The sequence below is a fragment of the Lutjanus erythropterus genome, chromosome 6 (assembly GCF_056507025.1).
Source record: "Lutjanus erythropterus isolate fLutEry1 chromosome 6, fLutEry1.hap2, whole genome shotgun sequence".
Classification (NCBI taxonomy): Eukaryota; Metazoa; Chordata; class Actinopteri; order Lutjaniformes; family Lutjanidae; genus Lutjanus; species Lutjanus erythropterus.
This window is the reverse complement of record NC_139322.1, coordinates 29,779,758-29,851,846: the sequence shown is the minus strand read 5'-3', so window position 1 is coordinate 29,851,846 and position 72,089 is coordinate 29,779,758. Positions and strand designations below refer to the sequence as shown.

Sequence of the window (72,089 nt, the reverse complement as noted above, 5' to 3'; positions counted from 1 at the left end):
AGAAGAATAAATGTAATATACAACATACAATCTGGCTTTGTATCAAACAAGTTGTTATATTCATATTGTATCTAAAAAATGAAAAGAAAGCAGTGTCAGGTTCAGGTAAGGAAACTAAACCCACTTGGCTAATATGTGGTCATGCTGATGACAAATATTACAAAATTTAAACTTTAAATTGTATTGTTTGTTCATTTCCCTGGTTTGCCTTGTTGAAAATAAACCTGGTACAATAGGTACTGCAGACACAATTCTTTTGGACTTGACAGAGACAGCATGTATACCCATGAGTCTTCTAGTCTGCTGTTAAATGCCAAAGGAAGAAGAACACCTACCGGACCCTTTTGTGCTGGTAGTCATTGTTGTCAACACATTCAATAAGAAGCAACAGCTCTGCCTTGACTGATCAAAAAGAAAAACAGTAACAGTTGTGCATGAAACTACTTTTTGTCTAAGGCATATCATCAAGGATTTATAATGAATTTACAAAAAAAAAAAGAACAGTATGCAAATTGTGCCATTGAACTTTTCATATTCAAGTAATCACTTCCAACTTAACGAAGCACCTCAAAGACAGACACGCAGATGGCGAGAGATTCCTATGAATTTTACATCAACAAAGTATCCAAAGTGTTGTCCTTGATATCCTGAAATACACATTACCATTATTTTTGTGTGAAACAGCTGGAATTGCTGTTTAGCCAACTATGTTCCATGATGTTTGAACACTACGGGTTACTGTGTTTTATCTCGCAGCAGTAGGCTACTGTCCTGAATCCTGCCGTTGAGTCTGCATCATCTGTCATCAAAATCTAACATTAGCATTTTTAATTAATATTTCAAGCCACTAAATATCAACTTAAACTTCAACCTATAGTCGAGGTTCAACAACAGAAAACACATTTGCACTCCATTACTTTGCAGACATGGGCAACATGCTGCCCTGACAGTGATTTGTGTCCGGCTCAGTAAATATCCCCCTCAGACTGAGGGGCTGAATTTTGTTTTTATTTATGTTATTTACCAGGGTATTATAATTGGTATCAAGAATCATGGAATTTCACTGCTAAAACCTGTGGTATTGTGACGCTACTATTATACTACAGATCTGGTCCAGTTTTGCAAACCCTGCAAAGCTGAGAACCAGAACCGACCTGTTACCAGTTATGTGAACATGAGCCCCCAAGACCCGGCAGCAGCTAGCCTACATCACTGTCAGATCAAACAGTGGCATCTCATTGTTTGGCAGGATGTGGGGTCAAAGATTGTGTGTTAAGCTTTCACAATAAAATCCTGCCGACTGATTAGACTTGATATTACTGTATTTGTAGATATAAATGTTAAAAATATCACACAATCATCTTCATTTCTGATTTCTCCAGAAAAAAAAAGATATAACTATATCGTATGTGGTATATTGTTGTTCTCAACTGCTGTCAACCTACAATTACCTCATTTTTGCCCATGTCTCCACTTGTGAATTTATATATTTTTTACCTTTTACACAACATTTCTGCAGGTCACTGGCAGTGCCAACCTAGTGCAGGTCTGCAAGATCTATATTATGTACTGCAAAGACACTTACTATATTGAATGTATAATCACAAGAAATTGGGTGTTATAGCCTGGAAAAATGTAATGCAAAATATTTTCATACTTACTTGCAGTAATAGATTTTTTCAGGACTTTGAGTTGTGTCTTTTTCTCTCATGTTTTGTCAACAGTAGGCCCACTCACTTTTTATTTTCCTCAGTTCCCTTCTACATTATGTTCCTTCTTTCCACCGCTCCCTTCTTCTGTTTCTCTTTTCATCTTTCAGTGGTCGTTTTCATCAAAGACAGACCTGATTTGCAAAATTTTGTTTCTACTGTGTTTTTTAAACTTTTTGTCTCTCTGCATGAATCCCAGCCTTAACATGGTCTTCAAAGGATGACGTCAACCTCACTTTCACCAACAAAATATTGCCATTGCTTAATTATCACCCTCTGAGAACTTCAAAAGACTCACAATGTAGCACCAGTTCTTCTCAGGGTTATAATTTATTTTGTCAACAGGTTACAACCCCAGTGAAAAATGATACGCTGCTGGACCATCATCCCTACGATTTCTGGACTGACTGAACCCCTCCCTCCCTCCCCTCATCATGACCCACTGATTCGTGTTACGTCTCTTTCATTTTAACAGAGAGCGTGCATCCCACCTCCCTCAATCCACATCCCCTCCTCCAGGCCCTGCGACAGCCCACAGAGCAGAGAGACAGGAAATGGAGCAGAGAGACGCGACAGCCCAGCACGAGACTGGAACCAAACCCACACACACATACATCTGCACTGATACACCAAAACCACCAGGAAACCCCATTTGTTTTCTGACTTGTTGCCCCCAGAGAGGCTTTTATGCTTTGCTCACAACGGATTATTCCCCACATGTCCAGCATGCTGGGATATAGTTTTAAATAAGCTAAAACTGCTTTAGATCCCATGTCAGGAAATATTTTTGACTTTAAACTCTGTGGTGGACACCCCTATTAGCTACACTGCCTTTGCAGTTCAGAAATCCCCTTTACTTTTTCAGCATTTGCTTCCAACTTTGTGTTACAATGTTGTAGTTCACAGTTTTAACATGCTGGGATTACAGCTGGTTCATTTATCCTTAATAGCTGCATGTTAGCAGTAAAGCAGCAAGCTAACAGGTCAAACAGGTTAATTTAGCATCTGATGTTAAAACATAACCACTGGCCACCTACCAGGTTAACTAGCTTCAATGAGCTTGAAAAGTTAGAATTATAGCCTACTTGACTTTAAGTGATGCTAAATAAAGTGCTCAAACTGAAATGCGCTCAGACTTCATTGGCTCCCTAGTGTATCAATCAATCAACAGTAGGTGGCAAATAAGCCATTACACACCAAAGTGGATGTTTATGTACAACGTAACAATGAATTTATGCCTAAACATTAACAAATTGATGCTTTAATTCCAGTAAAGAGAAACCTCCAACAATTTTACACATCAAAGTTTGTGTACAGGTCTTAGGAAGTACTATTGCATACCTGGGAAAAGTTTTTTTTAAGTATTTTGTGGCTCCAGAGGGAGCTGCATGAAATCCTGTAAAATTCCTCAAGTATCTGAAGACTGTGAGTTTGAAAATCTTGACCTGTGGATTTAAAAATGAGTGAAATATCCCGTGCCTTATCCTTACTTGAGGCTTGCAGCTAAATGATTGCTGGCACTGGCATTTTATATTCAGGACACACGTGACCTATGATCTCGATGGACACTGAGTTTGTGCAGTATCTCCAGTCAGGTCTCAAGATGGATGTATTAAACAATTTCTCCATGATCAAATCTTTTCTCTAGACACTACACCATCCAAACCCGTGCACTTGTGGAGAGGCTTTTTAGCCTTGGAAGTTTCATCAGCAGAATCAGTTATCCAACACGTTTTGAAAAACTTTCCTTGCATTATTAAAGAGTAAACTACAGAGAACATTGGGTGGTTGAGTCTATGTGCTTTGACAAGCCTGTGCACTTTAATAGTTTGTATGGAAGCATGTGTTTTGAGAAGCTAACTGGTTCATTAGCTGCATGTTGACACATGATATACTGTGAGCTGTACAAGTACTAATTTAATTGTTTTCATAGAGGCAGCTGTGTAATATGCCTCTGTCCAGTTCAATGTTCTTTTCTCAGTCAGTAATACTGAAATGTAATGAGTTACTTTTTAATGGCAGTAATCTAGTTATGTAACGAGTTACTTTTAAAAGTAATACAACCCAATACTGCTAACAAGGATCATAAAATGAACACACTGACTGTATTTAAAAATTACAATTTCTCAGTCAAAAAGTGGGACATTGAAAAATCATTAAAAGTCCATTCAACTACAGGAGGTTGAAAACAAGCAATTTCCTCAGATATGAAAGTGGGACTTAAATGTTCAGGGGTCATTTGGTAAAGCCATGTTTTCCTCATAAAACGAATATCACTGTAAGCTGTAGAATCTCTCATTTCATTTGACTTACAATGGGAGCTGAGCTGATTTAAATCTGATTGGGTCATATCGAATATATTTGCACGGCAGTTCTCTCTGTATCGGTGCGTCACTCTCCCTCGAGATGCTGCCAACCCACCTGAAAGAATCTCATTAGTATTGGTTTCAGCTGAGGCTTGTCTGATGTCTGACAGTCTACATGCTGCTCCATAGGCTTCTCCACGCTGACGATTTTTTTGAGGGGGGACACTGCTGTGCAGGTAATAAGAGGATAAGTTCGGATTTTGACTCAACAAAAATAGCCTGGTCTAAATTAATGCAAGCTATTTCAGCTTTGCTTGTTAACCGAGACAAATTTGAAAAAATGTAGCACTAAACTGCCTGTATCATATGCTTCATGGCAGACACAGGTGCTACCCCCAAAACCTAAATCTGGATCACTAACCTCGGTCACTCACAGATTACTATACTATAGCTGGCCGGGGCTGACTTTGCACTGCATCCAGAACAAAGCAGAGCGACAGCGAGGATAAAAGAGCAAGAGAGAAACCCAGAGAGGACGATTTTGAAAAAACCTGCTTGTCATCGGCTCTGCGGAGCTGAAATCCCCTCTCTCAGCTCTCTGGCTGGTGAACAAGCAGAGAGCCACAATGGCCAGCAGATTCCCCCGGATTTGGAGCACAAAGGGTGGGCAGTCGTCCACCCAATAACCCTCAAAAACCCTCACCGCCCTGCCACATGCATCCCTCCTCTAAACGCCCCACACTCCATCCCTCTGTGCACATGGCCTTCCACTCAATCTGACCATCAATAGCTGCTGCCCGTAGAATCAGTCGCTGGCCAACTGAGACAATAAAATACATGTGTGAATGTATGTGTGCACACACTTACTGGAGAAAACCTGCAGATTTTAGCCAACTGTCATTGTCCTGCCAAACAAGAATGTCATAGTTGTGGTAATTGGAGTTTTGCTCCAGGCACAAACACACACACTTTTGTATTACTATATAGTAAGTATAGTAGTGCCTGTCTTTTTTCCTGGATGCCAAGCCCAATCTTAACCATTAATTCACCCTAAAATGAACTTAAATTACCTCAATTTGCGGAAGTATTATTAACGGTGTAAAACCTGAGTATTTTTTAAGGACTGTGATACTCAAAATGACTGTCCATTAGCTGTGAATGTGTGTTTATAAAGTTTTAAACCCTGGATTCAAGTTCAGCCATGTCCAGGGCTCATTAAAAGTTACCTGCTCTCGTCACAGGTGGACCCAGCAGAGGAGAGCCTGTGACCCATTTCCAGTCCTCACCCTTAGCTTAAGAAACTCATGGCTTCAAGTTTATTGCAGCCAGGTGTTTAGTGCACTTGAGTTTGGCATAATCATTAGGTTGGTCTCAGACAATTAAACAATGAGACGATTAAGCTCAATTAATGACTAATGTCTAATGTCTCAGGCTCTGTTATGTGTCTGCCTGAAGCGAAGGTACGGAGATGGCAGCAGGTGGCTGAGTGTAGCACAGCGATGGAGCATCCACTTAGCCAAGTTACAACTACCAACTGTGTGTGTGTGTTTGTGTGTGTGTGTGTGTGTCTGCATTTCCATGAGAGTGAGCCAAAGCCTGACTCTAATCACCAGGATTGTGCCACTTGTGTCTGCCATGACAGTGATAGTAATTGCAGCAGCATTTGGCTCCAGTGCTAATAGAAGTGTGATGAGCAGCCGGCTGGCCGCTGGGACCAATCGCCTCTTCAGAAATGGACATCAGAAAGTCTTTAATACGACTCAGCAGTGGGTTTAAGAAAACAAAAAAAACAAGTAATTGCATTTTTGATGTTTAATTTGTCTTAGGGCAAAGAGTGTCCAAGAAGACGAAATAATGGATATATAAAGTAGATGGTCCATGTCTAATGCAAAATAGCATTTATTCGAGCCAGTGTAAAAGAAAAATATAGGAAGACTCTATAATTGCCAAATGAAATCTTTAAAATCATATGTAGTCATATATGATACATTTTTGTGTATAACATTTGTTTTTGTGAGAAGCAAGAATGGAGCCTAATGATGTTATAAATAAAGCCTACCTATAGTTTGATGGTCACTTTATTTTTGGCTTTAAAGGACTTTTCCATACTGCTCAAATGAGCTTCTTTCATAAGCTAGTTAGGTCAGGATGACAGGCTCAGAGTAGAACAATCGAAAAGAACCAGTTGATACACTGCAGATTGGGGCATCTAATCAGAATTCCCTTGTGGAGATATTTATTCTGTTCAACTGGGAAGACATGTCAGGATTGACCTGTCCTGCAGGGATTATGTATCCCACGTGGCCTGGGAACCTCTCAGAGTGCCCCTGGAAGAGCTGCAGGACATGGGTGAGGAGAGATGTCTGAGCTGCTTTGTTTTTTTTCTGCTGCCACCGTGACCCAGACCAGGATCAGGGATGGAACAGCAGTAGATGGAGGAGGACGATTCCTCTGGTTTGGTGTCTTTTAACTCAGCTGCCTTGGAGGCAGTGATTTGATTGCATATATTTGAGTATACTCTGAAAATCAGTTTGTGTACATTCACAATTTGATATTTTTACTTTTACATTATCCGTGTGTGGTAATGCAGTTGCAGGGACCATTCTGAAAACTGTGACAACCGTAACATGTAAGTCTTTGTTCAGACTGCAGGCAAGTCAGATTTGTTTCTCAGATCAGATCTTTAACACAGACAGTCCACGCTTATTGGTAAGTGATCAGATTGGATTTGTGTGTTCAAACATTACCAACCCGGTTGTTGTGGACACCAACATGCACTGGGGAGGCAGCAATCCAACGTAGAAGCATGTTCATCTTGCCCTCCAAACAATCGTGCTGTCAAGTCATGGTGCAGAACTCCTCTGTCGCCTCATCATCGCTCTGATACACTTCCATCAGTCTGGATTTCATGTCATTGTTGTGTGTTGCATTGTGTGTAATGCAAAATGCAAATTGAGCATCAAGAAGATCTTTACTGAGATGCATCTGTAGAAATCCAGTCAAAATTGCATTTCAAACACCAAATGTAGATCAGATCAAAATACCAAAAATAGCAATAAATAGCAAAACAGTCTAAACAGTCTATTGAGATATTACGAGATATTTCTCAGTATAAGTGATGGTATCCTCCTAGGCCGAGCTGTAACCTCTCATCCATGAGTAGATGCACGCTTCGTTCTGTGTGGTGACCCAGTTGGTTTTTCTAGTTTAATAAAAAGAAAGTAGTTCCCACATGAAACTGCTCATAACAAGTTCTGTGGATTGTCATGAGAAGCCAGGTGATGATTTCTGGAAAGAAACATTTCCGTTCAGTTTTTCAAATTAATCTTTTTGTCTCTTTGAACTACAACTGGCTGCTATCTAGTTCCATTATATTCAAGAGAAGGCAGACATCTCAACCAGCAATATCTCTACAACTCTGCAGCTCACAACAAAACAGTCTAGATAGATAAATTGCACTACAGGTAATAGGAGAAATATGTATTTTTGATTTTTGGGTGAGCTGTCCCTTTTCCCTTGTGTCAAGATCAAGACATACTTTCTCATATGTGCGTGACATGGAACCTGATAAAGCTGTATAATTCAATTTTAAAAATACTAGTAGTAGGTTATTTTTGCTGAAATATGGTTTTTACCTGAGCGTGACACAGCACTGGTGCAGGAAATATTTTTCCTGCTCAGTCTTTCCTCAGGGATTTTATATACACCAGTTTCATGCAGCTCCAAACATTCAATCAGTTCTGAACCCACAGGTTAACTCAGAAATGTCACACAATTTGTTATTACTGCAGTATTATCAATCAAAAAGTCGAAGGGTACAAGCTGTTTATAGACATTTTTTACTATCAATCCCAACTTTCTTTTTTACAGCTGTTCTTTTCAAGGCTGTCGAAGAGGAGACGAGCAGCCCAGCGTCTCATTCTCCACTGAAGAGACAGCGTCGAGAGGATCAGCGGCTCAGCTGACCCACAAAAGGTTAAAAAATCTGATTTTCTGCTCTCTTGTAAATGTAACCAGTGACTCATACCACGCTGCCTTCAAACCTGGCTCCCACTTCCAAACAGTTTCTGGGCAAATGACCAATGCTATCAAAGAAAAAAGCTTTGATTCCCATGGCATATTTATTGATCATAACACTGCCTTTTGATATGTGCTGCTAGAAGGGGCGCTCTCCCCTGAATATCAATGAAGTCCCACTGACAGGCAGATAGAGTGGGAATATCATCAAGGGCCTATTCATATTTCATATTTCATGTTTTTCTATTGCAGCCTATTCTCTTCTGTTGTGTTCAATTCTGACTCGCACTATTCATTTTCTGCTGTTTTTTTTGTCTCGTCTATTTCAATCTTTTCTCACTTCTTCTCCTGTCCTCGCTCACCTTCTCTTACCCCACTAATGTTTTGTGTGTAATCATGGAGCGTGCCACAGTCAGTCAGAGATCGGAGGAAACATAAAAACCTAATTCCTCCTGGTCTTTTTTTTTTTTTTTTTTTTTTGCAAATTGTCAAATGCCTAAAGCAAAGTCATATTCTTTTTTTTTTTTAAACCATTCTGTGTTTTTCCTTTGGATTATCATTCTGGTGTTCCACTAATAATGTAAATGCAAATGTAATATATACAAACACACACAGCCTATTCTTAGACATAAAGGGTCCAAAAGGGTTCTTACTGAAGGTCTGAGGTTCTTGCCAGAACCATTTGCTTTGCTTAGAGTTGTTCAAGGACTGTTGAAAGCATTAACCTTAACACTCCTATTATCCTTGGGGTCAATTTGACCCCATTCAATGTTTATCATTCAAAAAATAATAGTTGACTTTTGTTTTTTTTGCTTCATATTTCATGACTTTTCCTAATTTGATGGGTACAATTGATTAAGCATAAAATTATCATGATGATATTTTTTCAATGTGCTGAACACATATTACAGGCATCAGTGTTCCTCTGGGGTCAATTTGACCCCAAGCTGTTTTAGCTGTGTAAAACTTGTCTGTCTGTGTGTGACCCATGTGTGACCTAACATCCCCACACCTGCAGGTGCAGAGTTGATACTTTTGAGTTGATACATGACATGGAGGAGGGGGAACAATATTGGCAGGTGTCAGGTTTGTCCCACCCGAAATGAGTCTAAGACCAGCATGACCTGTTCGCTAGGCACGAAATATGTATGTGAAATATGCAAGGAGCATGAACACACTCTCTGCGCATCCTGTGTAAAGTAGTGCAGACTGGAAGCTTGACTGTGAGCATAAAGAACTGTTCCATGTTCTGACTATCTGACTGATGTTCTCATTATGATTTTCTGTTTCATAAATGGGTGAATTTTCAAACATGTAAACTCCCTCACACACACCAAAAAAACAAAAAAAAAAAAACAACCAAAAAAGACAAAAGAAACAAAAACAAAACAAATCATAAACAAAAAAAAGGATAACAAAAGAGTAGGGGTGAGTGAGACTTTATAGTGACTAACCACAAATATGTTATGAAAAAAGGAGTTAAAAATAAGTAAATAAATATGTTTATGAGAGGACAGGGGGGTCACCAACATCAATAAATATGGTTCATTCTGTGAGAGTCATGAATGTGCACCCCAAATTAGAAAAGATTTGGATGAAAGATTTTCAAGATACACTAACTCTAAAACTGAAAATTTGACCTGATGGTGGCGCTGCAGGGAAGGTCACATCGTCACCAAAATCAATAGGGTTCGTACTCTTGTGGTCATTAATGTGGTCAGTAAATTTGAGAAGATTTGGATGAAAACTTTTCAAGATAAATTCATTTTAATTAATTTCCTCTAATCCTCCAGTGCCTGATGGTGGCGCTAGAGGACAGGTCAAGGTTTCATTATCAAGGGGTTATTTATGTATTCGATAAATAAACAAAGTGTCTGACACAAAAACTTGGTCAACAATTTTCTGTAAATCATTTTCTGGAGGCAAATATTCCTGGGGTCAGATTGATCCCAAGGGTAAAAAGTGTTATTTGAGGATGATAGGAGGGTTAAACGATAAGCATTATTAAGTTGATGATGATTTTTAAATGTAGATGTATCTGGAATCCCCTTTAAGGAAGAGTTTGGATTATCTGACGTAGGGTTGTATGAGTTACTTATCAACAGTCCTTTTAGTACCTACAGTAGATGGCGGTCGACATGCCCCCACTTTAGAGAAGCAGAGAGTACCAGCATAGAAGCTAAGCACCTAAAAAAATCAAATACTTAGAATATTTTCACCTCTTTACTTTGCTGTTCGACAGCCTTTTCTGACAGAATACCACAGTTATACTAAGACAAATATCACCCTTTCCAAACCAATCAAATTCCATAGGTGTGAAATCAGGAATTTTATTTCCCAGAACTTGGAGTTTGCTGGTCTACCACTGCCTCAGTGTGTTAGTTAATTTGTGCTACTATGGAACTTTCGTGTTTTAAAAAGATAGTTCACCGAAGTTACACGATAAAAAAAACAGCTGGATGAGACGCTCTGGTTGCTATGATGAGGATTATCCTCGGAAGAAACAGTTAATTTAACGGTTTATTTTAGTTTGTGTTACCAACACATACTGAATGTAAAAATGCCTGCACAAGGTAGATTAGCTTGGCTCTGGACGAGGCTCTGGATGAGGGGAAGGCTGAAGGATGAAGTGAAGGAGGACAGACCCACCAGTCTATGTGGGATTATAACATTTTGTTGGCTAGCAAACCTCTTGGTGAACATGATTGTTCAGTTGTTCAGTGCCTGCTTCAACGACTATAAGCAGGACCGTATGTGGTAGCATGTTCATCCCGCCTCTCCATCACTGTGATTTTACAGCTGGTAAAGTGACAGTGACAAGTCAAGCATTTTACCAGAAGTGAACATTTTTCAACTCTCTGTGACCAGCAAAAAACGGCAAACGCTCAGTGCAGATTAAACACAAAATGCATCATGATGCTGCAGGCTTTGTAGCAGGGTGTGATTGTAAAAATTTAAAAAAATATGCCTCAGAAAAATTGCTTTGGTGGATATAGCCCCTAGAGGGTCAGCAAAAGATTTTGTTTCTCATCTCACAACCAGCATACCCACCCATAAACAGAAAAATAAAAGAAAATACTTAAAATACTTGTCCCTGAATGACTTTACCTAAAGCACAGAGATGGCAAAAGTACATGCATTCATCACTCACGTGGAAGTACTGATAGTTGGATAAAAAAAGAAGTAGTAAAAAAAGTACAAACTCAACTTCTTTACTTAAGTAAAAGTGAAAAACTACAGCCTCTAAACTGTATAAAATTATAAAGCCACCCTCTGAAGGACATTTGTACTGGCTGTTTATGTGCAAAGTTAACTGAATGTCACCTTTTCCATGGCTGAGCCTCCCTTTCTTGTCTGTTTCATCTTGTTCTGTCTTTTATGTAGTTTTTAGTGTTGTTACATCTTTTTCATTTTGTTTGTTTTTCACCTTGTTTTTGTCTTGTCATATCATTTATGTCATTCTTCCTCTTATAACGTGTTTTTTTTTTTTTTGTTGCATTTTTTACGTTATTTTTGCTCCATTGCCTTATTCTTGGCCTTTTTACATCTTTGTATCTTTCTTGCTTTCTCACGACTTTTAGATCATTTTTTTTGTCTTGCTACATCTTGTTCATCTTGTTATGACATTTTTGTTTTATTACATACATGCTGTGTGTGATGTACGCTGACGGACACATCAGGGAATCATCTTTTCTATGGGTTATAATTCCACTCAGGGAGTAAAAGCAAAAAGTAAACTAATAGAAAAACTAATACTCAAGTAGAGTACAGACATGAAAAATCTACTTAAGTAGAGAAACAAAGTATTTGAACTTAGCTGCTTGTTATCTCTGCTTATAACATATATATTTAGAAGCATAGCAGGTACTTGTGTGAAAAATACAGTCTTTAAAGTGGGTTGAACTAACCTTCCTCTTTTTCTCTCGGGATGACTTTGTAAGAAAAACCTACATACTATACATGATTCATCAGTTCTTCTAGGTTGTGGGAGTATTTTTCTTCGCAGATGCTGAGAAATTAAAATTCCAAACATTTCCAGGTTGACTACTTTTTGATTACAGTTGTAAAATCTCATTTATGCTTCACCGCTGCCTGGTGCATCATCTTCACATCCATATTCACATTACAGATCAGCCTTCTGCACATTATGGCCTTTTTATAACAGTTGCCAATGCATCTGTGCCAACTAATAAGTCTTGTTCAGAGTCATTTACGTTTATAAACTCAAAACAAAAACTGAGAAAAATAACTAGCCATGCTTTACACTGTACATATTTGATCCTTCAGATTGCCAAGCAATCTTTTTTATTTGCCATCCTAGAGGCATGGCTCTGGGGATGGCAGTGTCTGTCAGTTGGTCCACCACTTTGGTCCAGACTGAAATACCTCAACAGCTATTTGATGGATTGCAATGAAATTTGGTTTGGACATTTATGGTCCCCAATGGATGAGGCCTAATGACTTTGGTGATACCCTGACTTCTCCTCTTGCACCACCAGCAAGTCAAAGTTTGCGCTTATAGTGAGAAATAGCTCGACACCTACTTGATGGATTGCCACAAACTTTTGTACAGATCTTCATTGTTCCCTGACAACAAGTCCTCCAAATTAAACAACAAAAAACGTTTGCCCACGTTTGATCTCTAGAATGACACAGCAAAGTGTTTTCTGATCTGATGTCCCAATCAGCAGGATGACATGACATGTATACATACATATTTCTGCTTGTAACAGCAGCTGAGAAACTGCAGAGCATCTCCAAAACATTAAATCAAATCTGTCACATTCTGTGTAGAGTTGTCAGAAGTCATTGTTTATCTAATTTGGGAACAGCCTTGGCATTTGAGGGTTTCAGACAACTTCAGTACTGTAGCTGTGAAGGTTAAAGTTAAAGGTTAGGAACCAAATACATTATGTCTTCAGTGGGTACAAGAGACATGAATGAAATCCATGAGTGTGTTTCAGGTATAAAATAAGATCTGAATAGTAACAGCATTTGACATTTGGTCGTCAACATGAGGAAACTCTCATCTGATCCTTTTCTTTCCTTCCTCTATTCCTCTATATTTTATTATTAGTGTGATGTGTCATTTTGATCATATTAGGCCTGTTATTAAATATCATGTGTCAGCTACTGTGCCTTAAGGAGCTATTAACATTATAATTAATTTATTCATCTTGATTTCAATGGAGCTTTAGGCTGGATCAACAAGGGTTCATTTTTTAAACCTGATTAAATCATAACTTTAAATTACCATACTTTTAAACTTAAAATTAAGAAAGATTCATTTGAAATGCTCTTTAATCCTCAGTTTACTTAAAACTCTAAACTGAGATTAAATTTAGTTCTGTTGCACTAAACCTTTGAACTCTGTTATAACAGTGATCTACTAATAACTTTAAACTTACTTAAGGAGGTGAAACGTGGTTAACTAACACTTTAGCTAACAAACAATGCAACCTTTTATGAACTTTTCAGCTAGCTAGCAAACAAAGTAAAATTTTGTTATAGTTTTACCCCTCTTTATATTTACTAGGTCCCGACAGCACATTTATTTATTTATTTATTTATTTATTTATTTATTTATTTATTTATTTTAATGTTGGTCCGCAAGCATCTCCATTAAACTATATTTAATTTCAGTTTACTTGGATTTACTAAATGGAGATTAATTTTTAACTGTGCAGCAGAGCTCTGCTTCATTTTTAATGTGGGTTTACTCATTTTAAAACTAGTTTAGCTAAATTCTTATTAGAACTAATCTTAGATTAAATCAATCTTTGTTGGTGCAACCCAATTGCATGTTACGGTCTCAATGTCTCAAAGCCTTGCTCGCTCTGGAAAGAAATCAGTTCTAATAAAACTTGAAAATATGTCCTTGTGTTTGTGGTATACACATGATAAACTTGAAATTCAGTGAAAAAATATTGGTGTCAATAAAACCCAGATAAGCTGATCTTTAACCTTAGTCCCCCTCTCATATAAGCCCCTCTTTTCTCCCCCTCTCCAGTCACACATGGATCAATAAACACCATTTGCAATAATCCTTCCTTACCATATAGATGGTTTACAACATTACCATGATCCTCCATGAATGATGATGAATGACCCTAGTCTGCCCATCGTGGCCATTATGCAGCCCAAAATTAGTCATTAAGGTGGATGTCTGTGTTTTTGTATACAGCATCTCGGATGGACAGTCTGACACAACCTTGTGTTTACTTTGTGAAAACATCCTGTTTCCGTTTGTACGTGCTTGAGAGCCAAGACTTGAGCTCAGCAACCCAATCAGAGTTCATCGTCATCATCATCCTCAAGGCTTTCTATCAGTGTATCAAAAGTAAATGTCTCATAGCAAACTGTCTGTTTCATTTCACAGTACACTTGAGATGCTCCCAGTTTAGTCAGTAAAGCTGCTGCAGTTTGTTGATTTTTGAGTTAGTTTATTGGCCTACATTAAACCAGCATCATCAAAATGTGATGAAGTTTCTAAAAGCTCCATCTCCATTGTTTTCATGGCTTTGGGGCAGGAGTACCCAGCCATTTTCCATCAAGAGTCTTTTAACCCAAAAGTCTGTTTTCCCAAAACAAAAGCCCAGTGCTCAGACCACAGGTTGTTTGAAAATACACATTGAATTTCCCTGGAGTTTTTGGAGTATTTTGATATGCAAATGTCACATGACATTTATCAGGTGACCTTTGACGTCAGTCAAGTTAAGTACATTTGGAAAAATGGCCATTCATTTTCGAGTTGGGAATTTGTCCAACAGCCTGTTGGACAATTGGCCATTTGGTTCAACAGGACATTTTTTGGTCTTGTCATTTCAGGCTTTCCATCATTTAAGATGTTTAAATAAAGGGTCCTTTTTGTATGAGCAGCTAGAAGAAGTATTTATCAATTTACAAGGGATCGCATGATGAATGTTAAAGTTGTTGCTTAAATTGATGAACCAACAGAGAATTATGAACTGAATTCCATAAATAAACAAGCGTGAATAAGTAAGTGAAAAAATAAGTATTTGCAAACATGTTCACTAAATCTTAAAACCTAATGCCCCGTGTTTAGGTTTGATTGACATCTAGTGGTGACACTGTAGATTACAACCAACTGAATAGTGCTTGTCTCACCTTCCCCTTCCAAGCATGTAGGAGAAGCTCTGGTGGATGTTAAAATGAAAAATGTGAAATGCTCTATCTAGAGCCAACGTTGGGTTTGTCCATTCTGGGCCACCATGGCTGACCCTCTGTATGTATGAATGTCTCATTCTAAGGTAACAGAAACACAACATTTATTATTTTCAGGTGATTATATACTACTGAACACATACTTGTGAATATTATACGTATTAGTTCTGCCACATTCTGCCAATAAATTACACTGGACCTTTAAAAAGTACTAAAATGTCAATGTTACGTTCACAGTTTGTTTCCACTAAGCTGAAGTGGCCCAAAAATCTGTTATTACAGGTTTGATAAATGGCATAAATGACATTACATTGTTGGCTGTCAAACAGCTTGAAAATAAACAGTTATCCAAATTAATTGAATTGTGGACTGATCTAAACTCATGCTTAGATAATGTCATAATAGTCAACTGTTAAAAGAAAGCGAGTAACACATCTTTCCACCTCTCACATTCAACGAAATTGTCATGAACATAAAAAGACAATGTCAAAGACATTTCTCTGCCTTCATGCTTATAACTCTGTCTCAGGTAAGATGTCAAAAACCTCTTCTGACCCGTGTTGGATCATTTAAACATTCTGAGGTGTTTTATTGGCCGATGTCCAACCTGTCTGCTATTTCAAGTATTTTAAAATAAACGCCACCACTTTCCGACTGTGACTTCAGCCATGTGTGCTGTGTCACCTCTCAGTCTTCTTTATAGTCCTATCCATCTTTCCTTCACTCTATTTAACTCTAGTTTATTGAACTTTATTGAAACAGGCAGATCAGAACAAACCCATCTGACTTTAATGGCCTCGAGAGAAGCAAATGATCCTTAGCAGTGATTTTACTTTTTAATTTTATTGTAATCAGGAATGAGGAGCACCCGGGAGGGAGGGTTGGGGGTGTTACGATTTCTCTTCTCCTCGGATACTTCATTTTCTGTCTTTCTTTTGTATCTCCCCCTCCCACACATTTGCTCCTCCTTTTTCTCACCCTCTGTCCTTTCCTCCCTCTCCCACCAGCTCCTGTCCTCCTTCATATCGTGGCCTTTTCTCTCATTCTCTCCTTCTATTCCTCTCTTGTGTCTTCTGTCACCTCCTTCGCCTCCTCTCCCCTCTTTTTCATCTCAACCGTTTTCCTCCTTGCTCTCCTTTCTTCCTTCACCTTCGCCCCTCTCTGCCCTTCTTTACTTCCTCATTCACCCCCCCTTACCCATTTTACCATCAATCCTGTCTTCCTTTCTCACCCTCATGCTCCCACCTTCACCTTCTCCCTCCTCCTCCTCCTCCTCCTCCTCCTCCTCCTCTGCCCGGCATGACGTGGGACCAGATCAAGGAACTGTGTTGCTGGGAGTAACAGGGATTGAGAGCGACGCGTTGGAATGCACCTCCAGCCGAGCCCCTGAGAACAGGAGGAGGAGGAGGAGGAGGAAGAAGAGGAGGAGGAGGTGGAGGAGAGAGCAAGTATTTCCACTTCATCCCTGTGAAGTGTTTCTCCAAAATTCTCTCTCCTAGTCTCTCTTTTTCTTGTCCTGCTCTCTTCTTTTATCGCATCTTGTCTTTCTGTCTTGTCTGTAGACATTTTAGGCCACGTCCCTTTCATTTGCCCTCCTCTATCTCTGAAAAGAGGCTGCCAAAGGCTCTTTCTCTCCTTATCTCTTTTCTGACTTTATTCACCTGTCTTTCTCCTCATCTTTTACCTTATATCCTTATATATAGCCCAAACCTGGAGTAACAGATTACATATAAAAGAGTTATGTAACGAGAATGCAAAAAAGGCGACTGTACTCCCTTACAGTTAGAAAAAAAAAGACTTTAGATTGCAGAAACATTTAGTTTACCAGTCTCACAACACCACACTCAAGGGAAACCATAGCTAATCTCACAGGTGCTAATTCATTATCATGGCTTCCAGTAAAAAGTTTGTCTTTAAGTAAGAAAAAAACAACACAGTACAGTTAAAGTTATGCCTTTAAAACTGTGAAAATTTTGATGTAAACATTCCAGGTAAGACCAACTTAAGCCCCGAGGAAGAGTGCCAGGCTTTGACGCCAGTCAGACACATGACAACATCACGTTATGCACTGCGGTCCAAAAAACTTTCTCCCATAAGCTTACATTGTGAAACTAGCTGCAATAAAACAGTGGCTAAATTTTTTCAGTGTCACAGCCCCTGCAAGATCCATTTGGTCTGATTACATTTGGTAAGTCTAGAAGAGCTGCGCAACTAAATAATTTTATCTCCATTTAGGTTAGCAGAGAGCTAAACCCAAAGTTAGCCACTCTTTCGATGGAGGTCTCAGCTACGCTTGCTCTATGCACAGCGTGGAATCTGAGAGATCATACTCGGAAGTTGGCTTCATGGGCTGAGCAGCTCTCATAGGGATGAACAAAGGCCTGTCTGCAACGCTGTACCCAGTTCTCCTTAATACATCCATGGACCAGCCACTAGAGTTAGCTAAACAGAAATTTAGTTAGCTAAATTTCAGCAAACTTTAGCTAGCTAGCTACCTGTCATTACTACTAACTACTACTGAAAAATACTTTGTGACTATAGGTGATGGCAATTTTCTTGAAATTTGTGTATGGAACCAGTAGGAACATAAAATACTCGTTAATACTGTCATATCTGGATTATGTTACTGACTACATTTTTAACAGGTACTTAGTAATCTAGTTGTATTAAAATAACTTGAGAAGTTCAAATACAATTTTTGCCTTTTCCATAACAATTCAGATTCCTGAATTTTGCTTATTGGCCGATACAGAGCACCAATCTGATACTAGTGTGTAAAAAATATGTATAACTTTTTAACAGCTGTATAACTGTGTATGGATGTGACATGACTTCTATCTGTTGTTTGGCCTGGCTCAGGTTAAATCCTTTGTAAAACATGAACAAATACAGATTATGAATGCCATAGAACATGACGGGAAAAAATCACAAAGCCTTACAGATGATGTTGGGACATATAAGGGTCCCATTTTGGGGCTAATAAACTACATGGTATGGACCAGTGCATAGATTGATGTATCCAGATTTTGAGCAGTATTAGAGGCATTTTGGGATACTGGTATCATATTGGAACAACCCTAAATGGGTAAATATCTCAACCCTTCTCATTTCACATGTTTATAACTTGTTTTGGCTTTCTTTTTCTTTATTTTCTCAACTTTCTTGCCTGACTTTTGGTTTTTGTGTTTATCGGCTGTCTGTACAGCCAGTCGTCTGTCTGGCTGTTCGCAGTGTAAATGCCAGTGAAAGCGACAGGGGGAGAGACGGAGAGAGAGGGCAAACACACGGAGATGCAGATGGACACACACTCAAACACACACACACACACACACACACACACACACACACACACACACACACACACACACATCCCCAACGTGCCACCGTGTACACACACACACACACACTCTCTCTCTCTCTCTCTCTCTCTCTCTCTCTACTTTATCAGCAGAATGAAAGTGCTTTCTGGCGGTATTTGAATGAGACAGAAAAGAGCCCTATTCAGCCCCTGTGCCCGGCTTTTATTAACACTGCGCGTCACTGAGGCGACATAAGCCTCCCCTCCCTCACACCCTCTGTCTGTCTCCACACACACACTCACACATACACACAGGCAGAGGGAGGTCTCCTGTTCAGGTATGATGATGATGCCCCCTCCTTGCTTTCCTTGCTTGTCCCTTTTCTCTCATCCCTCTTTTTCGTTGGCTCCTCCTCACTCAGGGGCTTTTGTTACCTCACCCCCCCTCCTCCTCCTCTCCTTTTCCACCACACCTCCCTCCCTCCTGTCACTCTCTCTCCCCCTCTCCCTGCCTGTTTGCTGCTGAATGGAAATACGCACAGATGCGTAAAGGGGCGATCAAACTCCACATATCCACCGGCGGCAGCGGCAGCATCACCACCGACCCCCTTCTCTTCAGGACAAGAGGACTGAGCAAGGGACAAACTACTATTTTGGACAATTGGTCAGGCCTCAGAAGCACAAGGCTGGAAGATGCCCACCTGTTTGAAGCCGGACCCTGTTTGCCTTCCTCGGGGGCTGAGGAGCTCCAGCAGCCCGGCCGGCCGGAGGGAGGACGCAGAGACGGAGGAGGGTGTCCCGGCTCGGATGCATGGATGCTCGCTGCTTCTTCAATTTTTTTTTTTTTTTTCGTTTTTTCCACGGGCTGCTGTTGCTCTGGTCTGTGGCGATCCAGAAATAGCAGCAGCCTAGTCTAGAGGTTGTGTGAGGGAGCGTCTGATGAGGTTTATTTGCGGTAGTTGTTATGTTTTCAGTCCGTTTTGTATGATTTTTTTTTTGTGTACGTGTCTCTCATCGCCTCTATTTTGAGTTTCCAGCTTTGATGCCTGCACTTAGTCTGCCGGAGTCGTACTAATTAGCGACTTGATTGACAGCTCGGTAATTGGATTTATTTCATATCCGCTCCTTGAAGTTCTGTGAAGCCTCTTAAGGCGCGACAGGAATGGTTTTCTCAGGCTTTATTTCTGTAGAAAACAATAATAACAGACATACACTAGACTTGTAGTAGGGCGTTTTGGGGGGGGGGGGGGGGGGGGGGTTATTCCAATTTTAATGCAGGCACATGCCAAATTCTCAGTCCAAGTCATTCCTGGAGCTTTTGGGGCCCAGTGAGGCAGGACAGAACAGACTAGGCTGTGTATTTCAGACAGAACAGAGTTATTATCTTATATTTCAAAAATATATTGGGCAAAATATAACCTTTATAACCTCTTAAGTCCAGTGTCACTTGATTTAGGAATATTCCAGAAACAAGTGTCCAAATGTGGCAGAAGAAGGAGGTTGTGACTCTTGATTAAAGAAAAACAAGTTGGTTGTGAAATCATTGCTCCCTCTTTTTGAAAAAAAAAAAAGTGTTAATCTGGTTGAGTTTGCAGCATGTGGTTCCTATCCAAGAGGACAACAGGTGCCACAGAGCTCATTGGTGGAAGAGTTGAACCCTCCTCTTAAAGAGCAAATTATTTCAAGGGAGTTTTTAATTAAATCTTAACATGTGGATTTACACTGATACAAAAAAATGCCTGCTTTAATTTGGGGAACAGCTGCACTTTTCACACGAAAAGAAAAGTCACACCTGTGTTTCGGGATTCAAAAGCTTTAATTCTGGTGCGCAAGAACAAAACCTTGTTTGAATCTAATTTATTTAAAAAAAAATATTCATCACACAGGCTATAAAGCTTAGAAGATCTGCTGAGTGTATATGTTTAGATCAAAATTAATTTGTAGATAATATATATTTGAACTGTATTTGTATTTTTTGCATTTTTGACACAAACTTTGTAACAGTTCTGTCTGTAGCTGTTTATCTGTTAGAATTAGCACCTGGATGAGTGTTTCCTTCCTCTCTTTCTATCAAAGGAAACATTTATGTGGATTATAGATGTCAATACTTGTTCTACTGTACTGCGAAACTGTGTTATTTGTGCTCTTGGTGAAGCTGAAGGGAGGGAGAGCGATGTACTTGTGTTTGTGGAGAAGAAGAATAGATAGGGAAAAGGACGTATCCGTGTTGCAGGCCATACTGAGGTTACAGCAAAGGGACTTTCTCTGACCACACAATCTAAAACACTGCAGTGTGTGACGGCTGAGATTCTTCAAAATCTTGTACAACATATACCAGGGTGGTTCTGTCTGATCATCAAGAGCCAAGACCTGCAAAGCTGGAAATCCAGCTGCCTTGTAGACAATACTGTGGGCATAAAAAGTCAAATTCTGTGCTTTCGGGGTGGATGTCACACCTGTTGCCCCACCTCAACACCGGTTGGCACCACCCATCTCCCCCTGACACACACACCATGTGTTTGCTGGTCAGTCCATTGATCAGTCCCTGGTCCAGTATGATGCTGTATTCCCAGTATACCCAGTATACCAAGTGCAGCGTTGCCTTCTATCAGCTCTATCCTTCGCCTGCTGTTATCCTCTTTCCCAGTTTCGCAGGCTCCCAGGGGTTTTATTTTAATGTCTTTCCATCTATCATCTGACTCTGTGGTGTGTGTGTGTGTGTCCTTGCTCTTAAAATCCAGTCTTCCCAATGCTCAGTGCGCTGTATGGCTTTTTATTCCTATCTGACTGTACTGATGGTTCATATAGGGATGGAAGCCATGCACCGCGCTGGGAGCACAACGCACTGGACCATGGACTCAAGCCTTGTCACCTCACACACACACACACACACACACAGAGAGAGAGAGAGAGAGAGAGAGAGAGAGAGAACTATATGTGTAAGCACTCTCTAGAGCCCACATGCTCACAGTAGGCAATAAATGCATGCACACATCCAGGAGACCATGAAGCGAAAACCTGTCACACAGAAATATGGCTGCACATGCACTGCACACATGAACATACATTCATTTATGCATATATACATGCATATATAGGTATGCATATGTATGGTGTATGCTTCACACATGCACGCACTCAGGACAGAAATGGTCCCCCCGGTCCTATCAGGCCCTTATACTGCAGCGAGTCAGTCTGAAGCTGTCTGACTGTATCAGCTGACAGACGGCTCTCTGAAGTGAAACACACACATCTGCCACAGAATCCCAACGTGATCGATACGGATCACGACAGAGCAGAAATGAAAATTAAATTGAACTGAAATAAACTGAATTGATTCAGGCTGAAGAGGCAGAACTCGTTGCAGGGGAATCACAGAGACAGAGAGTCGTAAAATGGCCCGATAAAGAATTCATTCAGTCATGGTGTTTTACCCACTTAATTCTTATTCAGTGTTCCAGTGGGATGAAGAGAGTATCTCAGCATGCACTGAGTGCAAGGCAGAAAACCCCCCAGGAAATGGCTGACACACAGAGACAAGACTATAGTCGCATTCTCATCATAGTCTGAAGGTCTCCAGATGTGGTTGTAAGGAAATCTACATAAATGGGATGTGAATCAAAATGAGGATCTTTTTGCTCATTAGGTGAGACCCAACCATTCTAGTTAAAAAACAATACAAAACAGTAGAATTATTCATAATACCTTCATCACAGAACAGAATCACATCAGTGAACAGGCCTGTGACAATATTAAGGGACACATTTTCCACAGAAAACATGGAAAAACAAAACAAAATTTTATTAATCCATTAAATGTGAAACATTGTGCTATCATGTTGTGAAATGACCTATACATCTTCATTACTTATAAGCAAAATTGAATTGAAAGAGATTTAAATCTGCCACATCTGCTTCAGATGATCCAAAATTACACTGGTGCAAATTTATTGCAACTCATCTGCTTGTGACTGCTTATTTTCAGACCTGGCTACTCCATGTGATTTTGCCAGGTTGTTTGCCAGATTTGGCTGTTGGTCTCATGTTCATGTGCGCACTGTGGACCCATTCACAATCATAAAATGCCTACAACAAATTGCATTCTTTTTCTCATTTGTCTACGGATTTTTTCAACATATTATTCAAGGACATTTCAAAACATTTATAATTACAACAGAAAGTGACAAATCACTGATATGTAACAATTATAAAGTGCTCATAAATGATATTCTGTTAATTTTGTTAGATCGACTTTGTCATATGACTGTGGCCCTGACCAAAAGTTCTGTGAAGAACCTGGGTGGGTTTGAATTGCTTCAGGGCCCCTATTCCCAAACTGGTGTATATGTACCCCCATGGGTACATGAAGTGATGTAGAGGGTACATGGAAAAATGTGGTTTTCAAAATATAGGCAAAGACTGCGCGTGGAAAAAAACTTAAGACTCAAATTTCAAATTCAGCTTAATATTGCAATTATATACGTCAGCTGAAACATATCCTGAGTATTTCCCAGTGTCAAGTGGATTTTTTATATAGGCTGTATGTGTACTTACGTGTGAAGGGGACTTACAAACATGAAAGAAAGAAATCCTATAAGAGGGGTGGGTAGGTGTGAGTTGCGTAGCTGGACACCTGGACGGATACAGGACTGTAAAAAGTTTTGGAAACACTTCTTTGAGTAAAGTTTACATTACACCATACATAACATCAGTTTTCAAACCATACCATACCATACTATGTTTGAACCTTGCATTCATCCCATATCTAGGCCTCCATTAAAGTATGGCATAAATTTTAATGTGTATATTGCTTGAGGTAATCACAATGGACATTACATCCCATTTTATTTATGTTAAAGTTACGTTATCATAATGTTATACAGTTTACAGAACAGATTGATTTTTTTAAAAAGTCAAAGTGTGACAGTGGCCCATTCAGTTTGGAAGGGCAGATCGATCCCCCATGCATCGATATTACAATACAAAGTCTTGATTTCACTACTAGCATCAATAAGATTGATGCAAAAAAAAAAATTGGTCCATCATATGTTAGATGACATGCTGGGCGCATGGAAATTCTTGTAATGCAGTATTTGCATCTGTGCTGCTGTTGCATGCATCTGTGCAGTGATAATTCACACAAAGAACATTTCTTCATTTGCCATTAAAAACTGTCTTGGGTTTAAACATGACTGTAATTAAGTAATTAACAGAGAATAGTAAAAAGAAATTCGTGTTTGGGAAATTATTTGGAGGTAATATATTCAGAGGAAGAACAGTAGTAAATTACAATATATTTTGCTCCCTTACATTCGAGCACATTTACTACTTTTAACAATGAAAAGTATCAATATGTGTATTATTATCAATGATCCTAGCCCTGGTCTTACTTGGTACAGATCAAAACCAAATTTTGTGGTATCACCCACTCCTACTGTTCAGATGCTGGAAGGGTACTTCAAATCTGAGTTTATTGTGCGCTCTTGAAATGGTTGTCAGGGATGGCAAACACATGTTAGTACAAAAACCCAAAAAAAACATATACAATTTACACTTAAATACCAGCTGTTTTTATTAGTGTGGATCTACAGACTGCAGTTTTTCTACTGTTGAGCTTGTTGCACCTCTGGTTAAATGCTTCAAACACAAGAATAATCGGACCATATTTGCTGACAGATGGTTGTGTAGCCACCCAGCATGAACGTAGTGATTAATGTGTCACTGCAAAAACTGTCAAAGCTCAAGATGACATTTTTAATATCAAGAGTATGAAGAGCAGGAACACAGGCCGCCTGCTCGGTGGCAACTCAAATGTGACTTGTTGCAGATAAGCTTCACACACAGAACAATACCACACCCCAGTGTCCAAAATGAGGTACTACATACCTGCAAAACCCCATAATTTTACAGAGCTGCTTTCAGATAGGATAGCAGCAGGGATATGAATGAAAGCTTGTCTCAGCCAGAAAAGATAAGTAGAGATTTTGAGGGTTTAAGAAGAAGGTAAATTGTGCCACTTGACCCAGTTGATCTGGAAACTGTTCATGTGAAAAAAAAACCCACATCAATGGCTGTGGTAGACTACAGATTATTAAAGTAATATTTTGGTCTATTTTTATAGGACTCCAAATAGGACCAAATGCCCAATGTTTTGCTCATTTTAGACATTTTTTTAATCAGATCGACCCAACCATCTTCATGTGATAATATTATGAAATTCAGCTAGGGTTGAAGGTGAAGGTGAGCTTTCGCCTTATGTCACACACTCCAGAAACATGAAAACTGTATAAATGATTTTTTAAAAGGTTTCTAGTGGTTTTCTTTGGGTTCTCTTTAGATTCTACCCCACTGTTTTTATACCAATTAAAGGCCTGTGTCACACATGCACACACACATGCACACGCACACACTTGCTTGCTTATGGTTGTCCTTAGCAGTGAGTTCTTTGAACGCCAATTTGGGAGCCACATATCCACTCTCTAGACAGTTTCATGGTAGCTTGGAGCCTCCTGATATTAAAGAGGTTTCCGTCCAATCTGAAGTCAACTGCAATGCCGCTACAGTCCTCAAGCTCCTTATGGAGAAGTTGGGTGACACATAGGAGGAAGATGTTAAAGAGCACAGGTGCCAATACACAGCCTTGCCAGGGAAAGGTGCAGACTCTTTACCTGTCATGGAATTGGTGGAGGATGCTAATGCATTTGGCTGTGCAGCCAAACTTGATAAGCACCTACCACAAGAGCTCCCTGTTGAAAGTGTCAAAGGCCTTGGAGAGGTTCTTAAACTAGAACAGTGTATTTGTGATGTTCAGGTCATGCTCAGCACAGAGAGCGAAAAGTCTCATGCCATTTGCGTTGACCTGACCAACACCATGTCCACCTTCCTCAGTGGCACTTCTTGACTGTAGGAGGCAGGCAGCTGCCAGCTGCCACTGTCTGTCGTGGACTGCCTACACGTGCTGCCAGCATGTTGTTTTTCTCTCAGGGTGTACTCCCCTAGCCTTTTGTCCTCCCAGACTAACCCACAAGGCAGCGGGACAGTGGTTGGTTGATGGCAGGGCATATCCACTCTGTGGGCCTGCACATCACCTCTAGGGACCACTGCGGCTCTGAGATCCCCTACCATGTTAGCCTGGGTCCGCAAGGCACCCAGTTACCGTGTGTGGCCACGAGGAGGCCTGGCAGGAGTCTTGGTGTTGGTGGTGGAGAAGACTTATGCACCGGCTGCTTCTCTGTTCACCATGAGGGCTAGCCAGCAGCAGTAAGCAGGAAGGCATGCACCTTCCCTCTAACTACTGCACGAGACGCATCACAACACCCTGTGGGGTACACTCACACACCCCCACCCCCCCAACCCCTATATACACCACCTCACCCCCACCCCCCATATACACACACCATGAAGCTCTCTTTCTCCTCCCTTTCCAGCAATGTCTTCTCGAGCTTTTCTATGGCCTGAATGAGGGATGACTTCTCCTCCTGCCACTTGATTTGGTGACGTTTCAACTCCTGTTCAGTGTTCTTCAAAGCTGCCACCAGAGTGTCGTTGTTCTGTTTCTGGAGGTCCAGCTGAGCCACATAGGAAGCTCTGGATTTCTCAATCTCTTCGAGCAGGGAGTTTCTCTCCTGCTGCCAGCAGAGTCGTTCCATCTCCAAGAGATCCTCGGCCTTTGTCAGGGTAGATGCAGTTTTCTTTGCCTCCAGGTCCTGGTCTTGGAGAGTCTTCCTCAGATCTTCTGTGGCCTTAATGAGGGACAATTTTTCCTCTTGTCACTTCATCTGATGACTCCCCAATTGCTGCTCCACTATGTTCAGAGCAGCCAGGAGGGTGGCGTTCTCCTTTCTCTTCTCATCCAGCTGAGCTACATAGGAGGCTGTAGATTTCTTTGTTTCTTCTGCAGCCTGAATGAAGGATAACTTTTCCTCTTGCCACATTATTTCATGACTCTGAAGCTTTGCCTCAACCCTTAACAAAGCAGCTACAAAATTACTGCTCTCCTGTCTCTGTTGCTCCAGCTGAGTCATAGTGGAAGCTTTGGATCTGTGCAGGGAGGTTCTCTCCTGCTGCCAAAGGAACCGTTCTCTCTCCAACTGATCCTTGGCCTCTTTCAGGGCAGATGTGATCTTTCTGGTCTCTGCCCTGCTTTCCTCAAGTTGAGCTTGATGGGAAGCCTGATGCTGTTCCAAAATCTTCTTTGCTTCCTGGTCCTTGTCCTCTAAAGTCTCTTTGAGGCCGACTGCGACGTTAACAAGGTGAAACCTTTCTCTCTGCCACTTGACCCACTGACTCTTGACCTGTTCCTCAGCCTTCTCCAGAGCAGCTACAAGAGTGTTCTCCTGTCTCTGCTTTTCCAGCTGATCCACATTAGAAGTGTCTGATTTCTCAATTTCTTTGAGCAGGGAGGTTCTCTCCTGCTGCCAAATGAACCATTCTCTCTCCAACAGATCCTCAGCCTCTTTCAGGGCAGTATGACATCATCAAATTGTCATAGTGATGACATCATACTGTCCAGTATTCCAAGCCACATATTGTTTTTTTTGTTGTTGTTGTTGTTTGTTTTTTTTCAACCCTTATTATATATAATATTGAGTTGACAGTAAAAGCTGCTGCGTATTTCCTCCAAGTCTGGTACCACAGCAGTGAAATATCTATAACTTTAACCATACTCAAAGACAGCTGTGGCTATCAGCATGTAGGAGGCACTTGGGGCCCGAGGAGCTGTGGTGGGCGTCCCTTATTTTCATTTCTGAAAGGTGGCAGCCCTAAATTCAGCTCTATACCAAGCCCATGAAAGCCCCTGAAATTAATGAAATCCAAACATGCGAAAGATCTTCATATATTATTGAAAAAAATCTCATCAATGAACTTCCTACATCGGTATTAATTTAATTTTGTTGTACTTATTATTATTATTATTATTATTATTATTATTATTATTAATAATAATAATAATAATAATATTAAAATTAATATTGTTATTATTATTAAATATTTTCCTCTGACCTGCAATTTCAATTTATTTATTTATTTATTTTAATGTACCATATAGTCTGTGTGCAAATTCATTTTATGTAGTGTTTGTTCATTCTACATTCTTGACATTTTATCATACTAATGAGTAGTTGCCTCACTAACAGTTTGTAAATTTGAATTTCACACAACTAAAAAAACGCTCCTACAACATTAATGGCGGAGAAGAAGAAGGAACGGAAGTGACGTCAGGGTCCGTCCCACCAAAACAACCGGAGTGCAGCGGTGTCTTGTGTTATGAAAGCCACACAGTGAAATGTTGAATAACTGCTGTGTTCCCGTTTTTACACAACACCATGTGGGGAGCTAAGGGACTTCAGCTGGTCTAGTTTTGTTACAGGAGGTTAAGACAAAGTAAATAAAAGTGAGAGAGGACAGCTGAAGACAGAATGGCAAAGCGCAGAGAGTGTGCAGAGACAGAAGAGGCCGATACAAAGAAACTGAAGCAGGTGCTGAAGGCAAAGAGCAGCGGAGCAAAACCAAGAGCCAAGAAGAAAGATGCAGGTATGAAAAGCTGCTATTTACTTAATAAATACCAATAAACAGACATCCTCTCTGTTTTCCGCAAAGGGTGTGTGTTTGCATCCAAAAAGTGAATGGGAAAACCAAGTTTAGCTTGCTAACGTGTTCCTCCGTGTGAAAATAAATCAGACTATAATTAGGAGCACGATATTAATTTTTTCAGCCGATACTGACAGCTGATAATTACCTGCTTCTCATAGCCAATATTGATAATGTAACCAATAATATCTAATTTTTTCGTTTTCTTAAATATGTGACCTGTGGTTAATGCACAGCTGAGGGTGTGAATGTAGTCAGCAAAGATTTATGATTTAATACTCCACAGCTCTGACAGAACCACAGTCTAACTGACATCGCTATGACAACAAAGACAAACAACAGCTTGTCAGAGTCAGATATTATTATAGCCAATATTTGTCAGCTATTATGTCATTATTGAAATAATAAACAATAATATATGTTTAACATTATTGGCCCTGATATTTATTATATATGATGTAGCCCTAAAGTGTGTCTCTATCTAACCCCGAGCTTATGGATAAAATTAAGTTTCCTTTTAGTTAAGGAAGAATACACATGAATCCTGTTAAATGCATCTTATTAGATTGTTGGTAAATGGTTGTAATGTTATGAATTATTGCTGACTGTTAGTACAGACTAGTTTTATCATTGCATGACAATTTGCTGCCTCTATATCACCAATCACCAACATAACTTATGGTGGTGATGTAGAATCAGTAATACAGATCAGTTATTTTAACATCAGCTGTAATAACTTGAGATACTTTTCCAATATCAGCAGTGTGATATGGCAAATAAATAAAGTAAAAAACATGATAAAACAGATGCAATGAACCTGGTAAAACATTACATCAGACAGAGCACGCGCTTGTGCAAAATAAAACCTTGAATAACTAGTTTTGTTACTTTTCACTGAGTTTGTATGGAATCATTAATTTAGCCAAAAACACTCGTGATATAGACAGACATATCATAGTGCAATGATTTTGTGTATTTGGAGATTAAAAATCAATCTTATGACATCAGTTTGTGGTGTTCAGCTTTGTCAATGACAGGGTCTTCAGTGGTTAAAGACATACATTTTCAGTTTTGTTTGACTTGTGTTCATACATATGGCTGCTTCTTATGGCTGTTTTAGTGGTGTTGGCGCCAAAAATACACGTTGTGCGCATTCAGAGTGCAGGTGCATATACGGGTGACGTGGCTGGTTACTGGAGTGGATCTGCAGACCCAGATACACATCTGTGCTCCACATAAACCTTGAGTCATGCACCATTCTCAGTCAGTAACTACATGTTCCATTTGTGTATCTTAATCCAGCCGGTTTGTTTGCCTCACTTTGTCGTTTAGTTTTAATTGGAGTGTTTCTCTATCCGTCTCTGCTGTTGTCTCAGTTTTAAATGCACATTTAGGCTTTGCTGCACTTCATTCAGAAACACACAGTAAGTGCAGCAGCAGCATTATGCAAATGTGCTCTTTGTATTGTATTTGCATTTGCTATAAATAAATGAGAGTATGGTTGAGATGATTGGTGGTCTGTGATTCCTGCCTTTTTATGCCTTTCAAGCGTCATGACATCAGTGATTTATAAAGAGTGACCATAATTCACATAAACTGCTCTGCTTCCTGTAGTGAGGAAGATTCTGAACATCACCACCATTATTCTGTTTGATTTCTTTTGATTACTGTTTACTCACGTTTGGCTTTTAGTCTTGTAGAAAATTATCTTTCCTGTGGCCTATCACCAGAAACTCTTTAGTGAGCTTTAGGTTCATTTTCTGTGGACAAAGCACCACTTTATGTTTTGTTTTGTTTTTTAAACAAATTTCCTTTTAAATGTTATGTCGTGGCTCACAATATAAAATACAACACAGAAGCTGATAGAGGCAAGATGGTTTACAATGATGAACTTGTTTGTTCAGGATGATTGAACAACCCCAGTTGCAAAAAAGTTAGGATGCTGTGTAAAAATGAATAAAAAAGAAATACAGTGATGAAAATAATTTTCTTTCCCATTCTTGCTTGATATACGATTTAATGTGTTCAACAGCCCAGGGTCTCTGTTGTCATATTTTGTGTCACACATTTTCGATGGGAGACAGTTCTGGACTGCAGGCAGGCCAGTCTAGTACCTGAACTCTTTTACTATGAAGCCACGCAAAATGAGTCTTGGCGTGGTCTTGCTGAAATAAGCAGGGACGTCTCTGAAGAAGTGATCTGGATGGCAGCATATGTTTCTCCAAAACTACTTGTATGTGCCATTTAGCATCAGTTACCCATGATGCCATGGGCACTAACACAATCTGGATGGTCCTTTTTCTCTTTAGCCTGGAGGTCACAATGTCCATGATTTCCAAAAACAATCTGAAATGTGGACTCAAACTACTCAGTCTTAATCATTACTCAAACACAGCAGCTTAAAACCATTTCCTTCTCTCTGTCCTGCCAGGTAATGGCATCACAGAGGACGAGGAGAAGCTCAAGCGGAAGGTCAAACCCAAGCGACGTTCTTCTGCCAAAACAGCAGCAGGGAATACGGTTGTCAAAACCAGTAAATACTTCCAGTCACCAGTGAAGGAGAAGGGCTCTGACAGTGAAGACGACTTTGACATGGTGACCTCACCTCCGCGTCCACGAGCAGTGAATCCTAAAAAAACAGCGAAAAAAGAAGAGGAGGACAGCGAAGATGACTTTGACATGGGGACCTCACCCCCTCGTTCAGTAGCGGTGAACGCCAAGAAACCAGAGAAAAAAGAAGATGACGAGGAGGACAGTGAAGATGACTTTGACATGGTAACCTCACCCCCTCGTCCACTAACAGTGAACGCCAAGAAACCAGAGAAAAAAGAAGAAGAGGAGGAGGAGGACAGCGAGGAAGATGAGGATGATTGGGAGGAAGTGGAAGGTAAGTGATGATGCGCTTTTCATGATCTTATATACTTATTTCTTTTTAATTTTACACACAAAGAGAGTAGAAACATTAATTTGAAAACACAAGAGACAAAATCACTGAGTGTATCTGTGTTGATCAGAGCTGGCGGAGCCTCTGGGTCCAGTTGAATCACCAGAACCAGTCCTGCCCTCTCAGCCGGTTGAAATAGAGATAGAGACTCCAGAAGTCAGGAAAAGGTAAGTCGATATTTGCGCATGTGCATACACTGAATACACAGGTGAAATATTATTTTGCAATGGTATTAATTATTTATATCTAAAATAAAACATTTTGCTGTATATAGCCAGTATAAATACAATTAAAACCCATGTAGCATTTAAACATTATGAAATGTGATGAATCATGTGGTGATATTTAGTTGTTTTTTGTATTGTGATCTGTTTTAGTTTTAGAACTTTCAGAGGCTAGATTGAAGGACAGTTATTCAGTTCATGACCCTTTTTTCCCCCTTTTCAGTAAAATCTATCTCATTTTAAATGCAGTTCCAGGTAGCATTAACAATCATCTCGAGTCTTGGGAAAAAACATTCTTGAGGCAGAGATAGTCAGGCTTCTAAGATACCTTTTCTGTTCTGCTATAGAGCGCCTGAGGAAAGTTTTTCTTTCTATGGCTGTTTTATGCATTTTCAAAAGCAGCTTAAAGGGTAACTTTGGTGTTTTTTGAAGCTGGATCCCTATTTGCCCATGTTTGTGTCACTAATGAGGACAGCAGTTTTTGAATTTGGTCTAGTGTTGAGTGAGACCGCTGCAGCTTTCAGAAGCAAAACTGAGCTGCAACGAAATCCCTCTGGGCAACTGTGCACAATTAAAGTAAGTTCATTAAAAAGTGCTTGTTTTGCCACTGACAGTTTCAAACTGCTATTTTGAGTGTGTGAAAACCTTATGGAAAGAACTGCAGCCAGGGCTGGTTATTGTTTGAGCTGTGGAAAGACAAACCTAGATGTTTGGTGAACTTTATCGAGGTTTAACATTAATATAGTTTCATATGATAATCAATGGTGAAAAGCGTGGAATCTCTTTATTTTAGAGGCTGAAAATTTTTGCATGAAAAATTACTTGAAGGATTGATTGATAGTCAAAATATTTTTTACCACTTGCCCAGTCAGACAATTTAGTTGCTAAATTTACCAGCCCAACATAGCATTTCACTGACTAACTTTATTTTGTTTCTGTCCAGCTTTAATGTAAAAAAAATGACAATATTAAAATTATAGTTTTGCATTGTGAGTCTAGTTAGATTGGTGAGAGCAGTAACAGTTTCTGGTGAGACAAAATGCATGTTACTCTACATCTTTCTCTGTTGTTATCAGACATGTGTACTAACAGCCTGAGCTTGTCAGTTGCAAAACCAAGCACTGTTAGTGTACTTACTTTGACAGTGTACAGTTGCCCAGTGGGATTATGTTGTGGCTCATTTTCACTTCATGCTGGCTGCAGTGCTCTCCCTCAATATTTGACTAATTTCAAAAAAATTTTGTCCCCCTTAAGACACAAAACATGGGATAATAGGATCCATGTTGAAAATAATAATAATGAATAGTTACCCTTTAATGTTCTCTGGAGTTCTGAATTGGACTTTTTCGAACCTGTGGACACACTGGACCTTCGTGGAGTTTGTATGCATTTTAGATTTGTGTGTGAGGGAACATGATGGAAGAAAGTTTGTCGGTTTTACTCTAATCATAATTTCCCATTGGCCAGACAAAAGAGGCAGGCAGAGTTTGAGATGTATCTGAGGCGGATGATGAACCGATACAAGAAGGACCTGCTGATAGACACACACAAGGTGAAAACACACATATTTTACTCTCCTGTTCTCCTTATTACCGTTTCCTTATCTGGTGTCTGATTCAAAGTCACCACAGTTACAAACATCTGATTGGTCTCCCAGGTCCACCTCATGTGCCTGATAGCCAGCGGGATGTTCCGCAACCGTCTGTGCAGTGAACCAGACCTGCTGGCCATCACTCTGTCGCTGCTCCCCTCCCACTATGGCTTGGTTGCCAAGGAACGGATCGACCAAAACTACCTCTCTGGACTGCTCAAATGGTGTGACATATGGCCTGTGTAGATGTGCCTTAAGATACTTTTTATTTTTGAATGTCTGTGATAAGAGCTCAGAGTCCAGAATCATCAATCTCAACATATCAGTTATCATTAGCTTGGTGTAATCACCGCTGTATCTCCTCTGTCCATTTTCAACTTTACCCCTCTTCTTACCTTCTAGGTTTAGAGCAACATTCACCCTCAACCCCAGTCTCCCCTGTGAGGAGCGTCCGGACCCCCGGGCCCTGCTGGAGAGACGGCTGGCCAGTGTGTCTGCTAAAAACCACCAGGAGATGACTCATGTTGGTATTTTGGCACAAGACAAGTCAATTTAATGAAGTGAAATGCAGTGTTTGAACATAAACTGTAGATTACACTGAAAAAATAATTATTGTCCTGTGTGCTTTGGTCTTTGTTTCCTGCAGCTGTTCCTGTTGGTCCTGAGGTCTCTGCAGCTCTTCTGCCGATTGGTTCTTTCTTTGCAGCCGATTCCTTTCAAACTCCCTTCCGCCAAGGTACTGCCAATTTGTTACTGAGCCCTTTAGAGGACACTGTTATTACAGCCATACTTGGTCAAGGTTTGCAGTAAAGCTAAGATTTAAAGTGAAGTCGCTTAATAGCATATACCAATGGTTCCCAGTCTTTCCTGTCTAATGATTGACCATGTCCCCTTACAGATGAATGGTTTATCATTTAAATACTTTAAACTGATGAAGTTCAGACCAAAAGTTTGTGGCAAGATTAGTTGAAACCTGCAACTACTTACAATTCACCACTCTGCAATCTTCTGAGAATCTGCCAGTTCACACCAGTGTGACTAGATGAGACAGTTTGTCTTTTCCATCTCGACTCTCTGAACTTTGGCCCTAACTACCGGCTGTTCAGGCATTTTTGTAGCTGGAAATAATTTGTAGTGTCTGAAAATATAAATGAGCACAGTGATAGTGAGTTGCTTGCTGCAGTTGCATTTCCAGTATTGATTACATGGCAAAAACATAAATGGTATGTGGGTAGGAAGTGAATAGAGGGAGAGAGAGAGAGCACCCAGCTCTGGACGATCAAGGCACAGACCGAATAAGATGATGTAGCCCTGGTAATGAGAAATTTCACAGTGGTTATTTTCTCAGCACAAATTAACACACCTGCAAAGCTCCTCTTTTTGTTCTTCTTCACTTATTGTACTCTAAGTACCTTTTTGTCCTTTTTCCAGGGCAAAGGGGCTAAAACATCTGCTGGTGCCCGAGGAAAGAGCAATACAGACAAGGAACTCTCCAAGACCAGCCCCTCTGAGCCAAAGGTCTCTCCTGGCTCTAAGAGACCAGCAGGAGGTGGGGGGAGAAAAGAAGACAGAGGAGGAAAGAAAGCAAAGAAGAAAGAAATAAAGGTGGAGGATGAGGAGGAAGGGGGGAAGACGATCACATCAGGAGGGCAGAGGCCAAAGAACTCAAAACGCCGCAGCATCGCCTCAAAAGTTAGCTACAAGGAGGAGAGTAACAGCGAAGGGGAGAAGCAGGAGGGGGGGCTTAGTGATGAAGAAGAATTTCAGGCAGACAGTGAGGAGGAGGACAGTGAAGATTCAGAGAGCGGGGCTAAATCCACAAAGAAGAAGACAAAGGGAAAAGGGAAGAGCAAAGATGCCAAAAGCAAGAATACCGCAGCTCTGAAGAGAAGGAGTGATGGAGGGAAAAAGCAGGTAAAGGAGGAGGACCAGGAGTGGGAGGAAGAGGAGGAAGATGATGAAAAAGGAGAAGGAATGACCAGCAATGGGACAAAGCGAAGAAGGAGTGGGAAAAAGGAGGGGCCTGGTGCGGACGAGTGGTTGGAGGTGTATCTGGAAAAAACTTCTTCCTGGGTCTGTGTGGATGTGGATCAAGGTGTCGGGATGCCTCAGCTCTGCTCCCAGAATGCAACAGCCCCAGTCACGTACGTGGTGTCAGTGGATGGGGATGGGTTTGTGAAGGACCTGGGAAGGAAGTATGACCCCACCTGGATGACGTCATCCAGGAAGAGGCGGGTGGATGAAGAATGGTGGGAAGACATGCTTGAGCCGTTCCTGGGACCTGAGGATGAGAGGGACATACAGGAGGACAAGGAGGTGAGACAGACAGACAGGTAGACATTCAGACAGTCGGGTTGACTGGACAGACAAGACAGATCCAGAGATTTACATACATCCTTCAAAAAGCTCAAACTAGAGGTTCTTCTTGTTAACATTTTGATTTATATTTTCCTAAGTAATAGTAAACAACTAGTTGGATAATTAGAACTTGTTGCAACTCGAAAGCCAAATCATTAGTTTTCTTCAATGAATTACTCTTTTTGTGATTTTCTTTTTTAGGATCCTACTAAAATTTGCATAAGATTGATAGCTATAATTGATAGCAAGTAATTGGGTTACATAAGGAAAAAAGAGAGGAGGGAGTTAATTTTTGTGGCATTTTGAAAATTAAGTCAACATATTAGAAGGAAGCAGAACTATCAGTATTGGTCCCAGGCATAAGAATACAATAAAATAAATCAGACAAGAAATATTTCTTGTACTTTTGCATATTGAGAAAAAAGTCAAATCACTGTCAAAATGGTATTTTAACTTTCTTCCCCAAATTTTTATTTTATTTTCAAAATACCAAATGAAAAAAGTCTTCCTTCTCTTTTCTCATCCCCCTTTTTTCCTTATGCCTTCCTCTAACAGTCTTCTGTAAAAAGCACACAGTTTTTCACTAACACAAAATAGTTTTTCTGCTTCCATCTGAAACTGTTTAGCTCAAAATCAGTGAACACATATGAAGAACAATGATTTAAGTTGGGTTATATTGAGTTTTCAGACTACATAATGAAAAATATCAACAACCTTTGGTTTCTGTGAACTTATTGTTCTCACTTTGGCTCTGATTAATGCTAATCCCTCAAAATCACTGAGATTATTGTGTATTCTACTATGTTATTAGCATGCAGCAACACATGGATGATTTTCTGTTTTTAGAATTTAACTTATAAATTGACTAGCCAAATTCTCACATGCCTGGTCTTATGACTAAATAGGTAGTTAGATATGAAGGAAAGAGGGTTATGTGGAAAAACAAGCTCCCAAAGCAACCCGGCAAGTAAAATCTCATCCAGAGCGTGAAAAGATTTTATTTCTTGCCTACTGAAAGTGAAACTTTTAACTCAGTAATTTGAATTCACTTAAGATATTTCTCTCACAACTAGTTTAACACCCATTTATACTTATTGATACCAAAATATCTTCTCTCTGTGTTTTCCCCATGTTGGCCATGCAGCTCCAGAACAAGCTGATAAGCAAACCGCTGCCGATCTCAGTAGGGGAGTACAAGAACCACCCGCTGTATGCCCTAAAACGACACCTGCTGAAATATGAAGCTATCTACCCTCCAACAGCCACGGTACTGGGATACTGCAGAGGAGAGCCAGTGTACTCCAGGTCAGTAAGAAAACAGTCAGCCTTGAATACATGTGAAATAAATGACTTCTCCACATGCACACAACATGCTTTGTGGACTATGATGTGTAAATGCTAGTTTGTAATGGGAAAAGTAGCAGACCTCATTTTTACTGAAGTCAATGGCTACGTCTCAGTTCAGGGGCTGGATTCTCATTAGTGTTCATTGCTAGGAAATATACAGATGAGTCAATAACGTCTAAATGTGTGAGAAATGCAGCCTTATTTGTACTGACTTTGGAGAGAACAACAGATGTACTCTGTAGCCCTCAGGATCCCATATGCCATTTGTACACTAAACCAGTGTCTCTCCTCAGAAATTATTCAGCTAATGGTTTTGTGCTGTTGGATGGTAGCAGGTGCTGTGCAGACTTCACTGGTGCTTCTTAAGAAGCCACTAGCACTCGATTCACTTCATTTTCAACACAGCAGCTCGAAATACTGTATTCTCCACCAGATCTGCACTTCTGTTCTGATAGTTCCTGTCTGGAGCCATGTTTGCAGTGCTTTTGAAGCGTGTTTTTTCAGTCTCTACATTTCACCTCTGCTTACTATCTTACCTGCACAGTTTAGCTTGCAACTAATCATGGATGATGCATGATGTGCATACTACGTGCATGATTGAGACTACATAGCAGGTCGATCTCGAAAGGAAAATACAGGAAAGACAAAACGTATTTTAATTTATGTTTTGGTTGTCTTATATGTAATGTATCTTTATTTGACAATTTCCAGTATTTTGTAGTATTTTGTTATATATTTTTAAAATTATGTATATAATTTAAAGAAAATATTGCTGATATTCCCCCGCGTACCACTAGAAGGAGCTTGCGTACCGCCAGTGGTACACCTACCACTGTTTGAGAATCTAGGCACCAGTCACTTGTTAAACAGGGTGTTCAAGCAAGCCATGTATGGTTGAGAAATATATTACTTCTTATTTACTAGGTATATGCACACATGTTGACATCTGTCAGTAGTAAATCTACTACTCGAAATAGAAAGGAAAAAAACTCCAATAAAGGAAACTGGATATGTAGCGAATCACACGGTGTATGTAGAACTGTGTTGAAGTGAAATGTCACCACTTGTACTGTAAAGTAGGGGGGGTGTTATGAAAGTTGTAATTTAATTTACATTTACACAGGGCATTATCTTACACACTCAAAGCGCTTCAGAGTTAACGGAGCAGCTGTCTAGGACCCATATAGACCATCTCATTGTAGACAGAGGAGCAGGTTCATTTTGGACTTCTGGTCCTCTCAAACACACACCTTCCTCTTTTTTCTTTTTTGAATTAATATTTTTGGTCAGACATTTACAATGAAAGCAGTTATATTATTATATTTACGTGTCTCTGGGTCCATCCAGTCTTTTTCTCTTGTTTTTTTTTAACAACTATCTACAGTACAGCAACAAAATTCAAATGCAACCAGACAATCAACATAAAATGTAAAAACACAAGACAGTAAAATGTCTGCATAGCACAAACATCACACACCTGGTCCAAAAATAAATTATGGTCAGACAGGTAGTATCTGAGCAATGAATGGACCCCACTTCATCATACGCTATGCATTCTTTAAAAGTGGATAAGGTGGCAGATTTCCAGTAGTGTGGAGTCTCAAAGACACGCCTTCCATTGGTTGGGTGCAGATCAGCTGAAGTGGGCTAATGTTGACCTGCTATGAACATCCATGTCCAGATGGTGGTGCTATTAGATCAGTTAAACTGTCCTGTGAATGAAGCTGTGGTTTTCACCTGCAGATAATGATCTGTCAGCTGTGACTTACATCTGCATCTGCACTTTTTAAATACAACCAAAAGACATTGTGTCTGCATTTGGCTTAAGAGCAAAACATTCAATTCCTGACTAAATGAATCAGTCTGTATGATAAATATTTCCTGTTATTCTTATCATGTACAAATCTTTCTCTTCAGAGATTGTGTCCACACCCTCCACTCCAGAGACACATGGCTGAAAGACGCACGAACTGTCAGACTAGGAGAGGAGCCATACAAGGTGAGAGACAATATTTCTCTCAAATCTGCACTTCTTGTTTGTTTCTCTTCTTTTTTATTCCATCCATCAGTTCTGCTCTTTCAGTTTGAGTCTGTGTTTGATGCTGTTGCCCTCTAACTTAATCCTACTCAAGCCTCTAGTCAAATCAGTTCAGCAGTCTTGATTTGCATGATTTGTGACTGATGGTGACATAAAAGGAACTACTTTAGGAACAGTTAACCAGAAAATAAAAACTTTGTCACAGTCTGTTCATTTAAATGTAAATCAGCAGTTGATAGTTAAAACCATAAAACCACCAAACACGCCGTTTTACTGGAGTTAACCACACTCTTCCTTTGTAGATTCCTTCCTAACATGAAAGTGGATGAGGTGTAGTTGATTTGAGCTGTGAACAGACAATCACCAGTGTGTGATATGTAGCCAAACAATTGCTTTGAGACTTCAACAGAGAAAGATTTACCTCACTATGTAAGATACTTTTCAGTTTTAAGAGGAAAGATGATTGATTTTCTCCAGTTAAGCCTCAAACTTTACATTGGTTTTTCAGACGTATGACTCATGACATGCATTATTCTCCTCTAATGATTAATTGTTTTTATATTCTGTCTCACACATCTCAGAGATTGGCCTCTATGGAGAATTTCCACAACAGTTCCTGTACTTTCAGAGTGACTTAAATGAGATGTGCTGCACAGCAGGGCACATATAGTGTTGCCTCTGGGTCTAAACTTATATGACGACACTTTTAATCGAGCGTTTAGTTGTTTGGTTTGATGATGAGCTTTCTTTCTGAGTACATGTTGATAATTTTCTGAAGAAAGTGAAACTAAGCACATGTTTTTATTTTCAAAATAAGGTTTATTTTTAAATGTTAGCCAGGAAAAAACCAAAAGTGTTTTGGACTGTGGTGATGTTGTCTACATGCACTGTGCACTCCACTTTTTACATTCTGTGTACCACAGTGCTCTACAATTTATAACCCAACTCTGGTTTCTGTTCTCATCACTGTATGCTTTATAATTTTGTAGACTGTCCGTCATGAATGCTGTGTCCCAATCAAAGCTGTACGTTGAAATTTCCCAGTTGAAATTTAAAACCACAAATTTAAAAACACAAAATGTTCCAGGTGCATGAGGCCGAATTTAAACAAAAAACATGGCTGACCCTGAGAAACGGATGAGTTGATGAGTCTTTTGCCAGTGTACACATGATTGATCTGTTAGCACTGCAGCCTCCTTGCATATATTAATGAAACAGAGGAGGAAAATCAACACATTATACCTGTTATACATTTTTTATGGTCCTGTATTATATGATAGTATATATTAGATTAATTAAATATAGGCAAATACATTACAATGCCTCTTACACGGGGTGCTGCCATTGTTGTGTGATAACTGCTTCTTCATGAAGTTGGGCTAGATGGATTTTCATGTTCTGAGCTGTCTGGAATGCAGAATAAGTCTACGTAGACAACTACATTTGTATATCTTTGTGTGGTAGGTCATGCTGGGTAAACTCCCCTCATATTTATGTAATCTTCTCATACAGACTTTGAGCAGTCTTAAGCTTCGTTTCACCGAGTGGTTTTCTTACCAGGTTCCAGGGGTTTACACTGAGCTGGGGAGAAAAAGCTTCTTCTACTTTGCTCCCCTGACTTGGAATAATCTGCAGAGTACACTTCATCTATTCAATCTATTCCTCTTCCCCTCAGTCTCTTCTTTGTGCATTTGATGTTTGTATTTCCAGTCTGTTTTGTTTTTAGTTTTATTTAACTTGTAACTAGTTTGCAGTCTTGACCAGGTCTCCATTGAAAAAAAGACATTTCACCCTCAAGAGACTTCCTGGTTAAACAAAATAAATAAATGAAAACTTGAATAAATTACTTTAAAAAAAAAATCAAGATACAAATTTTAAAGCCATGCAAAGCCAGCCACATGCTGTGTTTGGTTGTTGTTGTATGATCTGAACCACTGTGCCACTGTGTCACTCTGTTTCAGATGGTGAAAGGCTTCTCTAATCGTTCCCGTAAGGCCAGGATGATGTCCGAGCTGAAGGATAACAATGACCTGGCCCTGTTTGGAGAATGGCAGACTGAAGACTACCAGCCGCCTATTGCTGTGGACGGGAAGGTAACTGTCTGTGTAATAAGATTGCTGTAGCGGCAAATATTTGGATACAGCAGAGAAAATGGATCAAAAATTTCCTAAACAACCATTAATTGTAGAAGAAAATGTGAATGTGTGCTTATAAATGAACAAATCACAAGTGAAAAATAATGACACATCACAAGTTACTAAACATAAACATGAACATTTTACAACAGTGTTTTTTAACCTGTTTTCTGTGTCTGTTTCCTTTAGGTTCCCCGTAATGACTATGGTAATGTCTACCTGTTTAAGCCCTGTATGTTACCAGTGGGCTGTGTTCACGTCAGGCTGTCCAACCTGCACCGGGTGGCCAGGAAGCTGAACATTGACGCTGCCCCCGCAGTCACAGGCTTCGACTTCCATGGCGGATACTCACACGCTGTGTAAGACAACACTGAGAAAACCTCCAGCTTGGAGTGGATCAGTTTAACACAAGGAAGTAGGGGAATGTGATCAGTACAGGAGCATGGCAGTGATTTCAGTCCCATCCCGGTCTCAGGGTTTAAAGCTACATTTAGTAACTTTGAAGACGAAATGAAATGAAAAACTCCGATTCCCTCCCTTTAGTGAGGATGACTTCTTACACTCACATGAAAGAAAACCTCTAACATTATCATAATGAACATAAATGACGAACATGGCTATAATAAGTACTCACAGCTGACAAGCTAGCATGTTAGTATTGGGATTTTTTCTCTGCCATTGATACATGATTGGCTCACTATAGCTTTAGCAATATATCTCCTCAGCCTTGTGGTCATGTGCAATGAGAGCACAGGCAGAGTAGGCAGGTATGTGGGTAGACAGGCAGGTCATCCAATCATTTCATTGGACCGAATGAGTGTTGGATTTGTTGATTGCTGTTGGGATGTAATGATGATTTTGACAAATATAAAAAAATACTTCTGAAATACATGACTCACTGTAGCTCACCCAAAGTCACAAAGAATACTGTACATTCTTTTGTGTTGCATTAACATTGGCTGGCCTGCAGGCCACAGGTGCCAGATTTTTTCCTCTTTTTTTGTCAGAGCATTTGATTTATTGATTGCTGTTTGGATATAAGAGAATTTCAAACAAAAGAACAAAAATGCTTCTGAAATGCATTACCTACTGTAGCTTGGACAGCTGCACTGCATTCATTGTGTCTAAATTATTGTTTTTTTATTGATATCGATTTTTAAAGATGCTTTTATCTAATGTAGGATATTCTTGTAAGGACATCTAGATCACAATTTCATATTAAAAATCCTAATAAAAGACAGACAAAATGTTTAAGTGCTTGTGCAAAGAAATATTGGCCAACATTTCTTTCTTCACTTTACTCTCACATACGTCAGCATGTATCTGCTGCTATCCATCATGGTTTTATTTCTTTTTTTTTGTTGTTTTTTGATAACAGCTAGATCAGTTGCTCTCTAAGTTTAGCTGTATTATTCTCAATGAGGAAGTCTCATGTCATTGGTTCATACATATTGTTAAAACGGTTGCACAGTTACAGCAGATTGTTCCACTTTTTCATCCTTGTCTTTGTTCTCTCAGGTAAACCTTGTCCATTGTAAACATTAGCATGGTATGATGCAAATATTTAAAAGTCAGTCAAATGTCCCTGTCTGTACATTGTGAAATCTATGCCTTCAATTTTAAATGTAGGAAAAAAAAAATCTTTTCTTTGTGTGTTTGTGTGTTCAAGGACTGACGGTTACATTGTGTGCGAGGAGCATGAGGAGATTCTCCGAGCGGCCTGGGTGGAAGAACAAGAGCTTCAGAAACAGAAGGAGAAAGAGGTGTGTGTGGGTCTGGATGTGACACTGTTCGTTTGTGCAGATTTCATTTTGAACTTGTGAGACTTGTTGAGTTGAAGCTAATAACTTTCAATGACTTTGCAGGCCTGATTTTGCAGTTAAAGGGATAGTTTGGATTATTTGGGTTGTATGAGGTACTTATGTGTTATGTGTATTACCTGCAGTAGATGGCGGCCAGCATGCCCCCAGTTTGGAGAAGCAGCAGCATATGATGTAGGGAGCTAAGCAGTGCACAGCTGTGCACAGGGTCAGCGCCAAAAAGTATTTTAGCCATCTAAAAGAAATTAGTGTCACTGAAAGTGTATGCCATATTCAGAATATCTTCACCACTCTACTTTACCATCAGACAGTTGTTTTCAGTGGGAAACCGATGCTGTATAAGCCAAAAATCACTCTTACTCAATCTGTTTGTTATTGTGTAATTTTGGTGAATCCAAAATACTGAAGTCACACAATACTAACTTATGGAGGCAGCAGTAGAGAAATATATTTTGCAGCTAACCCTGTCCAGAGCAGTATAGTGCTTAGCTTCCTACACTGGTACTTCTGCTATTTCTCCTAACTGTTGGTAATAGACTGAGTGTACATGAATAAAACTATCCCTTTAAAGTGAGAATTTAAGTTATTAAGAACCACCTCATTTTCTAATTAATTAAATCCACACCACATCATTTTTTTCTTTTTTTCCCTGTTGCAGAAAAGAGAAAAGAGGGTGACTGCTAACTGGACTCTGCTGGTGAAGGGGCTTCTGATCAGAGAAAAACTTAAACAACGCTACGGCAAGAAGAACCAGGGACTGGCTCATGGCGAGGAGACTGGTGGGCTTTCTTCTGATGAGGAGGGTGCAGTTGAGGTTGGAAGTCCTGGAGCTAAGACGGCATCTGAGACTCTGGCCATGTCCTGGCCCCAGAACAGACAAGAGGAGGACGGAGGGAGTGTCAGCGGACTAAAGACGAAGAAGACGACAAAACGGGAAAAGAGAGGACAAGAGAAACATTTGTTCCCCTTTGAGAAAGTGTGATGTTGGAGATCCAAAACTACACCCGAGTTCAGTTAAATCAAGGTTGATAACACTCTGCTTTCAAAAAAGCACTCAGCTGACTGCTGCTGATATTTACTGTGGAAGATGTTCACATACCTTGAAAGCAGGATAAAGTGAGCCTCTGGTGGAACAAATTTTAAATTGATTTTTGCAAGTTTTGTCAACACTGGAACTTTTGGCTGTAACACTAAAAGCAGGAGATGGAAAAAAAAGGAGAGGAGGAAGAAAAAAAAAGCAATCTCTGCAGATTGATCTGTTTCTTCCAGTGGTGATGATACATGCATTAAATGTGCTCTGTCTCCACCATCACAGTATGTACGCCCATTAACTCAGATGCTGTATTGTTAGCTTTTTATATGAGAGCTGACTTGGAGAGACAAACTCAACGTGAATATGAGAACAGGGAAGTCTCCTTACAGTTTCTTATGTGTTAATGTGACATTCGAACTGCAACAATTAGTCAGCTAATATATTAGTTGTCAACCATTACATTAATCACCACCTATTTTGATAATTGATTAATCATTTCAGTCATTTTTTAAGAAAAATGTCCAAATTCTCAGATTTCAGCTTCTCAAATGTGAATATCTTCTGATTTATTCAGCCCTCTAAGACAGTAAACTGAATATCATTAGGTTTTTGTTAAAACAAGACATTTGTAAACATTGGCTTGGGCTTTAGGAAATAGTGATCACCATTTTCTTTTTATGGACCAAACAACTAATTGACTGATCAAGACAATGATTGACAGATTAATCATTAATTAAAATAATCAGCTATGGGTGACATAAAGACACACTGCTCGTCGTTTTACCCAGACTCCTCCAGTACACTCTTGCAAGTATTCAGTCTGTCTCTTCCAAACCTCGACCAGTATGGCGCTGGTTCGAGTTGAGTGAGCATGGTTTCCATTTCAGTACAGCACAAAGAACATCAAGTACAGTTTATGCTTAATGTGGCTGGTAAACACTGATATCCTGTGTACCAACGGCACTTCAAACAATACAAGCTAATAAACTTATTTCCCCTGGCTTGTAGTAGTAGTATGGAATTGAAAAAACTGCCAAAAGTTTTAAGCTGTGAAACGATGTCCATGAACAGCTACTGTTTCATTCACATTCACATCTTTATAAGCAGGTTTCCACAACCAGCCATTGTTACTGGCTGGACTGTTCACCATGTAACATGACGGTATAACAACAGAAACTTGTACTGATAGCTGTTAAGTACTGTTAAGTGAAAACTTTGTATCTCCTGCTTGTCACACCTTAGAGAAAGAGCACAAATAGCTATGTTTTTAGCTCTGCTACTGTGCTGTTTTGAGTCTATAAAACTGCTCTTGGGCTGTAGGATTTTCCTACAGAGAAAGATGTTACCCTTCTCTTGAGGTTTACATGAAAATCTCTAAAATTGCTGTTGAGAGGTTGTTTCTTAGCTCACACACTCTTGGTTTCTCACAAATACTACTCTTCCCTTTTTCTGTCTTTGTCTGTTAGGCTGCGACATCCCCGGAGGTTCACTTGTTTCTGCTGTATCCTGTATCACTTGTCACATTCAACATCTTTGTCTCTTTCACAGTTATGTCACCATCTGACACCTTGTGTCTGTTCACGTGTTTGTACACAGCAGATGATAGTTGCATTTAAAATAGCGACCAGTTTTTGTATGAAAAATATTTTTGTAACAAATGTTTAAATACCAATAAAAAGCAAAACAAGGAAAATGAATATTTAAGTCTTTCTATGTTTGCTTCTGCTACATTTATTGGACTTTTTTAAAGGACCAATGTGTGGCAGCTAGCAGTGAGCTTGCTGATTGCAAGACCTCCCCTCACCCTCCTCTACCAAGCATGTAAGGGAACCTACATAGGCTGTGAAACTCACAAAAAATGCAAAAGTCTGTATCTAGAGTGTGTTTGGTTTGTCCATTCTGGTCTAATGTAGAAACATGACAGCCTTCACGGAAGAGGACGCCTGCCCTCTATTAATGGTGATGAAATCACAACTGTTGTTATTTTCAGGCGAGAATACTCTGTTAAAAACATATGTATGAATATTATATTCCATTCCTGTCATACCCTGCTAATAAATCCCTGTAAATTTTACACATTGTCCATCTAAAATGATTAAATTGAGCATAAAAGAAACAAAACAAAAACATCCCGCTTTTAGACTTTCCAACTTTCTGAATCTTTAACAATCACACAGCCTCAGTTAGAAAAAAACAAAACAAAAACTAAGGCTATAATTCTCTTTTTGTTTTCACATTTCCTTCCTCATTTGACCAAAAGGGGATTTTTGACGTGCTGATCTGAGGAAAATCCAGACAGATTACCCAGTGTTCTCAGCAGGACTCACACCTACAACTTGTTTTCCAGACATCATTTGTATACTAGCATAACACTGGCAATTAAGCGTGTTTGTGTGTGCATGTGTGCTGGTACATCACCAGGTTTATTTTACCTTTAATAAAATAAAATAATTCCTGCATTAATTTTCAAAAATTCCAGGCACTGATTACAGTGAAAATTCAGGATTTTCTTGATGTAAAAAGGAATATTTTAAAGTATAATGTAGTGTGTATAATTTTGGCTTTGGCTGAACTGTTGTGAATGACATTTTGCTGTAGATGCTGATGCATCTTCCTCCTCAGCACTTTGAAACCAATTACCAGTGCATTAACCCCAGGGGCTCAACTCTGTTCTACTCTCAGGCGCTGCTGAGAAGCACAGCAGAGGGTAATGCATTGTTTATAAAGGCTATCAGTCCTATACCTTCACAGCTAAAGCACTTCAAGTTTCCATCCAGTTGCAGAGCTGCAGCACCTGCAGTCCAACATGTGTCACCTAAACAGCAAGGAAAGTAACCACAGAGGCAGTTTAGACCTGCAGATTAAACTACAAAATGTTCAGACATGTTTAGGTACATATCAGGTAATGATGTTACAGTGCATGAGGCTTTAATAAAGTGAATGTCTTTCAGTAGTAACAGTCATTGCACTGTGCTGATGATGTATCTGTGATGTTTAGCAGAGAGTCTAAACACACATGGTGTAACTGAGCCATGGAGGTCATCAGCTTGTCAAAATGGTTCAGCTAGACAAAACATAACTATTCTATAACATTGACACTGAATTTGTATCTTGCAGACCTTATGACCCAAAAGCACAGACTTCAGGGGGACTAAAACCTCTGCAGCCCTCAATATGTGTAAGTTAAAGGCATTTTTTCGGTGTATCCTTCAATGATATTGTTGCAACATTCATACAATGATGAAAGATGACAGGGTGTGTGTAGTATGGGGAAACAACACTGGGGAAGAAGAGAGTTTGCAAACATCCCTCCTTCTTGTTTTTGCCATCTAGATGTGTGTACATATAAGCTACACAAATAAGAATTGCCATTAAGTCCTGAAAATCTCCATCTACTCAAAATTATGGTATTTCTTCTTGTTCCTACATTGAGATGTTTCCCCTTCATGGTGCAGAATGATGTATACTTATATTAGACTGTTTAATCGATCAGTTATCTGGCATTTGAGATAATCAGGAGATGGTGTGCTGACGAGGCTGATAAACAACAGAAGTCGGCAGACACATCTGCTGTGAAATGATGTTAGTGCTTTCCCTTGTGAGATTTGGGAAGGTGATGAAAAAGTTAGTGTAGAGCACTGTACTGTAACTCTCATGCATCCTGCTGTAAACATTTACCTAAATTTCCTCAGTTACCATCGTCTTTTCTAAATGTTAACATGTGCCCATCCTAAATGACTGCATGTTTAATCTAAAACCGTCACTGGGTTAAATATATATTATGTTATAAAGAACGTATAGAATAATGCAGTTGAATCAGTTGAATGTTGCTTCTGACATACTGTACTCCTCTCACCCTTAAATACCAGTCACCTTCTAAATCTGCAGCATAACCCAATGTATTTTTCTATATCATTAAATTCCATCTACAACAACATGGTGAATTTAATTGTGATGTGCAATTAAATTATTTTAATGACTTTTCTTTGTTTTAGTGTTGGCGTTATATATTGCACTCTAAATATCAGCACCAGCCATTGAAAAACTCATCGGTTAACCACTAATTTATACTTCGAGCACAGTTAAACACTAAATGGTTGTTTTTTATAGTCATCTGCTGACAGTGGAAATCTGTTCATCAAAAATCAGATTTTGAGGGATGGCCTGCGACTATGATTTATGACATGACAAGTAGTTTGGAAGACAATCTTTGCAAAACACACACGTGTGACACTGAGAATTGACTTTACAGTGAAGAAGGAAACAGCTGTTTTCCAGCAGGAAAACTTTAGAAATCAACACAATTTTCATATTTAAGGTGTATATTTTAATGAGATAGAAGCAGTAGGTGCCTTTTTTAAGAATTGTAATGGGGAAAATATATTTTTTTCAGAAAAAAAAAAAAAAACTATCGGACACACATCATCGTTCAAAGTAGGCTACAAGTCTTATGTATGTTTGCAACTACATAAAGCTTAATCCTGGTTGTTGACCATAACCCCTTAATGTTGCTGCATCTTGTAATATTGCTGAAGTACTAATGGGAAGTAGCATTAATGCATTTAAGTCAAACTGCTGCATCTTTCTTAGAGGAGAGAGAGCGAGGAGGATGGCATGAGCACCGCGGACGTGACGTCATACATAAGTACCTCTGTAACCGTCTATCTTCCGCCTACCAGCCAAGCGAACAGAGAGTAAATCGCTCTTTGGGTTTCCCCACACAAAAACCACTTCTGGCTGTCACCGGGAGCAGAGCCGACGCTGCTCTGACAGGTAAATACCACCGACTTTAACCAGAGAAAACTAACGTAGTAGCTGTTTTATTATGCCTGTTTACTCCCGAGCTCCACAGGGCCTTGTTTACATCTCAATCCTCGGTCTAGAGTGGAGGAGAGGCGGAGACACAGCGGGAGGGAACGATCAGGGGGTGGCTAACCTAGCTAGCTGTTATGTTGTAAATTCTTGTTAGAGGACTAAACTAACTTTTTCTTGAAAACTTTTTCAAGTGTGTTGTGAAAGTACTCAACAGCTTAAGTCGTAAAACCCGTGTGTTTGACATGCCGTTACTTCGCTGCTGAATATAACTGCCCGCACGCTAGCAGAGAAGCTAATCCGGCTAACGGTAAATTAGCCAGCCGCTCCATGTATCTGACTTCATTGCCGCTTTTAGTTCAGTTTCTCTCAATTCAGGGCAAGATGCCGATGTTCAGCAATAATCTTGCTTTGTTTACGTTGGTTAATCTCTCCCCAAACCTATTAGCTCCCATCCCCCAAGACGTGTTATCAAACCTGTGCTGAGTCGCTGTGATACATTAGCCTAGCAAGATGTGTGTCACCCAGTTTGCAGCCTATTTTTAGCCTGGACCGGGCGGAATGCGTGCATTCGTCTGTCGCTGGGCTGGCACCGCGGCTGGCTGGCTGGCTGGCTGGCTGGCTTTCCCGGCTAACCTCGTTTTCCATCCAGGTGTATATTTGCAATGTCACATTTCACTCACGGTGCCAACAAACGGCTTTGATCCGATGTGTGTTGACCATAGTGGAAACAAATAATATGTGGAAAATAATACGTCTACTTTAGTGCTTTCGCGGTGTCAAAGTTTGTATTATCTACAAAGTATCCTTCCAGTTCAAAGCTGTGGAATGATTAAACCCGTATGAAATGGTGGGGAGACATAATTTGGCAAGAACACACAAGCTATCCATTCATATTAAAGAGGCAGTTCACTCCCCAAATCAAAAATACGTATTTTAACTCTTATCTGCATTATGTGTGAGTCACAGAATTTTGGAGCTGTCAGTTGTCGAGATGTTGGCCTTATCCGAAATGTAAAGCCGCATTTCCTGGTATGGCCTGACACAAAACACTTATTTATAGACTCCTACTACATACAATTCACGTATAACACAGCATGCATAGTTTTATTTTATTTCGGTTACGTTACTTGCTGTTTTATGTTTTTTTAATTACAGATAGAACCTGCTACTTTTTTGCTATCACCTCCATCAAGGTTCTTAGTGAGCTGAGCAGATACTAAAACTAAACGTTGTTATGAAAACACAGCAGAGCACTGAATGGTCACACAACATGGGACGTCCTGCACAAACCTGGTATTTCAAATAGCCTAGCTATCATTATCAGTAAACAATTTTTTTATTCACTCAAAAATGGCAGCCTGCAAAACCCTGCTGTATTCTATTGATAAACTGCAGACATATCAAGGACACCATTCCGTTATATCCTCTCTTATAAGAGTACTTCTTTTTTGTGTGCACAATGATGGAAAAACGAAATAGAAGATGAGTCGAGCCATACTGCGTAGTCGAAAATATGTCTTAATGGAACTAGATGGCACTTGGCTTGTGGGGCTGAAAGCGCCAAAAATGCATTTGAAAAACTCAACAGCAGTGCTCCTGAAATCATGACTTGGTATTCAAGACAATTCAGACCTTGTTGTGAGCAGTTTCATGTAGGAACTATTTTCTCTCTCTCCCATCCACCAACCAAATTGTTGCATTAGCTAGCTCAGTGGTGCTAACCCTACACTTCAGCCAAGGACGATACCATTAATGTTTATATCCTTTACTAGGAGCATGAGCCTCTCCTCCATGAGTAGATGCACACCTCCTTCTGCTCATTTATAAGACTGTCAGGTGTAGTTTGGTATAAAACAAATACTACCTACTTGAAACTGCCCACAACAAGATCTGTGGGTTGTCTTGAGTCCCTGGATCATGATTTTTGGACAAAGACACTGCTGTTGAGTTTTTCAAATGTAGCATCAAGTTTCATTATATTTTAAAGAAGGCAGATATCTCTACAGCTGATATCTCAAAAGCTCGGAAACTCACCAAATAATCTAGATGGCAAAGTAGCATTACAGGCCAGTGGAAAAATGTTACTTTTGATTTTTGGGTGAACTGTCCCTTTAAAAAAATCACAATATGGACATGGATGAAAGTGTGAATGGAAGAGGAGACCCATTCTGTCAAGGACAAGCAGTTTGGCCTGACACTGGTGCAGGACAGCAATGCTTGGGAACTGGCTTTTCACTGTGCAGTTTATACATGCAAAGGAATTTGATTGCTCTGCCAAAGGGCTGGGTCAAGTTAGGGTAAAACAAGGCAAGAAATAACACACAAGCTGTTTTAGGTATGTAAAATCCCATGTCATGTTGCATAGTTGATGTTCAGTACTGTAGTTATTTTTAACTGACATTTTCAAGTATTTAGAAGTCATCATAGGAGAAGTCTGCCTGGCTAACTTCGATAAAAATATGTGTCACTCCTCAGAATACTGTGCAGGACTGTACAAATTTCCACCTTCCACCAAATTCTCACTGTACAGAACTATATAGCTCTTTAATTTAAATAACATTGTACATATTTCTTATGCTTCATGATTTGCAGTAGTTGCTTTTCTTCATATATTTATATTATGTGATGCATTTACAAACAAAGCACACGTGAAGATGTTTGTCAACCCTGTGTTGTTATTTTATTATCATGATTCCATTCACGCAGGTTTGTTTTTGTGTGTTTGCTGTTATCTTGGTTTTAATTCCAACTGAGACGGCTTTCGCTTCTCGTTTTGTGTCCAGTGTTACCGCCTGGTTTGTCACCAAGTTAACCACAGTTATGGTTTGTCTGTTTCCCCTCATCCCTACAGCTAATGCATTTTCAGCTAATCCTCTAAACCGTGACACGAAGCCTTAACCCATGCCTTGTGTCCCACATGTGTTTAACTGATCTACACTGTAGTGGACTGTGTGAGCAAGAGCTGATTTTAAAATCCTGCCTTTGTCAAGTTCAATCCAAGGCTAGAGGCAGACGTGGAGCAGGTGTAGGGCCACTGAAAGAGGTGCAACTAGAGGAATTAAGTGGAAATAAGGAGGCTGTTTTTTCCTAATTGTTCATGGCAGAGAAAAGCAACTAGTCAAATGGTGAATAGGATAGGTGTAGCTGTGGTCTGTGCAGGCTGGGAAGCAGGGACCTTGGACCTAATTCAAGTTCCAGTCCATGGCCTTTAGATCATGGCTAGTTTGTCCTCTAGGCTGTACAGAAAATAGTTTCTCAACAGGCCACACTGTCATGTAAATAAAACAAATTCAAGAGCCACTTCCTTTATTAACAGTCTGTGGCAACCTGGTTAATGGAATTTGACATTATCTGCAATGAATGTCAACTGACTAGTGGAAATGGCAGATAAAACAGACACATACAAAAGTTAAGACACAAGATGCTGGTAGCTTGTGCAGCCCTGCTGCAGAATATATTTTTATTTAATTTTAAGCTGTAGAACTTCCTGAAAAGATCTGATACTGATATCTGGACTGTGTCCTGATTTTGCACCAATATGACCATGCAAAAGGTACTCAGAGGGCTGTTTTCTGAGCCAAATAACTTTATTAAAGAAGATATTTTATTTTGCATGGTAAATCATTTAACATATACAGAGTGTCCACAAAGTCTCTTTACAATTTAAAAAAATTATTACAAAAGCAATTGATGAGATATGTTAATTGGATTTGTTCTATGTGCTCAGTGGTTATCAAAGTTTTTAATCACATTCATGCTTCACACATGAAGCAAAAGATCACTGATGCCATTGCCACCATTGATGAGGCTATGCTACAGCGAACATGGCAAGAAATCGAGTACTGTCTTAATGTGCTTTGTGCAGCTAATGGTGCCCATATAGAGGTGTATGAAATGAGGCAAAAAACTTCAGTATCTACTTTTCATTCATTCATTTTCTGTAAGTGCTTATTCTGTAAGGGTCGCGGGCTGTTGGAGCCTATCCCAGCTGACATTGGGCGAGAGGCGGGGTACACCCTGGACAAGTCACCAGTTCATTGCAGGGCTGACATATAGACAGACAACCACTCACACTCACATTCACACCTACGGGCAATTTCACCAATTAACCTAGCATGCATGTCTTTGGACTGTGGAAGGAAGCCGGAGAACCCGGAGAGAACCCACGCAGACACGGGGAGAACATGCAAACTCCCCAGGGGATTGAACTCAGGACCCTCTTGCTGTGAGGCGGCAGAGCTAACCACTGCACCACCGTGCCGCCCATCTTCTTTTCATTTTGTAGTAATTTTCACAGATTTGTCTATTAATTTGCTTTTGTAATAAATTTGTTAAATTGTAAAGAGACTTTATGAACACCCTGTATATTGCAAACCATTTGCAGAAATGAACACAAAATGAAGTATAAATGAAAATGAAATTAATAGTTAAATAAACATCAGCACTGCTCAGTATCAGTTAATCGCTTAATATTTTAATACTGTTAGTCAAGTAGGGGCAGGTTGTAAAACAAGAAGCATATCTTTGCCAGGAGCTCGTCTTGTTTGCATAAATGTTCCCCGTTGTGCTAAATCTAAATCATCACAAGCTAGTGTTGCCAAAAACATCAATACATACTGACACAAAACATTTAAAATGCTTTCAGTACCGTAGTGGTACTGAAGTATTGATACTGCGGTACCAGCTGCATTGTACTTGCTGTCTTTTCTCACGGACAGTGAGTGCAGTTGCCAAATAATTCTGCCTCCCCTCACTTACTCACAGTCCTGTCATCCTCTCCTCACATATTATTTACTATATCTGTTGTCATGTTATAGTCTTGTTATATTTATCTAAAATTTTATGCCCTCAATGTCGAATCAATTTTTTCCCCCGTGGTATCGAATATTGATATTTTACATGGTATTGTATCGCAATGAGAAATTCCAGTATCGTGACAGCACTACCCAGGCATAGTTTTCTACATATGTTCGTGCTCTGCGAAATCAAATAGGTATAATGAGATCAAATATGTTTTAAGGATTTAGAGTCCAAAATACTGAGGAGATCTTATCTGTCATCAAAGGCTCTCTGGAGTCTATGAACCAACAGCTCTGCTGTTCTGAGTGGCTTTAGTCAGCAAACTAGCATTTTCACCCACATGCCACAGGGAAAACTGAATATTAAAGTTCAGCAGCTATGAAACTAAACTAAAAGTGTTTTAATAACACATCTCACTGAGGGTGCTCCCAAATGTGTTTAGTGGAGTCAGGCACAGTCTACTGTATTCTAAGGCAGTCAGCATTGTTAATTACTGAAATGTTTGTTTAATATACTAATAATGTAACGTATTAAGAAAATGCAGTGTAATGTTAGGCCTGCTGCCTGCTGCCACCCAAGGGTTACACTCTTATCTCACCACAACTGGAATGAAATTTAAGTCAAATAAATTAATTATGTTGACAGTTAATCATGACAAACAAACCTGTTTCTTTGGTGTCCACAACATTTGATAGCAGTGTCACCTTTTTATACCAATCACTTTCGAGACTATGCAAGACTGAGTTTGCAGCTGAAACAACTAATTGATTAAATGAGTGACAGAATCAGTACTAGGCTAATGATCATAATCAGTCAACTAGCAAAAATGCCAAGGCATCTATTGTTTTTAGTGTATGTGTGTTTAGAGTAGTTTAATGTGATGGTTTGCTGCTTCTCTTGGTCTAATGTGATACTAAACTGAATATCTGTGGATTTTGGACTGCTGGTCAGACAAGACATGTCACCTTGGGTTTTAGGAAATAGTAATGGCCATTTTTCAGTATTTTCTGACATTCTGTAGACCAAATTATTAATTCATTAATCAAGGAAAGATTTGGCAGAATAATCCACAATGAAAATAACTGATTGTTGCAGCCCTTGCTGGGTCTTATTTTTCTGATAACAAGTGCTCTGAACTGAAATGCCAGCATTTAGTGCAAATCTTGAGTTCGAGTATGTTTGGATGACTATAGAAAATAAAATTATGAGCAAAATGTCGAGATTTATTTATTTTTTTTAAAATCAGGATCAGCTAGACATATAGTCTAATCTTGCAGGAGGCACACTGCATATTTCGATAGGAGTATTATTTAAATATTACACATAATTCAGAAAAAAATAAGCAGGAATTATTGTCAACTTTGACTTATGTGTTTTTTTCTCCTTTTCCCCTTTTCTTTCTCTTCTTCCTCTTCTCATTCATTTGTCCTTTTCAACTCTATTACTCCTCTATTTTTTCCCTCCTTATTCTTTTCTCCTCTCTCCTCCTCTTCAGTATTTTTTCTTCTCGTCAGATTGCCCTGAAGCCAGGTTTCCAAATGAGTGACGGGGAGTGTGACTTTTTCTGCTTCTTCCGCTGCTGCTGAGTGCGGTCTCTACACGCCTCAGACACACAGGAAGGCAGGGTGTCTCTAAACAGTGACACAAGCAGGTGGAAAGGGGTGAGGGGAGATACCAGGAGGTGGCGATTCAAACAAGCCATTTCAGCTAATCTGACCACTAGAATCCGACAGGTAGGCTGGCAGTCTACCTGTCCGGGTGATTGATTTAATCGACTGGATGTCTGTGGACATGAACAGCCAGGCGTCGGACAGTAACGAGGAAGACTTTGGGGTGAACTCTGAAGAAGAGGAGGATGAGGACGATGGAGGAGAAGAGGAAGATCAGGGTGACATTGCAGGCTACTATGACGGTGTGGCCAGCGATGTGGAGCAACAGGGCGCTGACTCCTTCGACCCAGAGGAATACCTGTTCACCTGTCTGACCTACAAAGAGAGCCAGAGGGTGCTGACGGAGGAGGTTAACACTGTGGCTGCTGCACTGAAGGTGAGCTTGTGTCTGCAGTAATGTTGTCACAATACCAGAATTTGGATACAAAAACATAATAGTCAATAACTTCCCTTGATGACATTTTTTAATCAGTGCTGGTGCAGAAAAAGTCACTAAACACTGGTTTTGCTGCAAGCCAAATGTCAGGCAGGGTGATAAAGACTGAACTGAGATCTTAAATGAGAACTTAATCATTTTTGGAATAGCTTAGGTACTTTTGATACTATCGAATGTATAATTAACAGATTGTTATGTTTTTAGCATGTGGTATCCATATTTTTGACAACCCAGTCTGTAGTAGGGTTGGGCCATATGTTAAAATTTCCCACCCAACCAATGTCAGCCCAGCAACTGGCAATTACCGATATATTCGTCCTGTCCCACCCACCTCCTCCTGTCCTTTGAAGTGTCATCTGGGAGATGTGTGTGAGCGGCATGTTTGCTACATCATGTATGCCATGTAAGTTCGCTACATCCAGTAAAAAAAACAAACAGAGTGTCAAGAAATTAAACATTCTTACACCTATTTTTCTTATTAAACAGAAAGACACAACTGTATACCTTCTGAATCCAAGTTTCTCCCTTTTACTATATTAAGATGAGCTTAATTTCCTTGTTGACTCATTTTAGAACACTTTATTCAAACTTGACAGAAAAATAATGTAAAACTCACAAAAACCATGATTGTTATTGTCACTCCACCACCAGCTCAGTGCACTCATTTTTCAACTGACTGGCTGTGCACTGTGCTGCTCAAAGAGTGGCACTCACTCTGCACACCATTAAATTAGCAAAATAAAAAGTCAAAAATGACCCCAAAAATCGCTCAAAGAACCAATTTAGTGATTCAGCAATTACAGATATGTGTCCAATTGAACAACCCTAGTCTATAGCCCGGTTGTGTGATGCTCATAATTCTGAGAATGATATGAAGTATTCCCATCGTAGTTTTGTACTAAAGTGGGATCTGAAATTACCACTGAACAAGGGCAAAGACCTTACAAGCCACCAGCGTACACTTTACATGACCATGAGTTCAAATCAGCATCATTTCAGACAGTCTTTTGGCTGTGTATTGCATACTTAGTGATGCTGTGTTAAGCTGAACACACCTTTTAGTTGAGGTTACTGGCATTTTTCTGCTGCTGTCAGAAGAGGATTGCATGTGTATGAGGTAGTGATTTCATTACCACTCACTTTTGCTAATAGAATAATAATTCCTCCACCTGTTAATCGAATCCCTCTTTCATGCTTGCAAAGTCATTTGAATAAGTGATCACAGAAAAAATAAAGATGACAGAAAGTTGGCTTCATAACATTTCTGCTATATTGTCCCAAATTGTGTTTGAGGGTGTACACAACTAGTATGGGAAAGCTTAATCTTTGTTCACAGAAGTGTTTCTGAATAGCAAAGGCTGCTTTAATGTGAATGGAAGGACAAAATAGAGGGGGAAAATTATTTATTTTTTTCAATGAATGGTGTGTGGTGTTAACCAGATATCTTGTTACATATCTGTCAGTCAGTGTGTGTGTGTAAGGGTTGACTTTGTCTACAATAATTTTAGTATTGAATAGAGGTATGTCACAGCGTTCAAGCCATTCACCAAGTGAGTTTGAGGTAACACAAGGCTGCTTGCTGTCCTGATAGTCACTACCAGAATTGCCAATGCATTTTTTATTAAGGTAAATACAGTAATGTGGAAACAAGAAAGGTCTTTAAAAAATACCAATTTCTTCTCCATACACAGAAAGAGTGTTATGAGCTTCATCAAACTTTTTTGCTAATTTCCTGTGTATATTCTATGTGCAGATTTACACCCGATGTATACTGTGCATAGCTGCGCTTTGTTGGTTGTGGTTGTGGCTGTATGAAAATGATTTGCCTTGAAATAGTTGCAATGAGTATACTCTCACTCTCACAGCAGGCTAATTGTAATCTCTGACAGTTGACATTGTTCTGAGTGCACACATTAATATTAATGCGTTCTTTTACTGAGACTGAAGATGGCTGACTAACAGTGATCATGAATATTATCGTGAATATGGCCTACCATACCTCATAATGAGCAGTTTACCAACTTTGCTGAGTTTGCATGCTCTTGCAGTAACACTGTATTTCACACTCACAGTTGCACATAATCACACCTGGGACCAACTCCAGTCTTCTGTTAGCAGCTCCCAGAGGAGCAGTTGTGTGTTGATGGAAGAATATGAAGAAGGGTGCACTTCCCAGCCTATTTTTCTGTATCTGATGCATTAAATTGCTGGTTTTTCAAACCTCAAGGACCAACATGAGCCATAGATGTGTGACCCATAGTGCAAGGTGATACATTAAAGTAATGCTATACATCTTCCTGCATCATTTAATATTCACAGCTGAGAGAATACATCGAGTCATCAGCACTGACTGGCTACATTTCAGTTTTCTTGGATGAACATTAAGACCAAGTGGTGTTAATGGAGTCTGAGCAGCCTTTTGTTTTGGAGCAGTGTCTTATTTGTATTGAATATATATTTTTATTATAGATGAAGCTACCTATTATTTGTTTCATTAATTCCTGAAACTTTTAGTTTTAGTATTATGTAATGATATCATGATCTGAAGTGATGCCTTCAAATAGCTTATTGTCTTGCTAGTGATCAGTAAACTAAAAGGTACTCAATTTAAACAGTAACAGAGAAAAGTAAGCAAACTATTATATTTGATAAGCTGTATGTAGCAAACTTTTTGTGTGTTTAGTTGCTTAGAAATTGTCATGGATACATTGTTTCAGTCTACTGGGTTTTAAGTGTTCTCCATATTTGGTTGTATGTCTTTTATCTGAGTTACTTGTTCTGTAGCCCTAATATGAATACTAAGGAAATCTTGTTTGGTCAGTGTGCTCAGCAGGTCATGATCATCTCAGGAACAGTAATCAGCTTATTATCCATTACTGTAAAAACAGACAAACTGGAGATATGAGTGATATCTGCCATTACAGATTAGCTGACTTTAAAGACAGTCAAGTTGCTCGAGTCATTGAAGCAACATTTCATTGCTTTGAACTGAATATCAGTGAAGCAACTTTTCAGCTGTCTCTGTCTCTGTTCTGTCTTTCTCGCTCAGGTTTTACCAGCAGTAGCAAAACTGATCCTGGTGCATTTTCACTGGCAGGTTACACAAATACTGGACAGGTATGTTTCTCTTATGTCTTTCATTACCTTTCTCTGCTTGTTAAACTCACTCTCCCTTTTGTCTCTTTTTACATCAGTAACAGTTAAGCTATCATGATTACCTAGTGTCTTCATTTTCTTGTGTGCGTCCTCCTCACTCTGTTTAGCTTGTTTTATTTTTCTCTCTACCTCTGCATCTACTTTCTCACACTCTGAGTCCATATATATTCTTATTTTAGTTATTTATGTGTTATTGTGTTATTTATGTGTTATGTTATTTTAGTAACGTAACATTATGTTTTGTGATGCTGCACTGATTTTCATTAAGAATGTGTTGTGATATGATACATTCAAAGATTTGCGGCAGTGGCTCATTTTGTGTTGTGTTTAAACCCTTGACTGCCGGATAGCAGTGTTGTTATCTATCTTCACAGTTCTGACTGCATAAAAAATAGTAAACTTTCTAAACTCAGATTTAGTGTATATGGTGGTGTGGTGGTGGCTTACAGTATTGCAATATATTAAATCATAACTCCTCTATCGTGATAATTTTTGTATTGCCAGATTTTCTGTCTCTCATCTTCATATGACGCATGGTTATGTCCATGTCCCCCACAGATATAAGTCCAACTCATCTCTGCTGTTGTCGGACGCTCTGGTCCAGCCCAGCAGCACCTGCAGATCAGTCACTGTGAGTAACAGATCAGAATCAGCTTTACCCACTGTATATGTGTAAACATACAAGGAATCAGACTCTGTTTTTAATTTCATTGCTCTCGAAGTACTCACACAGCAAAGAACAAACAAAAAAGTTGAATGAATAAAGGTAGAACAATAAAGGCAAAGGTGGCACATAGGATAAAAGAAGGCCTACTGGTGGACTTACACACAAATACTTTGTACATGCTTTGTTAATTGATTTATTTGGATATTTTTATATCATTCAGCTTGTGGCCAGGCTATAAAAGTTTTTATTGGTTCCTGACTTAGTTACTTAGGCATTCGTCACTCCTTTGTATGAACACTACTTTGAGTAACCTTTCAGGCTGAACACATGCATAGAGAAATATGGTGCAAAAGAAATAATACAACAGTAAAATCCCTGAAGACATTGTTCACTGTGGGTAAAATGAGTAGTGTGAACCTGTAATCAATATATTTAATATATTGTTTTTTGTCGCTACTAATTCACTGTTGTCCCCATATTCACAGCAAAGCAACAAGTGTTGCGACTAACGATTATTATAATTATCAATTAATCTGCCAGTTATTTTCACAATTAATAGTTTAGTCCCTAAAATGTCAAAATTCTGTAAAAATACTCACAACAAACAATTTTCCTGACCCCAAAGTGACTTCATATTCTTTTGTCCAACCAGCAGTTCAAAACTCTTCAAGACTCTTACTATCATACCTGACAAAGAAAAGCAGAAAATCCTCACATGCATGAGGCTAGAACCAGCAAATGTTTAGTATGTTTGCTTGACAATTTACTGACACAATGAATTATCTTTTGATCAACTAATGACAAATTGTTGCAGCTCTGAAAGTAACAGATAGTCATCATTATTGCTATATTGCAGATAATCCACTATTAGTGAAAAAAGTTGTGGCATAATTGATCAACAAAATGAAGAGATGGCCATATTAATAATTTAGCAGCCGTTCAAGTCATTTATTAGGATAATATGACAGACATTTCCTGGTTACAGCTTCTGAAATGGGACCTGCTGTTCTCAATTTCTCATCATTGGAATTTAGCACCTTCCAGGATTGTTTTCAGCATAAGCAGACAAAAGAAGTAATTTTCAATACATAACTGTTGTAATGTGATTAAGTAATTTATCATTATTTATAATCTTTTAGTATTCAGTTGGATCAATTGAAAAAATAACCTATTAGATTATTTGGTATTGAGAATAATCACTTGCAGCACTTAAGTGTTTTTGGTTTTTTGTTTACACTGAACTTCAGATTAGTTGAGTGACCTGTTTTATCAAAAATTCTGTGGGTTTTAGGTGGATGATTAATTTTTCCCCCTACTTTTATGTGACATTTCTTAATTTTCCAAAATACTACTAGTAATAATAAAATATTTCAGATGTCATTTACATACAAACTGATTCTCTTTTGATATTTTACGTATGACAAGCATCTGTAAGTTTTGTGTGTATATTGAGCTCCTCCACAAGCTCTCCAGTGCAGTTTGTGTTTGATGGTGTCTTCATGATTAACATGTTTGTGTGTTTCAGGCCCCTCAGTCCCTCCAGTGTGGTGTGTGTCTACAGGTTGTTAGGAGAGACTCCCTGCTGGCACTGCCCTGCCAGCACTCCTTTTGCAAAGCATGCTGGGAGCAGCACTGCACTGTACTGGTCAAAGATGGCATGGGAGTGGGTGAGTAGAGAGAGTGTGTAGTCATCAAAGCTGGTATTAGAGTGGGTGAGTCACACTTTGTTTGATGCGAGCTCCAAAGTGTCTGTTGATGTATCTGTACGTCTGTCCTTGTATTTTTGTGTGCGTTTGTCTGCTTATGGTTTCGACACAGTTTGAGCCTCTGATCCTTTTGGAAGTTTATTTTAGCCTGTATATTTTCTTGCCAGACCAGCAGGATCTGCAGACTGGTATTCAGTTTTACAAGGCAAGCCACATTAGTCACTTAACGGTACTATTTCATTAATGACTGAAAACTGTACAGATCTTGGCTGGATCAGGGTTTTTACAAATCCTTAAAAAGCCTTAAAATGTGCTAAATTCACACTTATGTAAAAATAAAATTTAATAGTCTTAAATTGTGACGAGCTGTAAAAAGTTGGACAATCATCTGTTCGGTCTACACGAGGAAGTTGACTTCATTCAGTATTAAAACAGACTGTAGGCTAAATGAGACATGAGACATACATATTTATTTAAAAGCCATGTATAAAGTATAGATCAGAGAACCACAGTAATTACACAGGGGTCTAAATGACTTTTATTGGGAATTCTACCCTGATAATAGCCTCATTTTACTCTAGCTGTAGGACAGTTGTAGTAATTAATATCATTAAGGACAAATATACATAATTTTTGGGGGGCTTTTCTTGTTTTTATTTGATAGTACAGCTGAAGAGTAGACAGGAAAGGGGGGGTGAAGAGAGGGGATGACACACCACAAAGTGCCACAGGCAGGAGTCGAACCAGCGGCTGCTGCAGCGGACCAACAGCCTCCATACACGGGGCGGATGCTCCACCAACCGAGATAAACAGCCGCCCTGGACAAATATACATTTTAAATATTTCACATTAATAAACATATTTGGACAAATGTTCTTTAACTCAACCAGATATTTGCCATTCTGCCTTACTTACAATTTTGAAATGACAATATGTATTTACCAAGAAGAGTACATCTATATTTTCCACATTCAATGTTTAGTTTTATAACAAAATTTACCTTGAATTCATTTTAAAAATGGCATTAAAACTTCTTGAAAAGGTGTAAATTTAACACGCAGATATATGTAGACACCCTGTTGATGTTTGTGCAGAGGTTCATTTTTTTTTTCGCATTTGTGTGTATGTTTAAAATCCAATAGTGAAGAAACGGGAGTTGTAATATGAGGTTTTGATGACTCCCATCTGGCGTAAAATGTACCAGGCAGGCATGCTCCTACTTATGATAATTCGTGCGTGTGTGTATCTGAGAGAGAAAGTGTGCTTGTGTCAGCAGGAACACAGATGGGTGTGTGGGTGTGTACCGGATCAGTTATAAGTTTTTGTACAGTGCACTGTATGTGTGTGGTAAAGTGCATACAGTTTACCAGACTCCCTGTCCTTTTAGTTGTGAGTGTGTGGGAGCACAAGTGCTTTTGTATTTGTGTGTGTGTGTATACCACTTAAGCTATTTAAGGGAACATCTTTCAGACTCAAGAGCAGTTAATTCAGGACGGCTGGTGCAGTTGGGGACAAAAGCTGTGTCCCCAGTTGGAGTTAGGATTATTTGACCTTTGAAAAAGGTCCACCTAAAAAAAGAAATATCAGTTTAAATGTATACTATATTAAGAATATTTTCACTGGTTTACCTGCAATTAGAGAGCCTTTTCTGACAGGAAGCCACTGTTCTATAAGCCAAATATTGCTGTCTCCAAACCAACCAAACTCTAAAGGTGAAATTAGTAATTTTACTGGTCTACTAAAAAAACTACTAAAATAATCTGAACTATCCTTTTAGGTAAGGGTTAGGTTATGGTTATGGGTAGGGTTAAATCTGTGTAAATGGCAAAAATAAACATGTCTTTGTGTCTGTGAGCATATTTGTATGCAGTTGAGTCCCTGTGCAACTTTCTAGCAGTCTCCCTGATAAAGTTTGCCATGTTAACAGAGTCCTTCTGAGCCTGATAAGCTTGCCTCTATCAGCTGCACGAAGGACACGTTTATGATGACGGATGACCTCAGTCCAGTTTCTGGGTCACTGTAACTGGAAACCAGCTCGTTTAAACCAAACACATAACGACAGAGGAACTTTTAACTTCAGTCACAGATGAAGCTAAAATGTGGTTTGTTGGTAGATTAGTAAAGAAACTCACAAATAGCAGTTGGAGTCCATGTAGGGCTCTGTGTGCACATATTGCTTCTCTCTCCCGTAGTCTGTCAATGATTCAGGACTCTTTGTAATACATCTGTGTGTGTCTGTGTGTGTCTTCAGGTATCTCGTGTATGGCTCAGGACTGTTCCCTGCAGATGCCAGAAGACTTCGTCCTGCCGCTGCTGCCAGCAGAGGAGCTGAAGGACAAATACAGACGCTACCTCTTCAGAGACTACGTCGAGGTGTGTCTGTGTGTGTGCGTGCCGAGTGTGTTTGCTCAGATACTGCGTCAATTTCTGCATGTATAGCAAATGAGATGTCAGAAGCATTTGGAAAGGGAATGAAAAACCGAGGAAAAACTCAGCGAGCCTTTGTGTATGAATCACAGAATCTCCTTCACACCGTGTTTAATCTGACTCCTCTCTCTCGCTGTTTCATCACTCTCTTCACTGTCAGTCTCGCCAGCTGCATTTCACTCTAAATATATTCATGCAAATGATGAGATCTCAAATTAGACAGTCGTGTTTTCTTAAAGGATCATTCACCCAAATTGCAAAGAAACACATTTTCAGTTTAATTCACCCAGATGACTGTGTTTGAGATTTCTGCCTACAACTGAGGTGAATGGAAATGGTTTGTGGTGCTCAGTATGCTGGAAAAATTACATTTAAAAACTCAGCAGTAACATGTCTTTCCAGAAAGAACCACTCATACAAACACATTTGTTCTTAAGCAGGTTGTAGGAGAATTTTCTCATATTTTGAATTTTCTCAGAGGTACAAACACAAGCTACGACTACGCATCTTAGAGTCACATGCAATTAGTCTGCTGTTATCCAAGCACAAACACTAGTTACTGTATAGTTCATTAGTTTAAAAGACATTTTGAGTTTGACATTCCATTATACTTTATAATTATGTCAACATCATCCTATTTGTCTGCATTTCAAATTATAATATAATTCTACACTTACATATGAAGCCTATCATTTAAGGTTGATTATTGCCTACTGTCAGGCATGTTAGATGTACGTCTTATGCAGATTTATGGAGTCACTATCCAGGCAAACATCCTCTCTTATAATCATTATAATTCCAGTGCAACATCACATATTGACACTTACTCTGTCCTCACCTTAACTCCCTCCTCTAATTGCAGTCATCATAAGGTCACTTTTATATGGAGCTGTTTCTTCTTCATTTCAGTGACAATCCAACATAACATTGTGCCATTAACAGCACTTCTTTTTCCCGTTCCTCGGCTTTAGCAGGTGCCTTCATTCCTCTGATGCTGTTAAAAATAACAGATGATCTTTTATGGATTTCTGAAAGCAGGACTTCAATCTCCTAACTAATTGAGTTCCCCTTTTTACTCTTTGATGCCATTTTCATGAATGAGTACTTCATGACATATGAGGCAGGAATTGTAGCCTTATATGGTATTACTGAGGCATTAATTATTCTGACTTAGAAGTCTCATGCACATTCATTCAGACATGCACAGGCAGCTCTTTTTCAAAGTTAGCTGAAGTTATAAGCATTTGCTGAAGCTGATGTGGCTTATTTGCACCAGCCCTTAGTATGAAATTTCAGATAAGAATATGAAAATGTTCTTGCATGAGGCTCAATGTTCCTGTACGTCCGGATAATCCACAGAACACAATGTCGAGTTCTCATCATTCTACTCGCCTCCTTTTTTCGGTGAACTGACCCCTTAGAAAACTGACTTTACTGCTAAAGTTGATTCAAGGGAACTGACAATTTCCGGGAAGTTTTACCTAGGGCTGGGCAATTATCATTATGCTCATTATCATGATTCTGTATGTGTTACTTAATCTCCGGCTTTCTCTTTGTCCCGCAGAGTCACTTCCAGTTGCAGTTGTGTCCAGGTGCAGATTGTCCCATTGTCATCAAGGTGCAGGAGCCCCGGGCACGCAGGGTGCAGTGTAGCCGCTGCAGTGAAGTCTTCTGGTAGGGCGCGCACACACACACGCGCACACACACACGCGCACACACACACACACACACACACACACACACACACACACACACACACACACACACACACACACACACACATTCACACTACTGTCGCACTGCTGGCTGTGTGGCAAAGTTGTATTCAACTATCTCACTGATTGTGAATGTCTATTTGTTACTCTAAACCAGTTTTCTAGTTCTTCGGATTCCTTTTTGGCAGAATTTTTCTGTCCTGTATCGCCTTTTTTGTTCAGTCCAAGAGCAAGTTACAATCTGAACACTGTACAAACTGGGAGAAAGAGTAAAACCAGGTCTTTTTTTCTCCCAGCTTAGCAGTGCAGAACTGCTTTATTATATTGTATGCCTACAATTTTCTGCCGTGCTGTAGCCCACTCCGCCGCTAGGGTTACTGCCACTTCAAATCTGGATAAACACTCAAAGCTGGTTGACATGAAGCACATTGTGACCAGCTCAGTAATGTCGCCACTGACACCATATTTAAAAACTTTGTTATACTGAAAAAACAGAGAGATGTACCTGGCAGTGATGAGCTTAATCAGAATTAATTTATTTAATTCCCACACTGCAAGTTTTAAGATGAAATCCTATGAAGTTGTACAAGAAAAGCTCTTTTGATTGAATTAAAATAAATGCTTTTTATACATAAAGTTATTTTATTTATCTAAGCTTTTTTAAGTGACCTGTGTTGTTTAAGTGTTGTATATTATTGTATATAATGTCAGAATCAGTCTAGAATTTTTTATAGTTGTCTCACAAATCCCATGCTAGTATTAAAAATTCCATACAGTACTGACAGATGGATCTATTTCATGTGTCTTTTCTTTCCATGCTGCTAGCCAAATTTCCCATGTGAGACAAGAATGACTGATCTCAAATTTTGTAGACAGAATTTTTTAAATGTCAGTTTATAATGAATGCTGTATGTTACGTTCTTGTAAGTAATACAATTGTGATTATGTGTATTGTTTCTTTCTTTTTTTCTCTGTCTCAGTTTTAAATGCCGTCAGATGTACCATGCACCCACAGACTGTGCAACGATCCGAAAATGGCTGACCAAATGTGCAGATGACTCGGAGACGGCGAACTACATCAGCGCACACACTAAAGATGTATGACAGATCTATACATATACACATGCAATGTTAAAGCACCGGTGTTTCAATGTACTTGTACACATACTGTAGTTTTATACAATAACATGGCCACACACAATCTGACACAGTCTAAGAACATAAAAATGGATTTTACTGATCTGTAATACAGTTTTGTAACTTGTCACTTACCCTGCTGATTCTCTTCTAGTGTCCTAAGTGCAATATCTGCATTGAGAAGAATGGAGGGTGCAATCACATGGTGAGTCACAGCTGAAAATCACTCTTTCCCAGAACACAGGAAATGCTAAAAATATGTTCAGATTCTGAAAGCTTAAGTCCTCAACTTTAATAGTTTTATCCTTGATTAAATCACTCCTTTACATGTATATATATACATCATTTGTCACATTTTTAACAGTTTCATGATGCTGTATGTGTGACACAACAGTTGTATTAAGTCAAGTGCTAAATGTTTTTTATGAAAACATTCAGCTGCTGATTTGCTCAGATTAATTCAAAGTCAATGTGTGCTCCCATGTTGTTATGTCAGGTTTCTGCTTCACTAATTTGACTTCCTCCTGTGTCTTTGTGTGTTTCAGCAATGCTCCAAGTGCAAACACGGTACGTAGTTTGTCATCCACAGAATGATCCAGTGAAGCATGAACTCGGTTCTGTGAGGCACTTTGTATCCACCTAGTGGCACAAGACATGACTCAAAAAGTTGCCATCAGCCACAATTATGAGACAAGAATGACTGAAAGTTGATATTTGGTTAGAGTAAAAGTTTTGGAATTGTTTTTTGCTTTGTGTCCATTAGTACACCATTGTGCTCTACAGATCACCAGCTTCTCCTTCATCAATCACATGAGGAATGTGAATAAACAAAATTGTTATTAGCTGCCAGCTGGAGAAATGGAAGACATCTTACCAATCACAGCCAATATCAGTCATTTTAGACTGGCTGTAGATATAAGAACTGAGCTGAGACTTTAGGCTCTTATGTGATACAAAATTTGTATACATATGTCACATGTATGTAGTGTGGAGTCCATGAATGTTTGTCTTGTGTCACCTGACAGACTTCTGCTGGATGTGTCTTGGTGACTGGAAGACTCACGGCAGCGAATACTATGAGTGCAGCCGCTACAAAGAAAACCCTGATATAGTCAACCAGAGCCAGCAGGCTCAGGCCAGAGAGGCTCTCAAGAAATACCTCTTCTACTTTGAGAGGGTGAGTTCTTTTAGATCCCCATTTAAATATATTTTATATTATTCTTCAAAAAAAATAAAAAACTTTATCAAGAGCAAACATGGTCACCAAAGGTCCCTTCTGGATAAAAGTAAAGGGTAAAAACATTTGTAGACATGTTTTTTTCCCTCCCTGTGGACACAAACACACACACACACACACACACACCCCTTCCTGCCTCTGATTGTGTCATTTTTCTGGTTTCCTTTTCTACCCAAAGACTGGTAGAGACATCTTTGGAGCCTGGGTGGAATTCAAAGTGTCAAAACTCTGCTTTATATAAACTAAGTACCAAATGAAATATAATTTCATTTTTCAAACTTGACAAGAAGTAATGCTTGACAGATTTCCTCCTTTGCTTTTGTATAAAGGTTTTAAGGGTTATTTGTGTCAGAAAAGCCAGTGCCAGGACAAACCTCACTGCACACTTTTGAAGACGCTTTCAACCAGAACAATTTACAACACAGCCAAGTTCAAGTCAGTCCGCAATAGCTTCAGATCTACAGAAGAAATATGTGCTCTGTCTTGCATTCTTTTTTCAATTGTATTTCTCCAATTTTTATCCCACCAGTGGGAGAATCACAACAAGTCTCTGCAGTTGGAGGCTCAGACGTACCAGAGAATCCAGGAGAAGATCCAGGAGAGGGTGATGAACAACCTGGGAACCTGGATCGATTGGCAGTACCTGCATAACGCTGCAAAGCTACTGGCCAAGGTACTGACATCAGGAAAAATTTCCTAAAGCAAGTCACCATCACTAAGTTCAAGTCTTCTATTCAGCGTGATGTTCGTTTTGTAAATTATGGTCCCATTTAGAGTAAAATTGACTATAAACCAGGGTATACTTTAGGGCAGGTTATCGTGTTATTGACAAGTCATTCTCAGTGTGTCTGTCAAGTGCAACACACAGGGCTCACATAGGTCAGATTGAACTGTCAAACCAGACAGTCTTGATTAAATATGGATCAATATTATTTTATTATATGGTTTATTTCTTTGCCTTAAATGTTCTCAGAAATATATTTAGTGTACTTTTTGGTTGTAATACTAGAAAGATCAGAAGCAGTTGGCTTGTGTTTCTGGTTTCCAATAGAGCCTTCAGAAACTGCAATCAAACTGTCAAACTAAACAGTGTTGAACAGATGTAGATCAGTTTTAAGTTAAGTAAGTTAAGTTAATCAAGTTAAGTAACATATTTCATGAGAAAGATCATGACCAGGCAGGCTGCCATTATTTCCTGTTGAACAGACTTGTCTGTTCAACTGGTCAAGCAAGGCATTGCTCATGTCCTGGTACGTCCACCATGTACAACACCCACCAGCTCCCTACTTTTGTTGGCACTGCATATGGCAAGATGGCAACCCCTGTAATGCCAAACTTGAGGGTTTAAATGGTAGTCCACACCAGTAGGTTCTGTCACTCTAAAAACACATTGAACAGGTAGCAAGTTAATGATATGAAGGAAGAAATGACTGGATAAATGCAGAAGTACATGATGAAATCTTTGTTTAGGATTAATTCAGGAAACTGTATATATAATTGAACTATAAATTCACTATTTATGATTGTGGTCAACAGTTTACATACACTTGTAAAGAGCATATATATCATGGCAGTTTTGAATTTCCAATGATTCCTAAAATGCTTAATTTTCTATGATCGAATGATGGAAAAGTTGTGTTAATCAAATTTTCTAAATGCTGTGGCCTTTTAGTTTCTTGTGAGAGATTATGATTGACTACAGATGATGATTCCTCTGAGCCATTTGATACACTCATTAGACTCACCCACAAATACAGCAATGGGAAAGTCCAAGGAGCTCAGCACAGATCTGAAAAAGTGAATCATTGACTTAAACAAGTCAGAAAAATCACCTGAAGCCATTTCAAAGTAGCTACAGATCCCAAAATCAACTGTTTGTAAGTATAGAGTGCATGGCAAAGTTGCATTGCTGCCACGATCAAGAGGAAAACGCAAGCTATCACCTGCTGCTGAGAGACAATTGGTCAGGATGGTCAAAGTCGACCAAGAACAGTGAGGCCTGATGGCTAACTTGTAGCTGCAAAGACAGAGCGAGCTGCAGTGTCAGAGCACATCAATGTAGATACACAACTCACACAGATAACAGTTACAACATGTTACATCAGCACGTATTCAAGGAATTTAGATAATTGGAAAGGATTATGTAACTGTGTCATGCCTCCTTCATGTTGTAAAGTATCCTGGGGGAAAAGATACTGGAGGATTGCAAAAGTGAAAATCTGCCATATAATTTGCATGTGTCATGACTTAAAATATGAGGACATATATACTTCTACTAATGGAAGGCACCACTAATGTTATCAATTCAGTCTCTATTAGATCTGTATTGAGGTGGATCATATCAATGAATTATCAAGGTGCTTTTTTAAATTTATGTCTGTCTGATTTTGTATGAACATTTTCCAAACTTTCCTCAGTACAACATCATGAGTGTATTTTATCTTTTTGTCTCCAGTGTCGCTACACGCTGCAGTATACGTACCCTTACGCCTATTACATGGAGTCCGGCCCTCGCAAGAAACTGGTGAGAAACAAACACGTCTTTGTATCTGTCTTTCATTGCAGAACACACATTATAAAGTAATGTAGTGACTTTATCTGTGGTGATCTTAGTTTCTTCCTGACCCTCCTTCCATCTGTTCTCATCCTAATTTCAGTCTTGACCCAGTAATGTTAATTATGTCTTTAATCTTCTTTGTTTTTCTGGTTGGAGGGGAAAGTGATTCATTTTGCCTGATTTTTCACCTTTTACTCTGTCCTCTTCTGCAGTTTGAGTACCAGCAGGCCCAGCTGGAAGCAGAGATAGAAAACCTGTCGTGGAAGGTGGAGCGGGCCGACAGCTATGAGAGAGGAGTAGTGGGAGGCGAGGGGGAGCTCAGCGCCAGTGACAGAGGGGTGAGAGCCATTGAATTGATTGATTGAGACATTCATGTACCCCCTCAGGATGATTTGTAATAACCTCTGTTGATCCCTGACTGTTCATCTAGCACCAGGTCAAACATTTAATTTGTCCAGTACTTTGGTTCATGACTAAAGCCGTGCAAAACTAATGACATTCTGATCAGCCTCAGCTATACTTTGTGTCTTAGTGCTAATTAGAAAATGTTTGCATGCTAACATGCTAAACTAAGACAATGATCATGGTTAATATTATACCTGCTTCACTGTGATCATGCTGACATAAGCTGTAGACTCTTAGCCTTGTTTTACAAACATGCTGTAGTTTGAAAACACTTGTAACAGTATTGAAGCTAAATGGTGAAACACAAAACAACACAAACCGTAGCTAAATCAACTATTGAATTAAGGGGATAGTTTGGATTACTTGAAGTGGGGTTGTATGAGATCCTTATCGATAGTCAGTGTTTTATCTACAATAGATACAGGTTGGCACACCCCCAATTTGGGGAAGCAAGTACCAGCATGGAAGCCAAGCACTGAACTAGTTGATGATTTAAAATACAAAACAAAACATGTTGCACATGCCTTTTTTGTGGACATGATTTTGCTGTTTAATCTGCTCTTGACTTACTGGGGAGGCTAATCAAAAGTCCAGTCTCCTAAAGTTTTTTTTTTTAATAATTTCTTTTAAAAGTAAAGCATTAGGAAAGGAGAAAGACAAGGAATTACAATTGACTTTTTATTCTGACAAAGTTTTTCCTTGAATTTGTCAAACAATAACTGTTGTTTTGTGTATTTTCTTTACAGGATCTGGAGAATCAGATGCACATTGCTGAGCAGAGGCGACGCACGCTGCTGAAGGATTTCCACGACACCTGAAGCTTCATCGCGACTGCAAAGCACCAGCATCTCCCTCCTTACTTCCTACCTTCCTTTCTTCCTTGCCCTCCTACCTTTGCTTCCTTCCATGACCATCTCTTGGTGTGGTCATACTGACCACTCCTTTTTGCTTCTCTACACTTTGCTCATTTGCATCCTCCTCTCTGTCTTTCCCTCTTCTCACTCCCATAATGCTGCAGGGTCACATAATGGCACGATTGTATCCCTCCTTCCTCTTCTCATTCTCATGTTTTGGCATCACACTCACTGTGGTTACACTTGTTGTAGTTTTTCAGATTTGACCATAAAGATATAATTTTCAGGCCTTATCAAGTGACTGAAAGCTATGGGTATTTTTTTTATTTAACATTAAAGGGATAGCTCTGATAGTTTCATGTGGGGTTGTATGAGATACTTATCCACACTCTATTACTTATTGTAGATGGCGGTCACTGCCAGTTTAGAGAAGCAGAGAAGGTCACCGGCACAGAAGCTAAGCAATGTTTTGCTGCGGACAGGGTCAGCAAGAAAATGTATTTTAGCTAGAAAAAAAGGTCCACCTAAAATCAGTATCATTTTAAGTGTATACTGTATTTAGAAAATTTTCACCATTTGACCTTGCAGTCAGTCAGCCTCATCTGATTGGAAACATCCATTGCGTGAGCCAAATATTGTCCTCTTTCAATCAAGCAGACTCCACAGTTGAAATCTGTCATTTTACTTTATAGAAAACTGGAGTTACTAGTCTACCACTGCCTCAGTCTGTTAGTTTGTGCTGTTGTCTAACTTTGGTGACTACCGACTATCTTTTTAAAACACCAAAATAACACAAGAATGCCAGCAAACTAACAGATTGAGACAGTTAAAATACCTTGCTTACTTGTCCACAGCAGTACATTACTTAGCTTTCATGTCACTACTCTTCTCTGCTTCTCTGAACTGGGGGCA

At 39.4% G+C, this 72,089-nt stretch overlaps 2 protein-coding genes across 3 annotated transcripts; both read left to right on the top strand.

Moving 5' to 3' along the window:
* Positions 1 to 27,752: 27,752 nt before the first annotated feature.
* Positions 27,753 to 45,288, top strand: xpc (xeroderma pigmentosum, complementation group C). Its single transcript, XM_084721602.1, has 14 exons — positions 27,753 to 28,048; positions 30,537 to 30,992; positions 31,120 to 31,216; positions 32,741 to 32,825; positions 32,931 to 33,088; positions 33,267 to 33,387; positions 33,511 to 33,600; positions 34,296 to 35,180; positions 36,367 to 36,527; positions 38,487 to 38,568; positions 40,569 to 40,700; positions 40,932 to 41,101; positions 42,412 to 42,505; positions 43,221 to 45,288. Exons 1-14 carry the CDS (start codon positions 27,934 to 27,936, stop codon positions 43,542 to 43,544), a joined length of 2,970 nt encoding a protein of 989 aa, XP_084577728.1. The 5' UTR covers positions 27,753 to 27,933; the 3' UTR covers positions 43,545 to 45,288.
* Positions 45,289 to 48,224: 2,936 nt separating this feature from the next.
* arih2 (ariadne homolog 2 (Drosophila)) lies at positions 48,225 to 71,470 on the top strand. 2 transcript variants are annotated; one of them, XM_084721600.1, is made up of 15 exons: positions 48,225 to 48,368; positions 54,706 to 55,256; positions 58,366 to 58,433; positions 59,031 to 59,103; positions 60,665 to 60,806; positions 63,097 to 63,218; positions 64,837 to 64,946; positions 65,968 to 66,085; positions 66,279 to 66,329; positions 66,670 to 66,691; positions 67,150 to 67,301; positions 67,891 to 68,034; positions 69,817 to 69,885; positions 70,131 to 70,256; positions 71,070 to 71,470. In XM_084721600.1, exons 2-15 carry the CDS (start codon positions 54,990 to 54,992, stop codon positions 71,139 to 71,141), a joined length of 1,536 nt encoding a protein of 511 aa, XP_084577726.1. In that variant the 5' UTR covers positions 48,225 to 48,368; positions 54,706 to 54,989; the 3' UTR covers positions 71,142 to 71,470. The 2 variants fall into 2 exon arrangements, with proteins under 2 accessions (XP_084577726.1, XP_084577727.1); XM_084721601.1 differs by having other exon boundaries at positions 48,258 to 48,368; positions 54,725 to 55,256.
* The last annotated feature ends 619 nt before the right edge of the window (positions 71,471 to 72,089 follow it).

Bases quoted from the DNA above. Each gene is read 5' to 3' on its own strand.
- xpc (XM_084721602.1), top strand. From the start codon at position 27,934: ATGGCAAAGCGCAGAGAGTGTGCAGAGACAGAAGAGGCCGATACAAAG. The intron at 33,388-33,510 runs GTTGGTATTTTG...TGTTTCCTGCAG, and splicing joins ACCACCAGGAGATGACTCAT to CTGTTCCTGTTGGTCCTGAG. The intron at 36,528-38,486 runs GTCAGTAAGAAA...CTTTCTCTTCAG, and splicing joins GGAGAGCCAGTGTACTCCAG to AGATTGTGTCCACACCCTCC.
- arih2 (XM_084721600.1), top strand. From the start codon at position 54,990: ATGTCTGTGGACATGAACAGCCAGGCGTCGGACAGTAACGAGGAAGAC. The intron at 63,219-64,836 runs GTGTGTCTGTGT...TTTGTCCCGCAG, and splicing joins TCTTCAGAGACTACGTCGAG to AGTCACTTCCAGTTGCAGTT. The intron at 69,886-70,130 runs GTGAGAAACAAA...CCTCTTCTGCAG, and splicing joins CCGGCCCTCGCAAGAAACTG to TTTGAGTACCAGCAGGCCCA.